Genomic DNA, 72,089 nt, shown 5'->3' with positions numbered 1-72,089 from the left:
TAATTTCAAATGAGGCCGGATACTTGAACTAATATAGATTCACTAATACGACCAAAGAGACTCATTAACATGTTTATTATATGATAATTTTCAACTAAAAACCAATATTGCTATGAGAAACGCAAAACAATTCCCAGGAATGTCAAGCATGGTTCTGAGGCTTTGTCTTGAATACAAAAGAAGGGAGTGAATAACTGGACGCCGCCTCTCATCAGGGACACGATTACTTTCACTCAGATCCTGAAAACCTTGTATATAACCCTGTATCACCCTGTGTATAACCATCGTGTATCCCGAAGTTTATAGACTTTAGTCTAGTGTATAGCCTATGTTACCCCTTGTGTATAATCTTCGTATATACCAAAGTGTATAACCTCTAGTCTAGTATATAGCATATGTTACCCCCTATGCATAATCTTCATATATACAGCCATAAGTTGTTCGTTTTTAGGGAATTGTTGACATTTATTATTATCTCTAGTAAGGTAATTATTGACATAGATTGACTCATTATTTAACATTGCCTTTTGGACACTGCTTCACTTAAAATTATGTTTTTATAGTTTACCAACTTAACATCTTTATTAAATTTGTATTGTGATTGATAATATGTTTTTTTTCTTATATGTGAAGTATCAATTTCATAAAGATTTGCATCTTGTACAGTATATTTTAGTTTATCAATACCCATTAAAATATTTTTAGTAAAAATGTAAACTCATGTTGTTTTGTTTTATTGGTTACTCTTATTCTCAGTTAATAACCCATTCATCAGTAAACTGCTCACAAATCTACTCTACATTGGCAATAATCAAAATGTGTCCGGAAGTGAGCCCGAGTTAATGACGTCACAATAACGAGTTACTTCCGGTGCACATCCCTCTTGGAAATGCCAGTAGCTATCTCACCCCTTAAACTGAATTAGAAATAAATCTAACTAAAATAATCTTCTTTAGAACAACTCATTACAAATTTAGATTTATGATTATATTATGTGCTGATAACGTTCGACTAGAACCTGAACGTAATTAGAACGTATTAGCACTTTCTGCGATGAATTAGATATTAAACATACATCATCCATGTATACTGTTGTAAAACGATGTAACCGTTAAGGAATAAATAAATAAATAATCAAGTAAATGTTCAACTGTACGTAATAAATGCATTAAAAATTAAAATTAACAGACCGATTTCAATTATTCAACCTCAACCAACAACTAAAGACACAATTCTCACTATTCTGTTTATATTTCAAATCAATAAAAACTTGTAGCGTAATATTCCTTACGTGTAAACATCATTGCCTTATCTTCTTAAATTCTACGATTTTTGTCAATATTACACACTTAACATTTTTTCTACGAAGAAATCTACAACAAATTATCTCCCCATTTTGAAGAAAACTTGATTAGGCTTAAAACTAATATTTGCGATAGTTATTTAATGTCAGTTTGAACAATTCGGAATCGCGTCGGAGTGGCGAGTGTCCAGGGAGCAACTAATGACGTCACAGTTCCGTCGTTACATTTAACGAGCCTTAGAACCCCGTCGTTTAACGTTCCATATGTCCCTCGTTACTTCTTAGATTATCTCATGAGGGCTGTAAATATCAAATGCTAGTTCGGCCTGTACCTTTTAACTGTTCAGCAGTTCTTAACACAAGGTTCCTACTCAAATTATATAGTTCTGTATATATGTTTTGTAAAGCTTGTTTTAATCCTGTTCGTCACTTGCCAAACTCTGTATTTCACCAATAGCCCTTAGTTCAGGTAGGTAAGTGATCAGACATAGATATTTTAAATATTTAAAATTAACCATCATGAAAGTATAAAATATTATTTTTTGCTTACCTCGTCCTTTGTCCTACCCCAAACATCAAAATGTTTTATTTAGTGTTTATGTATTTTCCAATGTATTGTTGTTCTTTTTTTTAGACAGCTTATAACAAACTCAAGTTTTATATGAACGAAGGTTGTGTCAAACGAAGTCTTATATGAACTGTCATTAATTAAAGTTGATTTTTTGTACTTGCCAGTGGAGACCCCAGGAAAACAGAATATTCTATTACCCTCCTTACTCCATACAAAATTTACTACTAGAACAGAAACACAAGTTTACATTTACAAAATGCACATAGACAATTTTATGTGTTACTACTGAGTTTTGTTTTACTTATCCGTCATACTTTATTCCATTAGAACCTTAAGGTGACTGATAATTAGTTATATTAATACCTTATTAACTCTCACGATCCCTTAAAAATATAACTGTTGAATAATTAAGATGAAAGTGTTGTTAAAAGGTGGAAGATAATTTGATGTACGTTAATCTTAGATATCCACTGACCCCCCAATACTTTGGTCTGTTCTTGTTTAAATGATACAAAAAATATGTGGATTTCAATTTTAGTTTAAGTGCAATTTAGCTGCACTGTACTTAATTATTTACATGCATCTATCACATTTTTTAACAATATATCGAAAAAAGGTGATATAAGATTGCTTAAAATTGAGCCTTGTTCAACAATGGTCTTGATATTTTATAACGGATATTTCAAAACCTGTTGTTTAGCAAGCATTTGTAGCCGGATGAGGAACATCCATGCTAAATTATTTTATGGCAGTCTGGCAACATTTTACCTTTAGATTCAAAATTCAAAAAACACGTAAAACAACATTGAAATCTGTTGGAAATGTTTGTAAAAATTCAACAAAACATGTGAAACGACATTGAAATTTGGTGGAAATGTTTGTATTCTATATAAAGTATGACTAATTAATGTATTTTTATGTATTGCGTTTATTTTTGTAACATATTTTTTGCCGGTACTCGTAAACTATTTAATACCAGTCTTTATTTCGTTGTAAGATCATTAACATTGTATTAAGCACCCAAATCTGTATTACAAACAAAAGGAACGGAAATGCCTAAGGAAATAATTAATGAACTGTGGGCCCTTTGAAGGGTGCGTCAATTACTTTACTTCTAAATGTACTTGGACAATCCTTAAGTATTGATGATTCTCTTTCCAAGGTTTAGTATTCACTTATAAGTGGCGTCCCCATCTCAATGATTGATAATTGATTGATAATCATGACATTGTTATTTAAGGGCCTATTTAGCATTTTTACTTCAGTCAATTTTTTTAATGTTTAAAAACAGAGTAAGGTTGATATTTTATTTCAATTTGAATTTTATTTCTTCAACATATTACAATTTTAGGAACAGATAGATATACAGGACATATTTTATTGAGATTATATTTACATAATTTAGAAACTAAATTTAATTTAGTCTATGACTACGATCTACAAATAAATATGTAAAAATTGGTCAGTCTGTAATGTGAAAATATAGATTATTCCTGAAGCTATTTCTCGTGTAGGATAAATTAAACTGACAGTACACACAAGAAAAAGTGGGAAAATACTTTCGTGCATTGTTTGCCTATGTAAGATTGACTATTTCCTCATGTTTAATATTGTGAACAAGAGTTAGCTTTCCTGTTTCGGTTCGCATTATTATATTTTAACATTTCATTATTTAAGGCACGTTATGCAGTAATTGTTTCAAAGTATCCCCAGAAGAAGAAGAATAACCCTATTTCTCTTATGAAAACAATTACAATTTGTGATGAATAACGAATCCTTATTACTCTAATAATATTAGTTATAGTAGAGTAATATCAATACTTAATTATTAGCAACTACTAAGTTATCTACTACCCTAGTTCTAGATCAATTCAAGGAATTTAACAGATGTTCTGATTTAACATAAATGCTAAAGGCTCGGAGAGTTGAAAGTTTAAAACTGACAAACTGCAACACTATGTTTTACACTTAAGAGTCTTGAAGCATATTTGTATTGTAATCATGCAAGCAACTTAATTATTTTCCAAATTTAATGGTCTTCATCACAACTGTCTTCCCATGACATCAGTTTCTTCTTTGGAGATTCAGAATTCATTCTTAATGTAAAATTTTCAACGTTTAATGTATGAAAAGTATAAATAATAAGGCTGGTTTCAAATGTATGAGCAGTATTTGTTAATGCGTTTCTGTATTATAATCAACATGTGGAAGTTAAACGACGGGGTTCTAAGGCTCGTTAAATGTAACGACGGAAGTGAGAAGTCATTAGTCGCTCCCTGGACATTGGCTACTTCCGGTGTCATCTTCATCCGGTCCCTTCCAGACTTTGATTATATACTAACTGGTAACGATGCAATTACTATAGTTATATTCATGTGCAAAAGACTATATTTTGAATGCCATTTTTAACCCAATGGGAAACACTGGGTTTACTAAATTATACTGGTAGTACTACAACAGAACTGATTCTGTAAGATTTACAACTTAAAACATTTTGTGATAAGAATCGTATGTAATATGAAACGTAGAAAAGATTGTACTGTTCTCAGAAACATAAGATAAAAGACCTTGTTGATCGGATTACATAACATTATTAGACACAAAAACTCATCTAAGCCGTACTGTTAGGGGTGTTTTGTCTACATGAAATGAATACAAATATGAGATTTGACTCGCAAGGAAAAGTACGCTTAGTTCCATTCCTCAAAATGTAAAAGGTATTTTTTTTATTAATTTTACATGGATTCTTATACCTCGTACGTATTATGAACTCCTATTTTCTGTTTTATAAATTAACATTTTACAGTTTCTTCGGAATTAAATATATTTTTGCATCTATTTTTAATGCTTCATACACAAATATGTACAGAATGTCAATACTTAAGTAGTTTTTTTTTTATTAACTGTTCTTGAGACTGGGAATACGATACAAATTTAGTTATTATTGTAAATATAGAGGTTAAAAGAACTAATATCTTTATTTTCTTAAGATATACTTCCAATGCATTGATTGAAACTTAAATATTGGAATTTGTAGAACCTCCAGTTCTAATCCATTCTCTAAAACATAATTTAATCAATCAATTTTAATAAATTTATTGTTAATTTAAACACAAACAAATTTTCAAAGGTATCAACAAATTAATTTGGAGTGTAGTAAACAGTAATATTCTATTGATCTCCATGCAGAATAAACAGTAACGGATTTAGCAGAGGATTGACAAGGAATGTAATCTATTTAATAGTATAGTTCTGTCGAATTAGTAAGTCATTCAATGATTTTATGAAAACCACTTTTAAGAGTTAGCAATTCTCTATCTTTATTATTCAGATTTGCTTTTTTTAATTTTGTAAAGTAAGGGTTCAGTGTACATAAGTTAAAAAAAATATATTATATTCGTTTTGTATTTAATGCAAGTAGTTTTCCTCTTAGACCAAACTGTCAAATAATGATGGTGAATAAGGTTTAAGGGATTTGACCACATATAGGGCAATAATTATCCTTTGATTAATATTATCACTATAGGAATTTAATTAAAGCGTTCATAGTACAGTACGTTTAATTTCATTAATCAGCTTCAGGGAAATGTGTATTGAATCTCATTTTGAAAACATAAACAATATCAATACATACACTTTTCCTTTATATGGCATGGATACAAATCAATATTCACATCACGAAAGAATATTTATAACAGAATCAAATTTTTCGAATGGATTTTAATGTGGAAACTTTACGTGAAAATCCTATTTGTGTTTGTAGATCAATTGTTTTGAATGCTATCTGATATTCTATTTGATTTATTGATTTCTGTCGTCAATTGTGTTGTAAAATAAATAATTATTCCGGTAATGTTTTCGTACTTTTATGGAACTTAGAAGTGTATAAGAGTTGACTAAGGATTTACAGTCGGTATAAGCTCTCGATTTGGTGACTTTGATAGACAAACAAAAAGTTCAGTTTTGTTTTTTTTTTTATTTCATTAATTTATTAGGTTTAGATTTTATAATGTTAATGGGCCAACAAAATCTAGATTTTTATAGCAAAAACTAGTTTTCACATGTTTTCTTTTCTATAGGAAAATCGTCATTTTGCCCTAGGAAGAACTAATTTTAACGTATTAGTATTTTTATCTACTTCAAAACATATAGGCTCGTGATTTGGTAATTTTATAGACTAAAAATCTTCAACAATTAGAAGGAAGAACTGATTTCAGCATATTGACATTTGTTTATTTTAGAAGTTTATAATTTCGTGATTTGTTAGTCTTCATGGACCAGCAAATCGTCCATTTGGTATGAGAATAACAAGTTAGTTTTAATTTATTAACACTTTTATAGACTTTTCATAAGTTTAATCTAGCGTTTAAGTTTATAATCTAGTGATTTGGCCTATTTTGTAGACAAATAAAAATAGTGAGTTGGTCATTTTAATAGACAGATTAGCCGGCATCAATTTGTAGAGCTTATTTTAGTGTAGGATATTAACATTTCCATGGACTTAAAAAGTGTGTAGGCTAGTAAGTTGGTAATTTTGATATATAAACAAACCGTGTAAAATGTGTAGACCTTATGTTAGGGTACTGTGCAGCCATTTTTGTAGACTGTTTATAACTAAGTGATTTGGTCATTATGATAGACAAACAAGCTGGTATAAATTTGTACAACTTTTTTAGCGTCCTGTATTAACATGTTCATAGACTTTGCAAGCTAGTGATTTGGTAGTTTCGATGAACAAAAAAACCACCATCAAATTGTAGAACTTATTTCAGCGTACTGTATTAACATTTTCAGTTTATAAGCTAGTGTTTTGTTTATATCTAAATACAAAAAATCCGTCATAATTTTTTTCAACTTACTTTAGCGTACCGTATCAACATTTTCATAGACTTTGAACGTATATAATCTAGTAGTTAGGTTATTGTGATCAATAATCAAGCCACCATCAAATTATATAACTAATTTTAGCGTACTGTATTAACATTTTCAGTTTATAAGCTAGTGATTTGTTCATTATCATATACAAACAAGCCGTTATAAATTTTTTGAGCTTTTTTAGCGTACCGTATCAACATTTACATAGACTTTGAACATATATAATCTAGTAGTTAGGTTATTGTGATAAATAATCAAGCAACCATCAAATTGTAAAACTTATTTTAGCGTACTATATTAACATTTTCAGTTTATAAGCTAGTGATTTGTTCATTATCATATACAAACAAGCCGTTATACATTTTTTGAGCTTTTTTAGCGTACCGTATCAACATTTTCATGGACTTTGAACATATATAATCTAGTAGTTAGGTTATTGTGATAGATAATCAAGCAACCATCAAATTGTAAAACTTATTTTAGCGTACTATATTAACATTTTCATAGACTTTGAACATATATAATCTAGTAGTTAGGTTATTGTGATAAATAATCAAGCAACCATCAAATTGTAAAACTTATTTTAGCGTACTATATTGACATTTTCATAGACTTTGAACGTATATAATCTAGTAGTTAGGTTATTGTGATAAATAATCAAGCAACCATCAAATTGTAAAACTTACTTTAGCGTACCGTATCAACATTTTCATAGACTTTGAACATATATAATCTAGTAGTTAGATCATTGTGATAAATAATCAAGCCACCATCAAATTATATAACTTATTTTAGCGTACTATATTAACATTTTCAGTTTATAAGCTAGTGATTTCTTCATTATTATATACAAACAAGCCGTTATAAATTTTTCAACTTACTTAAGCGTACCGTATCAACATTTTCATAGGCTTTGAACGTATATAATCTAGTACATAGTTAGATTATTGTGATAAATAATCAAGCCACCATCAAATTATATAACTTATTTTAGCGTACTATATTAACATTTTCAGTTTATAAGCTAGTGATTTGTTATCAATTTTTGAACTTATTTTAGCGTACCGTATTAACATTTTCATAGACTTTGAACGTTTATAAGCTAGTAATTAGGTCATTGTGATAGACAATCAAGCCGTCATCAATTTGTATAACTTATTTTAGCGTACTATATTAACATTTTCAGTTTATAAGCTAGTGATTTGTTATCAATTTTTGAACTTATTTTAGCGTACCGTATTAACATTTTCATATACTTTGAACGTTTATAAGCTAGTAATTAGGAAATTGTGATAGACAATCAAGCTGTCATCATTTTGTATAACTTATTTTATTTTACTGTATTAACATTTTCAGTTTATAAGCTAGTGGTCAATTTGATAGAAACCCCGTCATCGATTTGTAGAGTTTATCTTAGAGTATTGACATTCCTATCGACTCTAAAATCTTGTAAGCTAGCTATTTAGCCAATTTAATAGACAAACCAGCCATAACTAATTTGTAGAGCTTATTTTAGCCTATTAACATTCCTATTGACTTTAAAATCTTACAAGTTATTTGGTTAATTTGATAGACAAACAGTCCGTCATTGTATTGTAGGTGAGCGAGTGAATGCAAGTCGAGCTTGAGGGCGCGATCAATGCCCTGCAGTTGTTGGCCACGCCGCTAGGCTGCGACACACTATACACAATAATAATCCATACACACAGTGGGCCACACTCCACACTCCACACTTCACACTTCATTTAGTCAATTTGGCAAAACTAAAGCATCGTTTACATTGAAATTTTTTCTTACTGTCTACGGCAGTAATTTTTACGATGGAATCACAAAATTTGTTGAAAGCTGTCGAAGCACCTCAAATGTTTCATATGGAGGGGATTGAACCTGTTAATCTCACAATGAGGCAGTAACGACTAGACTAGAAATTCACACTTTCTTTAAGATATGCTGTGGAGTGCAAGAGGACAATTGGATCAAATTTTGAAACCAGAAAAGACTCGTTTCGATGTTTCGATTGCAATTAAGATTAATATATAGTATGTCATATGAAAGAACAAATTAATTTGTTGATAACATAATTTATGTCTCTTCATGTTCGACATACTTTAGCTAGTAAAACATACATACAGTCTTCATATTAATAATCACTATTAGTACTTAAGTATTGGTGTTTCATATTTCTGTACTTAAAAATAAGTGTGTCAAACATGTTTCTGAAAAGATATTATCGATTGGCAGATTTGTCCGCGTACTTAACTAGATCAGCTATTTTTGCAGCCTAGGGGTAACCATTTAACCATCTGCTATTTGCTAATTGATATTTTGTGAAAGTACAGCAAATATATTTTCTGGAGAAAACATTATTTTACATTTTCCAGTTGCGAGAGAGCAAATATTAGTGTTTAAAACTAATAATTTTTGTTAAATATTATAATTTGGTCAATCTCTAATTTCACCGAATATACATAACATTTTGACTTTGCGGATCAAATTACTCCGAGCAATCAGAAATGTGTGTTGCCCATGTCGGCGGAACGGGTTCTGGCGCTGCTAGAACTCCGCGAGTTATGCTAATATGGCTTTTACCTTTGGTTCATCACAGAGACGGCGTCGAAGTAACTTTTGTAATAAATTAGACCTTTCTCCTCACACAACTTTGATCTTTACACCCACTTTATTATGTAGACAAATAGAAATATCAGTGTGGTCCACAAACTATGAACACGATAATGGTCCATTTTGTATTACAGTTTTAATAATTATTGTAATCTTATTAGTCCACAATTCCCAAATTCATTAGTCCACATTAATATAAAAAAATCTGTTTACTTCACTACACAAAATGAATAAAATTCCGACACGGGCCTAATTTAACCTATATACAGTAATAGTAACCCAAGTAGGAAGGAAACATGAGTTTGTCTATGATGTGTTAGTTTATTATGGCACAATACAATACAGTTGGTCAACTGTCAATATTGAAGACGTACAAATAAAATATAAATGTATTCTTAATCTCAATTCTTACACTAAGCCTTTGTTAAACGACTGTGAGCCTTTTGCATGAATAAACGCAAATTTACTACTACAATATACCTTCTTCTCCTTTAAACATGATTTGTCCTTAGGTAACATTTTAAATAAATATATTTACATAAAAACCATTCTTGTTAATTTTTTAAGTCTAACATATTTCTTGATCCATCATTATTATTGTTATTACAATTTTATTGATTAACATTTCTACATGACTAGACACATTTTACCCCGAAACAGTCAAGAATGGGTGTTTATAGGGGTAAAATAACAAATTTACACTATTACAGCTTTTGTATACACCCAATGGCTTTCAGTGGCTTTATGTAAATATAATTAAGTTTCAGTATGTTTATTTTAATTTAATACGCATGTTTTAACCGAATTAAACTGGAAAATATGCTTTTTAATGACAAACAAGTATAAAAAACTATTATAAAAATTCAATGATTTTTATTTGGAAATTTAATCTTTTAATTTCATCAATATTTATATTTTTCAATATTCATGAATATGACGTTGATTGGTAAATGGATACATAAACTACAATTAGAACCTTATATTTGCTTAAATTGTTTAAATTTGTTATAAATGACACTCCCCAATAAAAACTCAACTTTTATTACAAAATTACTAATCTATACTTCTATATCTATCTATCTATACTATTATATAAAAATCTTGTGGTGTCTGTATGTGTATTACTAATAGGCGCATAAACTACTGAACTGACTGGGCTTAAATTTTACAGAAATATAGCTACCATACCAAGGACCATAATAGGACTATTCACACTTCGATACTGACCGTGGGCTTTGCCCCTTTGGCTTTAAAAGTTCTGAGTTGAGGATTTTAAAAGTAAATATTGATTGGTCTCCATGGCTGCCATGAGAACAAACACAATGTTTACAATTTGCTATGCCACCCAAATGTAAACAAGCTGAACTGTCAAACCACATTAATTCACAATGCCACAGCTGGTTTATAAATAGGAGGCATATAATATTCTCTACAATCATGTTTATTTATTCTTATATTTGATGGTTCATTGATTATTTATTTTATGAAATTAGTGAGATTGTATATCTGATGCTGTATCTAACCCTAATTAATTATTTAAAATTTTGCTAATGTGAATAATTGTATTGAAAGAGTTTGGTGTAAAAATAGTGAAATTATAAAGTTCACATTTACTTGAATCATTTTAACATTTTTGAACAATTAACATGTGTTTAGAGTAGGGCACACACCTTAAAAATTGAAACATTTTTCTCAAGGAGATAATTAATTGTATATTTTTGCCATTTTGAGAGAAATATTTTTCACACCATTTGCCTTTTCCCAAATTTTTAAATCATATTTTCATATTACTACCCATAGAGTTATGATGTTTTCTAATCCAGAGGTAGCTACTACTCTATATTATAACTTTTTACACTTCCTGTAGATTTTACATTCTATTCTAATAATGAATATCTTTTTACGAGCGTTTCAAGGTCATTACATGTATAATTTCAACCAAGTTCCTCTTAACTTAACCTACCCTTGCAATAACATTGTTTGAATGACATTAAATTTACTAATTCTAAGCTGATATACAAATATTTCAAATTAAAAACAACAATAAAAAAGTTGTATATATGCCTTTGCCTTTGGTGCATAAATATTAGGAGCTATAAATAGTAGGACTAAATACTAAATAGTCCTATTATTTAATAGCTAAATAGTATGTTTCTGTTTGTTTTGTTTTAGTAGTAAGAGTATTAATGTTTTTGTTTGTTCACATTTTTTATATTCATTGTTTTTTTTTATATTCAATGCTGAGTGAGCAATGCTTTTTAGAAGCAAGATCACCTGTTTCATTTCATTCAAATTAAATGCTATACCATAATATTAACCAGATGTTGTAAATTATTGTTTGTCTATGTTTTATTTTATAATTTAAAAGTAAGTAAAGGATTTGAGATTTTTATTTGTTTATTTTTTGAAAATGTTTTTTAAATGTAATTAGAAAGTTAAAAGTTTTTGATATATTAAGTTTTATATAAAGTTTTTTTTAATTTATTGGAATTTAATCTTTTTTAACATACATGTGGGACTTTCGGATATTAAAATGCCTAAAAGAAAAAAGAGCAACCTCTCCAGTCGTCCTGCTAAGGCAAGGGCAATGGCATCTTTGCGAGAAAGGGAGTCCTTTCAAGAGAGACAAGTCCGTCTGCAAAAAAACGCAGAAACTACAGCACTACAACGATTTTCTGAAACTTCAGAACGTCATCAGGCTCGATTACAAACCAATGCTAACAGGATTGCTTACCTACGGTCCCAAGAAACTCCTCAACAGCGTCTGCTACGTAGAGAAGAGGATTCAGTAAGACACGCTGCACAGCGTTTAACTCAAACTAATGAACAGCATGAAGCCAACCTACTCGCTCGAAGAAATGACAGGCAACAATTTATGACAAGAAAGTGGGATTCATTTAAACACATAGCATTTAATTATGACCCAACAATTGATTACAAAAACCACAATCTTCTTTCAATTGGACATATTAATAGTATATGTAGGCATTGCAGAGCAGCCAAGTGGCCAGGAGAATCTGTTGGAATGTGTTGCTCAAGTGGCAAAGTCAAAGTTACTCATTTGGAAGAGCCACCTGAACCCCTTCTCACTTTGCTCAAGGGAGAAACAAGGGAATCAAAAGATTTCTTACAAAATATTAGAAAATATAATATGTGTTTCCAAATGACATCTTTTGGAGCATCTGTTCAGACTATTGTTCCTCATTTTCATACTACTTTTACTGTTCAGGGACAAGTTTATCACCGCATTGGTAGCCTTCTTCCTCCTTCAGGAAAGCCCCATAGCTTTCTACAAATATATTTTATTGGGGATCAGGACATTGAAACAGACACACGTTGCAACAACATACCTGGTGTTTGTCGTACAACGGTCGAAGATATACAGCAAATGTTTCATGAAGAAAATCAATTAGTACGTTCTTTTAAAACTGCTATGGAACTTCTTCCAACAGATAACTACAAAGTTGTAATTCGTGCTGACCGCCGTCCACCTGGTGAACATGAACGCCGGTACAATGCTCCTACTGCAGATGAAGTGGCGATTGTCATTGCTGGAAATGAGTTTGAGAGCCGAGACATTGTATTAAGGAAACGTGATGGCAATCTTCTCCGAGTGTCTGAAACTCACCGCTTCTACGATGCACTACAATACCCACTAATTTTCTCAAAAGGACAAGAGGGGTATCATTTTGGTATCCCCATGATGGATCCAAATACTAATCTCCCTACAAACAAGAAGGTTTCGTCAATGGATTTCTATGCGTACATGTTAATGGTACGCGAAGACGATTTTAATACTATCTTGAGGTATAGACAGCTCCTAAACCAGTTCATAGTTGACATGTACGCCAAAATAGAAACTGAACGCCTACTGTACATTAAGCTCAATCAAAAAAAACTTAGGGCTGAGAGCTACGTGCATTTGAGAGATGCTTTGAACAATGATGCGACACTGAGTGCTAATGATATTGGCCAATCTGTTATCCTTCCTTCAAGTTTTGTAGGATCTCCGAGGTATTTAAGTGAAAGGGCACAAGACGCTTTGACCTATGTTAAAAACTACGGTCGCCCGGACTTATTTATAACTTTAACATGCAATCCAAAATGGCCCGAAATATTGGAATCCTTGCTTCCAGGGCAGAAAGCAACAGACAGACATGACATTGTTTCACGTGTGTTTCATCAAAAAATAAAGATTTTTGTCGCAGTGATCAACAAAGGGGAAGTTTTTGGCTCTGTCAGATGCTTTATCTACACTGTAGAGTGGCAGAAACGTGGATTACCTCACATCCATTACCTCCTTTGGTTATGTGAAAAAATCCGTCCTAATCAGATTGACAGTGTCATTAGTTCTGAAATCCCAGAACGTACCTCTGATCCGGTTCTTCATGAGTATGTACTGAAACATATGGTACACGGCCCCTGATTGAAAACACCCAAACAAATGATGATGGTTATCCTATGTACCGTAGACGGAGTCCACATGATGGTGGATTCACGGGTCATATTAATATGAAAGCTGCTGGAAATGTTGCTGTGGAGATAGACAACCGCTGGATTGTCCCATATTGCCCAACTTTGATTAAGATCTTCAATGCGCACATCAATGTAGAATACTGCAGCTCAGTTAAGGCCATAAAGTACGTTTGTAAATACATACACAAGGGAAGTGACCAAGCTGCATTCAATTTGGTGAAAGGCGCACAATTAGACAATCTAAAGGATGAAGTGACTATTTATCAAACCGGACGTTACTTAAGTAGTAATGAGGCTGCTTGGCGCATATTTGGATTCCCAGTGCATGAGAGGAAACCAACTGTGACTCATCTATCAGTACACCTAGAAAATGGTCAGCGGGTATACTTTAATGAGGAAAACATGAATGAAAGATTGCAAAACCCACCACCAACCACGTTGACTGCATTCTTTGATCTATGCCAAAATGATGATTTTGCAAAAACACTTTTGTATCATGAAGTTCCACACTATTTCACTTTCAACGCAACCGAGAAAGTATTCAGGCGCCGAATTCAAGGAACACCTGTCCATGGTTATGCAGATGTTAAATACTCAGATGCATTAGGTCGTGTATATACTGTTCATCCGGCAAACTTTGAGTGCTATTGTCTTCGTTTGCTTCTTCATAAAGTAAGAGGCCCTACATCTTTTCAGCAACTAAGGACAGTAAATAACCAAATTTGTGGCACATACAGAGAAGCCTGTCAGGCCCTTGGTCTGCTTGAGAATGACAACCATTGGGAGTCAACGATGGAAGAAGCTGTTCTGACTCGCTCAGCTTCTCGTGTACGCCATCTATTTGCAATATTGATAAGTACGTGTGAGTTGTCAAGCCCTATAACTTTGTGGGAATCATTCAGAAATGATTTGTCTGATGATATCTTACATCGACACAGGGAAGTCGTCCCTGACCTTCAGTACAATGACATAGTTTACAATGAGGCCCTAACGAATATCCAAGAACTGGTGAAGTCTATGAGTGGGAAAGATTTAAGTTAGTTTGGCTTACCCGCTCCAAACTTATTGAATGGAATCAACCCTGAACTTCTAAAAGAAATGGCATATAGCATCGACGATATGCAGCTCCAAGTACAAGAGATGTTACCAAAACTTCTACCCGAGCAACAAGTGGTTTATGATACAATTTTAGAGAGGATTGAGAGTAGAAAAGGAGGAATTATCTTCCTAGACGCTCCAGGTGGAACAGGTAAAACTTTTCTTATAACTCTCATATTGGCTAAGCTGAGAAAAGAAAATCACATTGCTCTTGCGATTGCATCCTCTGGCATTGCTTCAACACTTCTACCTGGTGGAAGAACTGCACATTCTGCATTGAAACTACCACTTAACCTAGCAACTGCTGAAACCACACAATGCAATATCAGCAAAACCTCTGATCGAGCTGAAGTCCTCCGACGTTGTACATTACTGGTGTGGGATGAATGTACAATGTCTCACAAACGAGCATTTGAAGCATTGAATGCAACACTTCAAGACATCAGAAATAGTCAAGATTTAATGGGGGGCTTAGTTGTTTTGTTGTCAGGGGACTTTAGACAAACCCTACCAGTTATCCAACGTGGAACTCCAGCAGATGAAATCAATTCCTGTTTGAAAAAGTCTGTCCTATGGAGTCATATTGAGCAGTATCACTTGGTTCAAAATATGAGGGTAAGTCTCCATAACGACTGTGATGCCAGACAATTTTCAGGTGATTTGCTCAAGATTGGTGAAGGTAGAATGAAAACTGACCAACATAAGATGATTTCCTTCCCAGAAAACTTTGGTCACATGGTTGCTTCTGCGGAAGAGCTTATAGCAAGTGTGTTTCCTGACTTACAAAACAACCACTATGATCCTGAATGGTTATCCTGCAGAGCAATTTTAGCCCCCAAAAATGACGATGTGAACAAAATAAACAGCAAAATTATGAACATTATTCATGGTGAAGTTAAATCTTATTTGTCCATTGATTCAATTACAGAAGAGGAGCAAGCACTACACTACCCTGTTGAGTTTCTTAACACCTTGGAACTGCCTGGTATTCCCCCGCACAAGCTTGAATTGCAATTAGGAATCCCAGTAATACTACTTAGGAACTTAGAGCCACCTAGGTTGTGTAACGGTACTAGGCTTTTAATTACATCATTAAAAGAAAATGTCATAGAAGCTAAGATTTTAACTGGTTCTGCAAAGGGGGAAGAAGTACTCATTCCCAGGATTCCCATTACAACAGCAAACCTACCCTTCAATTTTAAGCGCCTTCAGTTCCCCTTAAAGGTTGCTTTTTCAATGACGATAAATAAAGCACAAGGACAGACTCTACAGGTTGCAGGCCTCTATTTGGAAACACAATGTTTCTCCCATGGGCAATTATACGTTGCTTGCTCACGTGTTTCTAGTGGAAAAAACCTGTATATTTTCACAAAAGATAGGAAAGCTGTAAACATTGTTTATAAGTCTGTATTGTAAATATATATTTTATTTTAACATGTTCATATTAAAACTTTTTCACCTCCCTTGAGTTTACTTATTTTACAATGTTTTTAATTTCAGATTTCAAAAAGCACCATTTAAACATACATCTACCCCGGACGAAGGACGGGTACTCAGCTAGTACAATATAAAGCGGAATTGCAACATAATTTGCAAGTTAATAATTTTATATGTTTTGGTTGAGTTAACAAAAATATTAGCCAAACTTAAAAAAATATGGCAAATAAAATAGATTTTGAAACATTTCCATTATTATGCAATGGTAATATAGATATTATTTATTTTTAATCTACTTTTATCAAAGAAAAATGAAGAAAAAGTCTGTCTTCGTGTATAAACTACAAGTACAAAGGGGAGGTAGAACAAATATAATGAATGTTGGGAAAGATTCTAGCCAATAAAACTTTTCATTGGCCTCAACTTAGATAGCCTGTCATAAAAATGGAGCTATTTATGGCGTAATTACTTAGCGTAGTTATTTTAATCCAAATTTATTTTACAGTTATTTTTGTCAAACTATGCTTTTAACAATACTATGTTGATATATTGTATTCGATGTATTCGAGTTCTACATATTCGGAAGCCTAGAGCTCTCAGTTATTAGTTGTTCAATAGTTGGTATGGAATCCATCATTGTTAATTTCCAATTCTCTTCTCATAGTTTGCACAACAGATTATGTAGTGGAAACGCATTCCCAATGGAGTACATACACACAAAACACATGCCTGATCCAACCATATAGTTAGAAACCTTACGATATACCCCCGCCGCAGCAAACTAAAGACTAGGCGAATTTCCATCTGCCTGATTGGATTTACTCAAAAATATCTCCTTAAAAACATCACATTTAATGTAGCAGCTTTTACGCGGAAAATACTTTTAACGCAAGATAACACACTCATAGTTTATTATTCCAATTCGAAATGGCCTAGTAGCATTTATGAAATTAAAAATACTAAACAAATTTAATGAGTTGCTTTTAAGAGTGTTTCTATTTTTTTCCTAAAATTTCCAAAATAAGGTGTTTATTTTGATAAAATAGAAGAATTACCTTATCCAACCACAGTTGCTGGTATGACAACTAGTTTCGTTCCTTAGAACATCGTCAGGTCATTGTATGCAACCTCATCATCAATGTATTAATACATTGTGGTATGTCAAAAGATTCTTTAAAACACTGTCAGAATCACAATAGTAAAAACTAGTCATGTTGATCAAATTATTAAAATTGAATAAAAAGTGATAAAACTGGTTAAAACTGTAAAGGCTGGCCAGCACTGTCTTATCACTGTCAATGACTAAATAAAACTGACTGAATCATGAGGTGTCTTTATCTTCATCTCTCCAGTGCCACCTGTATTTCAGTTTGTTTTGTTCTTCTTATTATTTACTTCTTTGATTTTTAGCTTGTCAATATATGTATCAAATATAATATTTGACTGGAAGGAAGTCTGGTCATTTTAAATGTTGAATGGGTCGGGTTTTATCGAAACTAGTTGTCATACCAGCAACTGTGGTTGGATAAGGTAATTCTTCTATTTTATCAATTATATATTCCAACCAATAACGTGTTTATTTTATTATAATTGGAAGTTTAGTTGCAGAGTTTGTTCAAAACACAAACACACAAATATCTAGGCGTTTGGTATCGCTGCTTCTTAAGACCAAATTCGTAACTTCCTACTATTATTGGATTATTTATTTTTATGAAATTTTTAAAATTAATAAAACAATCCCTTTATAAACTACTTTAAAAACTGGGTCACGAATCGGTCTTTGTGTAAAGAACCTCTTCAAAGTTCTCGGTCAGCATTCCAAGAACCTCAGTCTCAGTGTTCCTTTGCTCAGCGGTTCTTGATACTTGTTTTCAGTTAAGTACCTTATTGACCAAAACTAATTGCTTCTCGTCCACTCCCTGATAGTATTTCAAGAACACTTTGTCAACAAACGTATCAAATTTGCCAATAGTCAAAGCCTTCGACACCCCTTTACCAACCTCTGCAATTCTGGCTGTTTTGTCCTCTATAACATTAGAAGTTGTTTAACCGTTAATTTAATGCTTTACAGAGGAAAATTTGAAAATCTAGTGGGATAGTAAAGTATGATTTTTTAGTAGTAAAATGTTTACGACTACCCTGATATACCAGAATTAATGTGTGAAATAGCTTCGTGATTTAAATATTTGTTTGCTTTGATGTGCTCATTACTAAACTTAAGTGGTTTCAAATGATCAAAAACCTAATCGGTGTGTGCATTTGTTTTAAATATTTTCGTACTGCTAAACATTTTCGGGAAAATGCATAAACTGGTTCATTTCCCATATTTTTTTATGTCCCACCTTCACATCCTAGGACTCTAGTTGTAGCCCGGAATTGTTTTATACATTAGTTCAACTTCAGGATAGTCCTAGAGGGTTGCGGCAATCACATAGATAAAATCCATTGGCGATTGGTGGGATTTGAATCCGGGATCTCGGGCACCGAAGCATAACGCTCTACCACTAGACCAGCTCGCTCTCCTCATTTCTCATAATGATCATTCATAATAATATTAACAGTCTGTGTAGCCGTGTGGTTATAGGGCTCGTCTTCAAATCTAAAGGTTGCTGAATCGATTTCAAGCGAGATAATTTCCAGAATCAAATGCTATTTGTCATTGCGCTATGAATTAATTTTGATTGTCAAAAAGGTCAACGTTATATAGTAACAAGACTAGGGTTTAAGCAGTTCCCTTTCAAATTGTAAAAATGTCATTGGTGTAGAAAACACACACAAATAATAATTCAATTCAACGTTGATTGGTTGAAATATAAAATAAATAAAATATTCGTAAGAGTGAAAAAAAAATAAAATATTAGAACATAGCACTGTGTTTAGAAAGTAAGCACTAATTAAATACCACTTCAGTTAATCATTTTTCATTAGTTTCACTTTACCAGTATGTTATTCGTCGCTGCTATTATAAAAGGATTTTGACTCTTTTCACCGAAATGTTGACGTGGTATTACTGTATTAAAACATAACCAGTGATTTTTTTTTCATTTAAATCTGACTGCAACACTATAATATTCCCCAGAAATGGATGGGTTTTACGTTGTATTCTCTGTGGTTATACTCATTGATTATTTTTAGAAAAGACAGGTTTAACACTGGTTTCTTTGGACCAGATAACGCCAACACAGCTTTGACGAAAGAATTCTAAAATGCAAGTTTGAATAAATTACAAAAAAAATATTTACCTATTGTAAAAATTTAAATTTAGTTCTATTATTCTTCTATAGCACTTTAAAAATATACAGTACCACAAAAAAAATCAATTTTATATACTACCACACATTTGCACACAAGTCAATTTACACTAGTTTAATGGCTGGGTGAAAAATGTCCCCGCATCGTCCGAATATTGAATATTTTAAGTACCAAACAACTTACGTCTGTCCATTTATCAATGACCAAATGACCGTCGTTTGTAAAGCACGACTGTCGAGGGACCTGAGAATATATGAACGATGTTCTCAGTTTAAATTGGAATTCCATGCGCGACGTGTGTTCGGTAATTGATTCGTTTGTAATGTAATTCATTTTTTCAAATATCGTTCACTCTATTTTTCAAAAAGCAGGATTATTAATCATTACTTTTGGTGATATTGCAATATTTTCAGAAGTATGTAACATGTGCTTAAACAAGAAGCTATCGTCAAAGTAAAAGATAACAAATAAATATATGGTTCAAAAATATATAAGTTAGAACCAATAATTTTATGAAAATCGCACTTAAGTTAAAATGTTTAATGATTTTAACGGTGGAAATATATGTTATACCTGTTTAGGCATATTTCGTTTTCAGTAGAGTAGGTTAAAAATATAAAAATATTAAGCTTTATAACTGTTTTAATACTAAAAGGATTCGCACTCAAATAAATCATTGAAATGATTTACAGTAAGTCAACTGTATGGTAATAGCTATTTTGTATTAAGAGCGCAAAGTACGTCATTGTCGCTCGAGAACTGAGCGGCAATGACCGTTTGTGCTCGTAATACACACAAGATTTTTCCTACTCCCATAATTCACTTATAATAACACACAGATTGACTTTTTAGATGTAGTTCTATAAAATGTAATTAAGGTTATGTTTGTTTTTTAAGGTTATGTTATTTGCTTACCGGTTGTTACTAACGTACCTGATCCGCGGCTTTGGTTGTAGAAACGACAACAGTGAAATCAGCTGATTAGCGAGCGGCAATGATCCATTCCCGCTCAAGAGCCGCAACGAGCTATTTTGCGTGATGTTCACAGGTATGGCCATGTGATCATTTCCATGCAGTGTTAGGGGAAAATTAGTTCACGATTACATGAATACATTTTCAATCTCATAGTAAAGTTTAATATGTTTCATAATACATTAAATTTGCTTTTTCAATACATATTTATCTTTTAGAATCCAGATTGCATTAAATTTGTTTTGCGTACATTGTCAACACGTGGTGTCCATTAAAACATAAATAATCCATTGGTAAACTGATAAAGATTGTTCAAATAAGACCAAACATGAAAAGAGTTTAAGCTTTAATCCCGAGCAAATGTTCGCCCAAAAATATGACTCTTGTTTCAATGTTTGAGCCCTCCGCCGTGATTTGTGTTATGTGAATGTCGTTGGTGTGTTACAACAAAACAGACAGATTTATCTGTTGGTAACATTGAACGATGTCTAACTTACGCATGTGACTGTTATTTTAAAACAATACTAGAACTGCGCTTATCTAAAACTTGTTTTTCCCCTGATGTTATTTTTTTGCAAAAGATGTTACTACAAGCTGTAACTACATATCTGGGAACTAAATTTGAGTTCAAAATTCATTCTCGGGCAATTTCTTTGGTATATTCACTTAAGACCAAAACATTTTATGTTCATGGTTGAGGATTGTTTTTTTTTTTTAATTGCATAAACGGGCGTTCATTTATGAAAGATTACTATAACTAACAAAAGTTTCAACTCAGCAGCATAAAATCAAAATACCTGGTAAACATATACATTTAAAAAACATTTTTAACATTTACATTTTTAAAAACATGCATAGCCTTTATAACATTTAGAGCTTCTGAAAGTGTAATTGATCAAAATATACATGTTTTGCAAACAATAATAAAACCGAATACTAACTAAAAGCACTCATTTGAACTGTAAACGTTAATGGCACATACAATTCCTTTTACAAATTGCATGTTATGCTTGGGCTATTTCACACAAATACACTTTTTCTAAAAAATACTTTGGTTTTATTGGCCTAAAATCAAATTTAAAATGCACAACAGAGTAAGTTTAATATCAAAATTAGTTTATATGGTGTGTCACTGTGTATGCCCATTTATCCAAAAATCCAATGACCGTCCTGTTTTTCTTTTAAATTTTGTCCATTATTTTTATTCAAAATACTTTCTACCCATAACCTCATTAGCCTACCTATATTTTCAACTAGAAAACTTCATGTCGAAACAAATCGCCAAACTTCATATTGATGTATAGAGCCAAAACTTCATGTTTAAAACCATACTAAAACTTGTTCTTGGAACTATTTTATGTAGGCAATACATGGGGGGTCCAGAAGCCAAGCCAGAACTCGGTAAGATTACGTTCTAAGCTGTGCCAAGCTATAAACCAGGTACGCTAGGACATACAACGTTTCATACAGTCCCTCCCATACATCTAAGTTTCTTAATAAAACCAGTTACCGTATAAACAAGGCACTGCAGTATTTAGTAGTTCTCAGTAACTTCAAAACGTTTACATAAACCGCCAAAGTTGTGCATATATTGGTTTCTATTTAAAATATTAAAATATTACATTTTTTCTTGGATTTTAGATTGCATTCAAGTAAAAATATGTTATTTATGTACCAGCGTTTAGCCTATGGCGTTTTTAGGGCTACTAGTTTCGACTACCTCAAGTAGTCATCGATAGGCTCATTAGATGTTTCACTTTATTTAAAGGTCATAAACACAAATAATTTACTAGTTGAACAAGGGCGTTAACAGCATGAACATTTTTAAAAGACACAAACGACAAACTCATCAGGTAAATGGGCCACGACGTGATCGGACGGAAGTAGCAAGGCCTAGTCTATACGTTTTTAACTAGTCAAAACTATTTTTCCCGTAGAATTTTTTGGATTGCATACACAAATGTATCTAGGATATATGTCATGTTTTCCGAATATTTCTGTTACTTATCCTTCACTATTTTGTTTAAGTAATGTAATACTTTTCTTAAATGGGTAGGAATAATAACGTGCCTATTGTATATATTTATAATTATTTCGTTCGTTTGTGAGAAACCAAGAGTGTTGTATTAAAGTGTATTATTTTTCAAATGGTCAAATTGTTTTACTCAATAGCAAAATGACTAAAATGCAGTTATTTAGTCGTCTCTCAGACAAATGAATGCATATTAACTATTAAACTTCGTAACCAATATATTTTCTCCTTCAAAAAGTGCGTTAACACAAAACAAAATAATAATTTTTTTTTAAGTAATATTAAATGTATATTTTACTGTAGGGATACTAAACAGTAAGAAAATGTTAAATATATTTTTTTTTTTCACGTCGACACATAGTACATGAAGGGAGTTTATAAAACAAAATGTCGACGTAGTAAGTTTGGCGTCGCTGTTGTGGACTGTCAAATACAGGCCTCTTGTCTGGACAAAGCTGTCCAATAGTTTAATACACAAGTGTGTCTTACATTATTCATTACCACAGCAAAATCTCAAAGTAAAATAAGCGGGGAAAATACGTTGTTAAGTAAAGTTAAATATTCTTTGTGCTTGATTCTACTGTGTTAAGGTAGCTTAAAATAATTATCCAAAATAAATGTATACATGGATATTTATTAAACTTCTCCATTTTAATATTTAATATTAGACTAATAATTACCGGATGCATTGAGATGCATAAAAGAACAAGTAGGTAATATTTCATGTAAATTTCCTTAAGGAGTGCTAAGACAGGTCCGAGGACAGCAATAACAATTTAATACTCAAATGAACCTCCAAAATAAAAAATATTTTAAACTATAGTAGAAATAATGTATATTTTGTCTGATAAATTATTAACCATTTATTTAATGCTCATTCTTTATTTTTATCACTTTGTTCTTTATTAATTACGAGATGTTAGCCCGTCCTACGTACGGGAATTCAGTAGCCAGTTAAAACCGTGTACAATTCAGATCAGCTAGTTTACACATATAAAGACAAAGTTTCTTGCAGTTTTAATGTAAAAAATCATCTTGTAAACAAATGTTGTGTGACCAAATATGTTTTTATTCCATCATAGGCCTATACGATATGCATTTTAAATCCGTTAATTTTAAAATAAAACAGCAATTCTGCAATTTTTACGATGTGAAAAGCGTTGAAGTGAGATTTGCAGCCGATTCGCACAGACGCACACTGATTATAAGTAGCATATTGTAGAGAGAGTAATAGTCAAAATTGAGAAGTGTATAGACCTAGTCAACGATACCACCTTCCATAGCGCATACCTGCCTCTTCCATAATTATTATCACCACAATACAACTACTATACACAATTTCCAGTAGGTCTGAATAGAAACGACCTAAAACAAAACGATAATATCCAATAAAATTCACAGTACACAAACTTTGGTGTCCTAACATCAAAACGAATCGTCACACCTATCCTTTATATGAATTTCACTGCATTAATTGATAAATAAATATGCGTAAACAAAGAAAAGTAAAAACAATAACAGTTTGTTTTGAAACAGCTGTTTGGTTCAAATAACATTCATTTGAAAATAAGAACTGGTCACATGTAGCAGGAATATAAAAAGTAAACACGCTAGTAAAGCTAATGACGTAATTGTCAATGTTTATTATCTATACCGTTTTCAGTTCTATTCTTGATAATTACACACCCTCATTGAAGAAATGTACATCTTAATTTCCCATATTAGTTAACTTAAACTACAATATATTCATAGTTGAAATAAAAGTGATATTATTTTCACGTTTGGGGGCGCTGATATAGGTGCCCCCAAACGTAACCACAACTGAACACGATTTTAAGGATGGTTTGTCTAATTGCAGTATCCTAGGTCAATGTTGACGTTGTGTTCAATCTATGTCATCCATCTGTTTATCTTTGTATAAAACCCGGCTGAGGTTGTGGTCGTAATTTAAAATCGTGATTCCTGATTATTCTTGATCTTCTTTTTATGACATCAATATTTCCGGGCCTAATCCATACAAAGTTAAAGCAGACAAACATTAATTGTAAACAAAAAGCTACCATGAAAAATTAAAACATGTAAACATTGTTATTTTTCTAATCTTTCCTTGAAAAGTGGAGCAGTAAAATAATTTGCATTTATCCTTTTTTATTAAGACTCGTGTACAGAGCCTCGATTTGTACTGTGGTTTAATTAATATTGGTTTAAACTGTGGTCTAATTATCTCTACTAATCTTACTTATTTCCTATAATCAATGACAAAAATAAAATAACCTCATAGTTCCATAGTTTATATTTAACCAGCTGTTAGTTAAAACAAATTATATTGCTCTAAAACAAATCGAAGATTACAAAGATTGCTTTAAAAAATAATTTGAACATCCTAGTATTTTACTATGTATATTTAATTAATCTGCCATCCTCTTACAGAAGAATTGAACGTATCAATGATTAGCATTACACATGGTATAAATAAGTCAATCCTAAGTATGTCTTTACATTTTTATCCAAATGCTGAATTTGTGACACAAAAGCTGAATGTTTACAGCTGTTATGTTAAGCAAATTATTTTATGCCAAAAGCTAGTTTAGAATCTTAGCATCGGCTGCTAGACTTTTTAAAAATTAAAACTTAATTTCTAAAAAACTGGGACCCTAAACTAAAATTATGGCTTCGACATTCCCTAGTTCTCAAAATTATCTTTCTTTCAACCCAAAAATCATGAAAATCCGTCGAGTGGTTGATTCAGAATCGTGAAATAAAAAAACACACTTTCGTTTTAATATTATAGATTAGATTTACTGTCAGATCTAGATCAACAACACATATGACTCTAAACCAAAGAATGCTGCTCGTAAAAAGAGAACTATACCATACTGTGCAGTTCTAGCCGAGGGTTCACAATAATAGTTAGCCACTCACCATTTAAGTTTTTATTATTCAAACAATTTATTTTAGTACCCATAGCAACTTTACATTTGTAGGCTTATCCGTCAAAATAATTTTTTAACTAGTCAATGGCATAAAAATATCGACTCAATAATTACAAAGCAGTGGTATAAAATTGCATCATCCAAGATCTTCAAAGATAAAGAGTACTAGGCCTACGTTCCTAAACTACGATTATGCTCCGTCAAAAGCAGAAGTCAAGCTGCAGGTATACTAGGCTATTCAATGTGTTTTAAGTTGCAATTGCAAAAAAAATTCGAAAGCTTAGACAATTAAATTACATTGGTATATATTTTAATTGCTCAGTGGAATAGACATAGACATCTTTCACTTAGTTTAACCGACTTTAATTATGTTCATGTTACTGACATTATAATTTGTTTGAAAAATGTAAATAATGTAAGTTTCCGTCAAAAGATTAAGGACATTGACAAATAAACATAATTATTGTCTACTGTCCTTATATTGAGGTATATAATCATAGCCGTCTCTAGTAATATTACATTAATATTACGGCTTTATTAGCATTAATTTAATACCAAATTGGACATTATATGTAAAAAATGTTCATTATAGAAATTTTTCGCTTGAAAATTAACCAAAAAAATGCTTTTTTTAAATAATTAATTATAACTTATCAACAAGAGGGCCTACCTAGTCATGAATTTTGGTATGTGTAAAAGCTATTAGTAAACTTATCTTAGGATGTTTTTATTTCTATTTAAAAACCATTAGAGGCTTGTCAGGAGCTGAAACATAAATTTTAATTTTAATAATAGCCGTTTATGTGTTTTTGAACAATCAGTAAAACCATAAATTAAAATAAAAAAATGTAATAAATAATATGTTTGTAATAAAAAAATGTTCCTAAGATGCGTCTACGAATAGCCTTTACGCCAAAATGTATTACTGCTTTATACTGCATTATGCTATAAAAAATGTTCAGTATAGATTTTTTCTGTTTAAAAAAATAATAAAAAGGGGTTTTTTTTAATAACTTATTCACAAGAGGTTAATAACTTGTTAATAAGTTTTTTTTAACAAGCATTTTCTTACAGAAAATAATGAAAGAAATGAAAACGTATGCTATTAGAATAATATGTATTATACCTCAATATTTTAAGGATAGTAGACAATAATTACGTTTATTTGGCGTGTCCTTAAACTATTGACAGAAAGGAAATTACGTTATTTATTTTTATGTTTTGAATACGTTTAAGCAAGACTACTAGACTATTTACGTTTATCACTCAAGAATTAGAGATAGAGAAAATCCGCCATGAGCCTCTTGTGTACCACTCTACAGTAATCGTTCTGCGGAATTACAATTCTGGGCTGCTGAACTCTTTGGCAGGAACAACAAAAGATAAGTGCTTATGCATTTATATTATGTACTAACCTTGGTTAAGTAAAGTGTCTAGGGTTTCTGGCTAGTATGCAACTCTCTAAGTTCCAGAAGAATTATAAAACTGTAATAGGTTAGATATTCAAACAAATAGTTAGAAGTTTTGGATCCAATATCACGGATGTCTGGCTTCTGTGTTACTTTTAAAGTTCTAGCAGCGAAGAACTATAAGTTTACAATAGGTCAGATGTCCAGACATTTAATAAGGAACTTATTCTTGGTTATCTTGAATTTTAAGTACCATAAATTTAGTTAATCTTAAGCACTAGCCGTTTACATGTGGAAATACTTAAAGTAGGCTATTAATCAATTCATATTTGTTTCAGCTCTCAGAAAGGCGAGTTATATCTCAAGTATACTTACATTGAAGAGTTTTCTTTATAATTTTAATATTGCCTCAATCAATTGAAAAATAAATTTCTACCGAGATTGCACTTCCGAAATCAATGGCACTTCACCAAATGGTTCCCTGTTTGTGTGTCCGTTGCAACATATTATTTGCAGATGCTTACCTGAAACTTACCACTATAGTTCGGCCGCTTAGAAAGCGACCTCCTCCAGCATTGGTTTAGCATTAGCGCGCAGGTCGTTTTCTAAGCGGCCGAACTATAGTTGAGAAATTGTTTTCTTCTTGCACCAATACACGATTTGGTCTTAAACACTTTCAACTTTTTAATTGTTTAGTAAATGCCTTCTGTCAAAATCAACTTTTTATTGAACATTTTAAAGAGAAAATGAAAGAGTTGTATAGAATTGTCTTTAGAAGATCAATAAACTCTGCAGTAAATGGTTCTTTGTGAGCTAAACCAATAATGCGGTGTAAAAACGCCTTTAGTTGTAAATACAAGCACAAACTTTTGTGTCGGAGTCTAATAGTAGGATTTTTTCACATTCAACAAGTAAATTAAACTCTCTGAATGACAATTCTATTAATTCTGTAAATTATATCAAATTAAGCAAAAATTTGAAATTACATTGAAATAATTGCACACAATTTTCCCCAAACCATGTAATTTTCTGCTGTCATTCTCGCTTTAGAATTGGTAAATAGTTTTGTTTGCATGCATATATGGGTTTTAAATGTTTATATACATGTAAAAAGAGTGTTAGGAATAATATAATTGTAAATGAGTCATTATTATCAGTCTTAAGTATTTCTAAATGTATACAGAATTATTCCTTATTAATTTTTTTAAAGCACGATTCCGTTCGGTCAATGATGTAGTATTTTTACATTAATCTTTATACGTATTCTTCATAACGTTAAGATAACTGTAAATAATAAATAAAGTAATCTAATAGTCATTTTAATTGCAAATTCTACTTCACTAAATATTCCTTTCAGTAACAAAACTCGTACAGAATATTGCTCGAAAGGATTGTTATATATTTGCAAACTCCGCAATATCACTGAGCCCTAGCGATATAGGTAATTGAATTACGCGCAGGTGTTAATACCACTTAATTAACACACGTGTTATTGCCGTTTCACTGCCGTGTTAATTCATATCAATACACTTAGAAAATTTGAACTTTTCTCTCTTGCTCTCAATTGAGATATCAAAATGGACATATGAAGATTGATGAATAGTTTAACACAATTAAATGTTACGAGGGTTCAGTAGCTACTATTTTTTATTTACACGTAATGTTCTTTTCCTCAAGATTCATAGCAACAATGTCAGTGAATTGTTTGTGGGTTGTTTCTAGTAGCCTTGGTAACACTTTAACCCGGGGGGAGTATTTACTATTTTAGATATTTTTACTTTCTGGCCATATAAGAATGTTCACAAATTTTATTAGTTAACACATTAGATACCTACTATAATCACCCTCAGTTACAGAGTAGTGTGACGGTCGGTAGGGAAAGTGTTAATCACCCAAAAAAGTATTAAAACATAACCATATCTTTGTTAAATTTTACTATTATATTTTATAATTGATTGGTGAAAATTTCAAGGCTCTATCTTGAACAGTTTCTAACAAAAGGTGCATTTTATGTAAACAACTTGAGCTGTTGGGAAAACTAGTTTAAGCTTACATAGAATGTTTTGACCTTTCATATATTGTTTTAATATTATTTATTTATTCTAATACTTACAACTGCTTAAGCCCCAAGCCGCCTATTCTTTTAGTAAACTAACCTAACCTAATCACCGCATTATACTTTGCGAATAAGTAAATTCAATTACCGATGCTACAAATTATGTTTTTTGCAATGCATTAAGACAAAGCGAATTCGATTACCGCTGAGGTTATGTCATAAAGTTGCTAAGTGTTAGACGAAAATGATTCCGGAAGACAGTCGGTGCCTTTGAAATTTACTTTATGGCAGACTGCTCAATACTGTACCTTAATTGCTAAGATTTTTGTCAGTTGTGTCTAACTTTGATAGCCACTTTTATAGTGTTACTTGTCTTAATTTGTCCACTTGAAGTTGATAACATTGAAAGTTACTTTATGGCAGTCTGCTCAATACTGTACCTTAATTGCTAAGATTTTTGTCAGTCGTGTCTAACTTTGATAGCCACTTTTATAGTGTTACTTGTCTCGATTTGTCCACTAGAAATTGATAACATTAGCGTAAAAACTATTGGTTAATTAACTGCGTGTTTACAATAATAAAGGATAAATATTTGTATTGGTTTTGCGAAGTTGAGCCAAATGAACAGAATGAGAACATCCGAACATGGTAAAACACAATTTTATGGAATATTTCGGTATAAATATTATTAAAATTAGGACAAATTTTGTGGGCTTTCTTGGAACTAGAGTGTCAAGTGCAATGTTGTAAATGTAGATAAAATATTCAGAATTGCTTTGTATAAAACTGCACATCGTTTCTGGAGGTGAATCAACTCCTCCCATTTTTAAGTGAAATTTCTATCCTACATTATCCTAACTAGCCCTCAAAAGGCGGCCAGTCAAAAACTGCTTAGCATTTTAATATAAGAAGAGATGATCCACCTCCAGAAACGTTGCATGATTTTAAAAACAAGAAACCGTGGAAAAGTCCAAAAAATAACAATAGTAACATTTCAGAACCAACCTCATGATAAATTTTAAAAACTCTGTACAATCTATAACATCTCCAACAAACAACATAACATAACAGACACATAACATAACATAACAAAAGTGTTGGAAATTTTGTTTTTAGTTATTATTCATTGTGGCTATCTTACGATATTATTCGATCCCTCTAAATGTGATTTAAATACTTATGCCCAAAGTTGCTATTTTCATAAGCCGTATGATTTGCGGAACGTAATCCAATTATGTTATGCCCTACTATACTTATTTGCTAGAAAATATACCAGTAAAATACAATCTTCTTTTTAAACTACATTACTTGAATACATTTCTCAGAACCTTAAACATTCGCATATACTGTATAGCAACTATAGCTTCGATATGCCTGCAGATAATGTTCTAACTGTTCGTTGTTTGAACAAAATAACGGATTTGGGTGTGGAATAAATGTTATTATGCATGCAAAGTTGACATTCCACTATTACTGCTGTCTCACAATGTGCAATAGCCCTTTCTGAAATGGTTTCAACCCAATTCAAATCTCGACTCTGTACCTAATATGTCTATAAATATTAAGGAAAACGTTAAGAAAGGTAATAGTGATAGTGGAATGTTATGTACAAGTAGTGTTAATAAGCGATGTGTTAAGGTCAGGCCAATCACAATCAAACAGTGTCCAAATGATAATTGGACACTGGTAAAAAAAATAAAAAGCCAAAAATTAAAAGAAACTCAGCTACCTAACTATGTAAATAGAGAACATACCATTGTACATAAACCACACTAAAAATAGGCAGATACCTAAGTCAATATCGATTTGGAAATTGCATAAATCTGTATTAAACGTAAATCGTAGATAATCTTGGTCAACATTTTTAGCTAACTTGGACACCACAAGGAACTGTATGTGTCAAGAACGCATTCTTGAAAATATTACAACAGGTATTTTTATTCATTTTATTCGTTTTTACAATTCCAACAAACTGTCAGAAAAGCATCTTTTGTGAAAAGTGGAGTTTGGACAAAATCATGATGCATTTTAACACTTATAAGTACGATGTTTTCTGACCAAATTATTTGACAAGGGGCTCATTTATATGTTTTAAGCCCCCGTTCCGTTCATTAAGTACAGAGCGACCAGAAAACTATTTCAATAACACTAACGTGTGAGTTGTAACTACCTCCAATAGATGTCGTGGGTGACGTATAATTGCAGATATTGAAATTCCAACATCGCTCGTACAGCTGAAATATTGGATCGCGAAACATTAAATAATGAAGTTGAGAAACTAACTGTGTAATGAGTTGAAATCAGAAACTCAAATATATTTTATGCATTTTTATTGAGCTACGTTGTCAATATATTGTATTAGCAATATATTCACTATTATTTATCAAATAAATACAGTTTTCCTTCTGGTTTAGGCTAGGGATTGGCTAGCTTGATACAATTTAATTCAATAAATTTCGTTTTTAAAGAATGTATTTATCCAAATAAATATGAATCTATTAAATTAGTGCTTACCCCTGTCGATTACCTTTGGCCTTATAGTTAGTAAATTAAAAAATATATTTTACTTAAACTATAGTATTAAAAAAATTATGATTATATAATGTCAAATATTGAAATACTGATAACAAAATTTAGTCATAAAAAGATTTGTTCAATAGATAAATCAAAGATTAGATACACGAATTGCTTTAAACATCATTCATGCTCAAACGATGACGATATTGTTTTGTTTGATTACATATTATCATTGACTTTTGCATACTAAAGATAATAAGACATCCTTTTATTCTGGCCTTTATCGTATCTTAATTTGAATTAGCATTTTTTTTACACTTCTTACAACAACTATACTGAGAGTACAAATTCCTATAGACAAAAACTCCTATAGCCTATGCTTTTAACTATCGCCATTGCACCACAGCCTCAAACAGTTATGTCCTTCCACATCTGCCCTCTTGCCTCTAGCAATCAAGAATAATGATAATAAACCACACACATGTAAACAAAAAAGTGAGTAGTACAAAATTGACAAACTACCGACTGAAATACCGCACAACTAATGGACAATACATGTTCAGACATGCTAATGCAAAAGTCGTGTAAATGACATAAGGGTCTGTGGAGGGATACAATTTTAATTAAGTTCCAATCCGACACCAAAAACAGTGATCGATTTGCAGTCATGTATACATGAATACAGATGCAAATCATGTGTTGGAGAGGTTTAGCGTTTCTTCTACATGCAGATTCCTTCCGTATTATAATATTTTTACACTATATTTCAGAAATATCGACAAAGCTTTGCGTGCTTACGAAAATCATTTTATGTTAAGATTGGCTCTGATTAGGAACTAACTACAAGATGTGTTTGATTATTACATTAAAGTAAGTTTTCATGCACTTCAATATGCAGCCGCATTTATTTAGGAGAATCCGTATTAAGTTGCACTTGGAAGAATAAGTTTTTAAGCAATGATATGGCTAAAGTCATTATAAATATGCGTGCATATTCTCAGATCAGAACATATATAGTTGGAAATTAATAGTATTTTGGAAAATAACAGTTAATTTCAATGACCAAAAAGGAACCACGATAAACCCAAGAAAAATCCGTATCCTGTACATAATGCTTAAACCAATGCTACAGGGGGAGCAAGCTGGTGTTTAGAGCGCGGGAATTCAGTCCCTAAGGTCCCGGGTTCGATCCCCACCAAGTCACCAATGGATTTTATCCAAGTGATAATGCCGCAACCCCTAGGTCTAGCCTGAAGTAATGTGAAAAACAATCCCAGGCTCGTGCCTAGCGTCCTAGGACAAAAAAAAAACAATGCTACAATCGATCATTATAAGTTTAAGAAATTTATAATTGCCTACTCCCAGTAGCCCGAGTTGATTCATGTTTTATTGGCAACTATTGTATGAACGGTATCCAGGTAGGCAACAACAGCTGTCAACGACACCACCTGTTACGTAAACAATGCTATATCGCTGTCAGTGACAGTCCCTTCACATAGTTGCGACAGCTGTCATAGACAGGAGTGAGCTCTCCTCGCCACGGACCGCGCCTATTGAAGGAGGGACTTTACAAACTAGAATACCAGCGTAGGGGGTGTATATACCAACTGCGCCTCACCGTTAGTAAAAGTAAGGGTCGAACCACAATCCCAAAAAGTGCTATACCAACCGCGCCTCGTGGTCAGTTGATAGCTATGATCAATTCACTATTCTCACAAAGATACACCAACCGCGCCTCGCGGTCACTGTATAGCGAGGGTAGAGCCACAATCCTCACAAAGGGCTATACCAACTGCGCATGGTAAATTGCTAGAGCCCCTCTCTCATCACATATTCCAATCCACTGACACGGAGGGGTCCCTGACCTCGCTCAGCCAAAGGTTATGAGCGTAGACTTAGTTATTGTATCTAGAACCACGTGAAAATGTCCTTGATCATAAGGCTTGACAAATGGTCCTATCCTAGTGACTAGTGAGGTCAAAGTTTTACAAAAATCTACACACAAACCAATCAATAACAGTAACGTTGACTCATTAAAGACTTCTTAAACTCTTAAACTAGTTAATTGTTTCCTTATTGTAGATACCGTAGTGTAGTTTGACATATCGATGGTAATGTGCACTAACACAATCGTAATGGACAAACCGATTGAATCACTATTGCTAAATAGCTGCTTGTTTTCCATTAGCAAATTAAATTGAAAAACAAGCTAGAATTAGTTTTTAGAGTTTATCTTTGAATTAAAGCTATTTCAGTCTTATATCATAGTTCGTTCAAATAATGGTGCAATATGACGAAAACTATAGTTCATCACATGAGCAAAAAGTGTCTTTTTAAACAAAATTTAAAAAAGTACGATTTGGATCAAACCATACAATCGCATAATACAGACGTATTGATTACTCAAGGCCATAACTTGACAACATGCGCTTGCGCGTGGCTCCTCAGATGCATATCAATCTAGAATTGACTTGGTGATTCTATAATTCAGAGCAGCAATAAAATAATTACTTTTCACACAAGTCACAAATCGAAACTCCCCCTTCCCTGTAATACACACAGTCGACTTTTTCCACGAGAATACTTCCTCTGTTCGTTGAAGAGTTCTCGAAGCTAGTCACACCATTGAACATATATGAAAAGTCTTATTGTTGCTGTTGTTGTTAATCTCATTTGTTGTTATTTGTTATATTTATTTATATTGTTTGTTATATTTAATTATATTGTTTGTTATATTTATTTATACTATCTAGTAAGGAACTTCCATGTGTGCCTGATAGCTTTCTAGAAATTCTTCTTTGTGGTATGTCAATAGTTTATTAATTAGCCACAGTGTTGTTGTTGTTGCATCGTTTGTTATTACTACTATTTATTTGCTTGTATGTTATGTGTTTGTTAGCACTCAGTATCCATTATTTTTTTTAGTATGTAAATAGTACCTAGCCATCTTTCTTGTATTGAAATGTATAATGGTTTTGCCGTTGGAATGAAATAAAATAAAATAAAATAAATAAGTTGATGGTTACAAACATCTATTCAGTTTTGATGAATTTGGTGCACTCTTAGACCCAAATCTCTGAAACTAGTCAAATCCAATGGTTATAGTAGTACTCGTCTTCAAATCTGAAGGTCTCTGGTTCAATTAAAAGCGATATCGATTATGTGTCATTATTTGTCACTGAAATAACAATTAATGAGGTTAATCTAACATAAGGTTGACGTTAGGTAACAAGACCAGGGTTTGGACCATTTTCTTAAGAAAAGCTGTAAAAATACCAATGTTGTGAATAAACAGAAAACATGTCTGTTTCAACTTTGAAATTATATCCATATATAATTCCCAAACTACCCATGAAATTTTGAGAAAACTACAAGCACACCCCATGAACCATGTACTTAAAATTTTCGTCATGACGAGAAACCTTGCTCAAAACTATCCGTTATTTCATAAATTGTTTTTTAAGGTCGTAATTGCCTGGGGAACTTTCCTGGCAAGTAATTCCAAAGGGAACTTTCCATATACCTAAATGTTAAAAAAATACGTCAGCACTTATTTGACATTTATATGTTACTAGCTGGCCCGACAGACGTCGTCCTGTCCTAATGTGGTTTTATGGCAAATGCTCGTTCATTTTCAAGATGAGCTCGTTCGCATAGCTCAATCACGTCCTGGTTGAAGTTCGTTCGCTATGCTTACTCACCTTTCAGGTTGGAGCTCGTTCGCTGCGCTCACTTGCCTTCAGGTTAGCTTGTTCGTTACGCTAACTCGCCCCCAGGCACAGAAAACATACCGCTATAACCTATAGTTATAGTAGTATGTATAGGTTATAGTAGTACATTTTCTGTGCTCCAGGTTGAAGTTCGTTCGCTACGCTTACTCACCTTTTGGTTGCAAATTAGCTGTTGTCATGAATTTAAAAAAATAATAGTGCTGCACCCTGTTGGAAAAACTTATTAACTTTTTAATGCTATTGAACATCACAGAATCAAATTGAACCAGCTTCTTTAATTTCGAGTACTCATAAGGTTAACATGGGAAACTCCAGAGCCACTGGGCGGAGCCCTTTTGACGGATCTGCACCAAACTTCACACAAACCATCCTTGAATAATAACTGAATGTTTCATTACAATCTGTCGAGCGGTTTCGGAGTCCATAAAGGACAAACACACAAACTAACTAACAAACATACATTGGCTTTTATACATATAGATTCTTTCAATTTATTACCTTATTAAAATTAGGTGTTATTATTTGATTTTATTATTGTATTACATCTTGTTTATTTTAGCTTAACTTAACTAATCAATAATTTTATTAATATATTTATGAAATCAAACGGGGTGAAGTCCGTGGGTAACAGCTAGTTCTACATACATATAAACGTTTCATAAGGAGCTGTAATTTTTTTTATTAATTTTTTTTAGGGCTTCTGTAGGAAGGGAGTAACGAAACAGTCACAAGAAATTTTAGGTTTTATTTGACAACTAGAAAACAGATATTTATTTGATCAAGTAGCAAAGAAACAACACAAACTGTGTTTAATAACAGTCATGTACAACCCTTTTTGTATTGCTTATTTTTGTACTGCCTTTTTTTATGCCTCACCTGATTCTTACAACTCTACCACCTTTCTGTTAAGAGGTCGGAGGAAATGTGGCGGAAGAACAGCTGTTTCTGAGGGAAATTAGTTCCGATGTGACTGGATGAAGTCAAGCGGGCATTTACTGCTAAGACATTTACTTTTTTTACTTTTTTGCAAATACCTCAAAAACGGTGAGTTTTTCTTAAAATACAATGAATTACAAAAATAATCTAGATTAAATTTCGAACAAAATGATACCATACAATACCTATCTACAATGAACGGTTCAGGAGATATTGAGGGGTAAATGTGATTTTTTCTTAAAATTCTAAAAAAATTGTTTTTTAAATGGAGAAACCCCATGGACACCCATAAAAAAGTGTCTATTGAGTGCCAAATTGTTCAACATACCTCCCTTAATATGTGTAAAAAAGTTACACTGATTTGAGTGTCGGATTTGGGAAGTAGGGTTTAAAGAAAATGGGGTGAAAATAGGACTTTTTTACTTTTTTGCAAATACCTCAAAAACGGCGAGTTTTTCTTAAAATACAATGAATGACAAAAATAATCTACATTAAATTTCAAACAAAATTATACCATACAATACCTATCTACTATGAACGGTTCAGGAAATTATGGGCGGTAAATGTGATTTTTCTTAAAATTCTAAAAAAAAATTGTTTTTTAAATGGAGAAAACCCATGGACACCCATAGAAAAGGTTTCTAATGAGTGCCAAATTGTTCAATAGACCTCCCTTAATATGTGTAAAAAAGTTACACTGATTTGAGTGACGGATTTGGGAAGTAGGGTTTAAAGAAAAGGGGGTGAAAATAGGACTTTTTTTACTTTTTTGCAAATACCTCAAAAACGGCGAGTTTTTCTTAAAATATAATGAGTTACAAAAATAATCTACATTAAACTTCGAACAAAATGATACCATACAATACCTATCTACAATTGGTTCAGGAGATATTGAGGGGTAAATGTGATTTTTTCTTAAAATTCTACAAAAATTGTTTTTTAAATGGAGAAAACCCATGGACACCCATAAATTATCTTAATCCAATAAAGAATTTTAAAATGGTGGCCATTTAAATATTTTAAATTTAAATTGCAAAAAAGGCCATTTTTATGAAAAATGTAATGAAAACTTTTATTTAGGTTTTAAAATTCCCTATCAAACGACACCAAGCTCAATAAGATTGAATAAAAATAACTAAATTATAACAATTTTTAGTTGTAAAATTATTAAGATCAAGGCTTCGCTATTCAGGTTTGCCTCATTTTACAACTAAAAATCGTGATATTTCATTTATTTTTTTTTTATTATTTTCATCATTTTAAAAGCTAAATGAAGTTCATAAAAGTCTCATAAAATTAGACATTTTTTGCAATTTCAATTTAAACAAATTTAAATGGCCGCCATTTTGAAATTTTTAATTGGATTAAGATCATTCTTTTTCTAACGAGAGTCTATTTTACCTCAACATACATACCAAGTTACATAATGATCGGTTAAAAAATTCAAAGATAAAATACTGTTTATGTGTAAAAAACAAAATGACAAATATCTGATTAACGAAGTGATTTTGAGAAATAATTTATTCTTGATTTTCTTATTATTTTGACCCATAGAACCATTTTCTGGAGTTTGGCTGTTCTTACGGGACACCCTGTAGGATGTCTCACGTAAAGTGAACCAATAGCGTTGAAACTCACATTTTTTTATTATGAGTTATAGAGTTGACTTCTTTTGGAGCACTCCCCTTTACTTTTTAGATGTTTTTTGGGATGATTTCCAATTTTAAAAATATGTTTGCCATTTTCCAATATGGCTGACAACTTTGTTATTTCTTATGGAACACCCTGTGGTTTATGATTGTTTTATAATTCAAATGCAATTTTAAGACATTTTTAATTTTGACATTTTCTCTTAAAAACTACTCATTTAGGAGTTACAACGTAACGTGTTACACTTATGGAAAAAAGGCTTGCTGTATACATTCCGCATCCTGTAGCTCATGTACGAATAAGTTTATAGAGAATATGCAAAGAACAAAAAAGAGTTAAAATCGCATTTATATCTTAAACAGACCATGAAATACAGAAGGTTCCAATATTAAAGTTAGCTGCCATTTTGGAAAATGGTGGAAATTTTTTTTACAAGGAAATCAATATTTTTATCGTATTTTATTAGAATGTAGTTGAAATTTTTACAACCGTTCATAGTTGATAGGTATTGTAAATATGATTGTGTTTGATATTCAATAAAGATTTTTTTTTTTTTTTTGTAATTCATTATATAAAAAAGCACCCTTTACGAGCCTCCCTTTTTGAAAAGCCCTCCTACCAAATCAGAGACTCAAATCATTGTAACTTTATTACACATATTACTATTGAATAAATTAGCACTCATTAGGAGATTTTTATGGGTATCCATAGTTTTCATGAATTTAAAAAAACAACTTTTTTAGAATTAAAAGAAGAAAATCACATTTACCCCTCAATATCTCCTTACCCGTAAATGGTAGATAGGTATTGAATGGTATCATCTTGTTCTAAATTTAATTTAGATTATTTTTGTAATTCATTGTATTTTAAGAAAAACGCACCATCTTTGAGGTATTTGCAAAAAAGTAAAAAAAGTCCTATTTTCACCCTATTTTCTTTAAACCCTACTTCCCAAATCCGACACTCAAATCAGTGTAACTTTTTTACACATATTAAGGGAGGAATATTGAACAATTTGGCACTCATTAGAAACTTTTTTTATGAGTGTCCATGGTTTTTCTCCATTTAAAAACAATTTTTTTTAGAATTTTTAGAAAAAATCACATTTACCCCCCAATATTTCCGGAACCGTTCATAGTAGATAGGTATTGTATGGTATCATTTTGTTCGAAATTTAATGTAGATAATTTGTGTAATTCATTGTATTTAAAAAAAAACTCACCGTTTTTGATGTATTTGCAAAAAAGTAAAAAATGTCCTATTTTCATCCCATTTTCACCCCCTCCCCCCCAAACCCGACACTCAAAACAGTGTAACTTTTTTTTACATATTGAGGGAAGTGTATTCAACAATTTGGCACTGGTTTGAAACTTTTTTTTTGGATGTCCCGGTTTGCTCTTTTTTTAAGCTAATTGCACTGTACTAATATTGAAATTGTAATAAGTAGGTTAAGACCAAGTTAAACAGTTCAAATCAGTTTTGATGGAAGAACAGAAAATGCCTCAAGTTCAAAGAAGAAATATTGAACACGGTATTAGGACACAATTAATAATGAGATATTTTGTGCGTATGGGGAGAGTAGAAAAAGAGAGACCTGGTCTAACAGATACCCATCCAGATACACATTCACTTTGTGAGATGAATAATATTTGCCAGTTCTGCTATGCAACTTACTTTGGAAGTGAAAAAATATACGAAGCTCATAGTGTTGTCACGGTAGGAAAGTAAACTTGCCTAAATGTCAGATCAAATAAATGCATGCAAGAAATGTTTACTTCAGACACTGACAGATCGAGATATTTCAAAACATTTTGTTAAAATTACGTTAACCAACATTCAATGGTGTAGCTGCTTTAGCCTATTCAAAGCAGGTTATGGCTGTCCAGTTGGTAACCCCGAGTTTGTGGGTAAAAAATGGAGCACATGAAAATGGTTGACATCACCTTACATTTCAGGTTACTCTACGGAGAAAATTCGTTTGATCGGGGGATGTATCAAATCAAAGGAATAAAATGGTCCAACTTTACTTTAATTACTTAAGAAAGGGTATCAGTACGGTAACAGTGTTCTTCAATTCTCAATGCTGGAAAAACTTTGTTGCAACATATTAACTCGAATTGAGGCAGATCGTTTAGCATTCATTAGAAGTTATCAGTTAAAATCGAGAGCAGAAATGATGTAGGTTAACCTTGGTGACGCCATTAGAGATATTTAAAATTAGTTTCTAACAAGTTTTCAAATAACTCTAAGATGTAACTAAAGTTACTAGAATTTAAGCATAAGGTTTTCCTCGGCGTTATGTTTCATACTAGGCGGCTCATTGAGCCGCACGGGATCCCTAGTAATATATTAAATTGATAAATTGCAACAAGTGTAGAAAAAAATTGCACCACTTTAACAGAATGATGAGAGTAAAACATGCAATTTTGCATTATTCATCAATCTATACTATTATATAAAAATCTAATGGTGTCTGTCTGTATGTGTATTACTAATAGGTGAAAAAACTACTGAACCAACTGGGCTTAAATTTTACAAAAATATAGCTACCATACCAAGGACCATTATAGGACTATTCACATTTCGATACTTACCGTAGGCTTTGCCCCTTTGGCTTTAAAAGTTCTGAGGTGAACATTTTAAAAGTAAATATTGTTGATTGGTCTCCATGGCTGTGATGAGAAAACTAACAGTGTTTGTTTACATTTGCTTTGACATTTAAATATAAACAAGAAGAACTGCTAAACTGTATATTTCACAATTTCAGACAGCTGATACAAAGAAATTAAATATAATATTTTCCATAAATATGAAGTAGGTTTATTTTAATATAACCTTTTATGATGGATTATTTATTCTAAAACTATGTCAATGATTATATAAAAAAAAAGATTTTATAACCGTTGCTGTATCAACTCCGGCTCTGCTTTGGATATTTTAAAGCGTCTTAAGTTAATAATCTTAAGTGAAAATAATGTTATTGATATGTTTTCATGGAAACAGTATGAAAATTACAATGTATAGATGTTTTGTATGAATTTGGAGGCTACTTTAAATAAATTCTAACTGCTTCACATGTTAGATTAACTTAACATAACTTAACTTGCACATCACATTGTGTTTTATATGTATATTTAGGTAAATTAAGTTATTGTGTTTTGCTAAACCTATGCTTAAATTAAACTAAAGAATATCATCAATAACTATTGTCGTTGATTTTTGTTTTCTAAAATATGTTGAATATGTGTAACTATATTTAATTATCAAATGGTAATACAAAATACTCTTATTTTATCTTAACATAGCTTTCAGTTCACATTTACTTTATTTGATACATTTATTATTTGTGTTTTGTTTTGCCACACCACTGATTAAATTAAACCAAGGACAATATCATAAAACTAAGCAGTACACAGTGCTCTTTTGTTTCTAAAATCAATGAAATATCTGTTACTATGTTTTCTTAATGGTAAGTGTGAAAATGTAAAGGTAAGGGACGATGGAACTGATTAAAAGAACTGGTTTGTTGTTTGTTGATATTTTTGTATAGTAGAATCAGAGATGCAATTAAACATATACTGTATTTGCTATTATATTTTTTAGTCCTTGATGCTTTGATAATCATATTAGTTTTGTCTGCTGTCTTTAATGCTAAATTATTTGTTTGAAATTTTTTATAGTACCTATAGATATATTTTTTCTATGTTTCTTTAATATTTCAAAAGACTATATTGATAAGGCACAGCAATATTTCTAAAGTTTATAACAGCTGACTTAGTTTAGCTAATGATTTATTGTGAGTGAAAAAACTGAAGATGAAAGGATTTGTGATTTAATATAAAGAAGAGTTTAATCATTGACTATATAATGGTTTAATATAAAGATATTTAAATTTAATAATTAGTATTTTTGCAACTTCAAAATTGAAATTTAAAATGTCAATAATAAATTAAAAGATGTGTAATTAAGGGAGATGAAGGTAAATCTGGTAATTAAATCATGTATGTCAAAGTTTTACTCAAAGATTTGGTCAGTTTTTCTCATATCAGCCTACACAAGATTTAAAATTAATCAAAACCAAAATGATGGTATCCACCACCTACTTACCAGATTTAAAAGTCACAACTTAAACGTTTCTATTAAGGCCATAAAAGTTGAATTTTGTTTCTAAAAGCGTTGGCGCCGTTGGCGGATGTGTAACTATTATGCAAGAGATAAAGATTAAAAACGTTTATATTTTATGTCCTCTTCCCGTTGCAAAGCACGGGTACAACAGCTAGTTTTATATATTAGTAAATAAAATCGAATTAATGCTCTGCTTAAAATAGGAGCTTAGGTTTGTATTTTGTGAGTTTTTTCGCCAGCTTTATGAGTGAGAAGAGTTGTGGGCATCATTTCTAAAACCCGCAATGCTGTCAATTATACATCAAAACAATTCCTTTTAAGGGTTCTTTACCATACAACTTAAACCTTAAACTAACCTGAACTGTATCAGAGACCAACTTTATCCATATCACAAACTGATGTAAACATATTTTTTCCAATTTATGCAACGGAATTTTACTCATACTCCATCAAAATAATTGAACAAAAATATCAGTTGGACGGTTTAATACGATTTCAGTCAGCGATTTTTCTGGACGTTTAGTGATTGTTTTTATATTTTCAAGTCGGAGAACACGCTTAAACCTTAACTTTACAAAAATGTGGGTGATGAGACATTATGTTCCAAGAATAATTAACATCCTATTATTCCAGTCACTAAGTGATGTTCCATAGCACCTTAAGCTTTGAGCATGTTGACACCAGAGCACTAGACCATGTCAAGGGTGGTAAAAGTCATTAAGTGAAAACCCGGAATTCCTAACACTAGCTTTTATTCATTCTCTCTCCTTAACAGAGATTTACAAACATACAATTATGATCCGGTAGTCGTCCTACAGGTTGTGTCTACAAGGTCAGTATTTATATAGGTGTTCAATTGAGAAAGATGTAATACTTCTAAAAATATTTTCCTACAGTCACCCGACAAAGTTGGCTTCCTTGTACTGTTTTTAGTACAGAAAGCTGCTAATTGCTGCATATTTATACTTTGCCGTACGGTTTATACTTTGCCGTACGGTTTATACTTTGCCGCACATCAGGATTCCAACGAAACGAACACAAAACAGCGTGGTTCTATTATGCACGTAATCCGTGTACGCTTGGAAATAGGTTGGCAACACTTAAAGATAATAATACTATGAGCAGCTGATTGACTATTATAACTACGATTTAACCTGTCATTTCGTGTTTATAGTTTAGGTATTTCTGAACTTTCTGGACTTTTCATTTAAACGTTTTTAAAACATTCCTACGATCTTAATAAACAAGAAAATACCTTTAAAGCATTTGTTTAGGCGCGGAAACCACTTCAAATTACAAAAACAGACGGAACTATATTCTCAAAACGCGGAGCACATTTCTTGCCGAGGAAAAATAGCGGAGTGATACAGACCGCGGGTACTACTTTCTCTAGGGCACCTATTTGTGTTGCCAGCTGAACCTAAAAACGTGTTGTATAGTGTTTGAAAGACTAATTATTTATATGTTTTATAGTGACTGTAGGAAAAATATAATGTGTAACACGAGTGAAAAAGGCCTTTGCTGCACTCGAGATCATTCCGCACTCGCCTGCGGCTCGTGCGTAAACATTGCTCTCGTGTGCAGCAAAGTGCTACTTTCACCACTAGTTACACAAATAACTATTTATTCATCAAATTTTACACAATTATTATTGTTGATCTTACTTTGTACAAAATATGTATAGGCCTACATAGGCTGATAAACAATTTTAAAACAAATTCCTATATATTTACATGATATAATATGAATATATAATATATGTTATAATTAGAAGATACAAGATTGAACAATGATCTAAAGTATAAAATAATATAAATTGCGAAGATGTACATAAAATGCAATAAAAAAATTATATAGATAATTATTTTATCAAAACAAAGCATTATAAGTGTATGGACGAGTTTGAGTACATTTCAAAAATATGTTTGTATTCATCATTGGTTGTCATTTTATGTTATTTCCTTGGGTAATAAATTAATTAAATGGGCTCACATTTATTTGCTATCTCTTAAATACTAATAAACATAAAAATATTATCTACTGTGTTAATATGCTGGTGGCAATCCAACTATTTCCCCTTTAACAACTGTTAAAAATTTACCGATTTTTAAATATACAAAAGAAACCCTAAATTGCTTGTTGGATAGAACTTTTTTGTCTTCACCACAATATTATTCTAATATCCGCAGGGTTTAGCTGCCAGAGTTAACTGTTTACTTCATTATAATCTGAGTGAAGATAATAATAATAAATCTTTTATGCAAGTGCCGGTAATAAAAACATGGGTTTGTACAGTTTTAGAATGTAAAATTTTCAATTTTTGGAGAATATATTAACACATTCACTGCTAATGATATGTAATACTTTTATAAATGGCTAAAAAACATAAACATTAACATGATCATGTTAATTGAGTGACAATATATCTTTAATTAAATAAATTTTATACTATAAATTGTGGATTAAAATATATTATGTAATTATATACATCATGTATTATATATCTGCTAATATACTTATGACGCACAAGTGCGTCATTAGCAGTGAACGTGTTAACAGAAATTGGGAGAAGACAAAATTGGAAATTATTTAAATTTTCTTTAAAATCCTATTTTTCAAAAATAATATAAAACACCAATACTTAAAAACTTCAGGAGAACCTAACGTTTTAATACAATACTAACAACTTTTCCTAAACTAATATATTGTAGGACTCTTGTATTTATAAAATAAACATGTGATTTGATTTTTTTGCATTAAAATTAATCCAACCAAGATATGAGAAACACCAAGAAACACTCAGGAATCAAAGGAAATCAGATAAAACCACTAACACTGTGTAGGATTTGTGAAAAGTACAACAATCATAGAAAGACTTAATTTTTGCCCAGCTCCATGTGGACTCTAGTATTAAATGGGAAAAAATATGTTTGCTTCAAAAATTAGATTTTTAAGTATATTACTTTATTTGCAAAGCATTGTTACATTACTTGCAATGGTTAAAAAAACACCGACCCCGATTTTTTTGGGACCATGAAGGTATGTGAAGGTTTTTAAGGTATGTGTCCATTTGAAGAAATTAGGTGATAAATAATCAAAATATAGGTAACAATAATAATAATAACTTATTGTAAAAACCTTATCAGGTAATTAAAAATGCACTTAGTGTGTAAGTTTGCTGCGGCAGGGGTATTTTATACCATAATTGTGTATTTCAAGTTTTAAACTTGAGTCAAAAGGTTTCTAATCTGAATATTCTATAGAAACTTTTTTATTATTTACAATATTTAGAAAAAAAATAGTGCTTATCAAAAAACATATCTGAGGTATATTTAAAATGTTAAAAACTACATTACAGATATGCCTAGTTATTTAAGAGCCACAATAAGATTCTGGTAAGATTTCACGGATTATGTAAATAGTGATGGTTACAAATCAAAATTTGCTTAAGAGATCAATAGCCTTGTCTGCATTGGTACACAAAGAAGAGTTGAATCACCAAAAATGTAAGATTACAATTTTGTTTTCTTTTTCTATCGCTAACTTTGTACAATGCTGATTCACAGCAACAAACGATCCGTTGACAGGAAATTTGAATAGTTTCCTGGCAGTTCTGCCTATCTCCCACACTTCACTATTTACCGAGTTGATGACAACAAATTTATCACATATTGCTCTTAAACTATATAATGTGAATCCGAGCTTAACTTTGTTGATGATATCTAAAGTTGTGAGATCAAAGACATGTACAACATTTTCAAATGTTCCAAACAGCAACATTTGTCCAACAACATTTATCGTCTTTTTTAGAATTTGTTGTGGACACTTTCTGACCAGTAGTTTTTCTGATGTTTCATAGTTGTACACGAAGATTCTTTCAGCAGCTGCACCGATTAAAAATTTGCTTTTGAAGACTTGAAAGTCACAGTAGTTAAGTTTGACTAAAAACGAAGTGAACATCATTTTTGAAAGATCGTACCCATAACAATGGTATGTATGCCGGTCATGCAAAACCCGAAGTTTTACTACTACATTCTTTTCATCATCGCATGACAGGAACTGTAATCCGTCAATAGCAAGATTGCTACCGACAGGAACATTCACTTCGTCAATTTTTTGCCCCTTTTGAATATCCCAAACATGAAATGCAGGGCACGGCAAATCTTTGAAATTTGTTACAGCTCCTATAAATAAGTTACCAGAAACAGTCATCTCCACTTGATACACCAATTCAAAGTAAGTTGTCCTGTAAAAAGTGTTTTCATCATGAGTGATAACATCTTTAGAACCCTTTTCAGACTTCTCAAACAGGAATGCATTCACCAATGGAATGCGAGAGAAAGATCCCAATGTGATATCATACACTAAAATTAAGTTATAAACACCGACAACTAGCTTGTTTTTTGCTATTTTATAAAAAACAAGCGAATCAAGATTGTCAAACTGATCAATGTTAGATGAAAACGTTGAATGTAAAAAGGGTGTTTCAACGACATCCCAAATTTCGTCTAGCAGCTTATTGTTGTTAATAAGGTATGTGTGGAGGAATAAAAAGTCATTTTCATAGAACTCAATCCTAGATTGGCTATAGACGACGTTGGGAGGTCCATACTCCAATTCACTTTTCTCAAACCTGCCATTTCTCCAGTTTTGGAACAGGTGGGCTTGCATCATGAAGTTCCTTTTCCATTCAGTTATTGGTGAAAGCTTGCTTAACCGGTCATTTTCCCACTCAAAAACGGGTTCAACCCAACAAGCACTTCTTTTGAGATAGTTAATGCGGTCAACGTTACAATATCTTCTCCAAATCAGATCATCGCTAAATACGTCCCTCATTTTGGTGCTAGTAGCGCAACAAGCCATGATGTCTTCTGTACTCAGATAACTGGCGATTTGGTCAATGATTATGATTGGCATAACTTCTAAGCTTAACTGCCTCTCCATATTACCCTGAAAAAATAATCAATTAAAAATATAAATGTATTAAAAGCAATGATTGAGACAAAACAGTAAAGTATTAAAAAACCAACTGACACTATTATCTCAAATTTCTTGTCCCTTTTTACTTAATACTAGGGAACCCGTGCGGCTCAAATGAGCCGCATGTTGCAACAAAGTTTTTCCAGCATTGAGAGTTGAAGAAAACTGTTTCCTTACTGATAACCTGTGTTAAGTTATTTAAGTTGGGTCATTTTATTTCTTCGATTTGAGACATCCCCATGAATAAAAAAAAATTCTCCGTAGAGAATCCAGATAAGTGGGGTGATATCAACCGTTTCATGTGCTCCATTTTTTACCCACAAACTCTAGGTTACTCTCTGGACAGCCATAATCTGCTTGAATAGGCTAAAGCAGCAACACCATTGAAAGTTGGTTAACGTATATTAATGTGTTGTCTATCAGTCACAGTATATGCCCCGCTTCAGAATGTTTTCATGTTGTTCAGTGGAGTTTCTCTTAATACCTGTCCCAAATTTTTGAAAGTATGGATTCATTTGTCGAAATAGGTTGGAGAACTCTTGTAGCTATAAGATTTGGAGAGCAATTTTCATTTTCTCTTTTTGAACAGCGTATAGACCGTTACTACTCGATTGTTGAATATAGAAACACTAATTCCTTCACTTATGTTTTGTCTAATATTGCCACTAAAACGTTCAATAGCAAATGAGTTTTTGAAACTTCTTATTTTTGACTTGAAATGTCTGGATTGTGTTGGTAAATTCAGTGAAAAAACTTTATATAAGTTAGCCCGAAGAACTGGCAACATAACCTAGAAGTAAACAATCCATTTGCGTTTTTTTCTCAATTGAAGTAGAGCGAGTAATACAAAAGTTTACAATAAAAACATAAGGTCCGCCAAGATTTGGTATAATCTTACTACTTGAACTTATCATAGTCAAGGCATTATTATAGTTTCTAATAAATGTTTTTAAATATCTCGATCTGTCAGTGTCAGAAGTAAACATTTCTTGCATGCATTCATTTGATCTGACATTAGGCAAGTTTACTTTACCACCGTGACAACACTATGTGCTTCGTATATTTTTTCACTTCCAAAGTAAGTTGCAAAGCAGAACTGGCTAATATTATCACCAAATATATCAACCAAGCATGCAATATATCACCAAAGTGAATGTGTATCTGGATGGGTATCTGTTAGACCAGGCCTCTCTTTTTCTACTCTCCTTATACGCATAAGATATGTTAATTACTGTATTAATTGTCTCCTCCTCCGGTTTTCAACATTTCATCTTTGAACATGAGGAATTTTCTGTTCTTCCAACAAAACTGATTAACTGTTTAACTTGGTCTTAACCTGAATATTACAAACTTTAATATTTACTCCCAAAAAGCTAGTGAGTTTCTTTTTAAACAGCTGTTTTTTGTTATTAAATTTGTTCTATGTATTTCTTATGGGGAAAACCCGACCTTTGAGAGGGTCTCACGCCTTCAACAGTAGGAATTTTAAAATTCTAAAACCTTATTGCAAAACTACATATTCAGACGAATCTTTTGACACCTTAAACGTTGAAATTGGTCCACAAATAAGGGAGGAGTTGCGTTAACAAAAAACGGCTTCACGTATTATATGTATAGATACCACAATCACAAGAGTACAGGAAGTTGTAATTATTAATTTGCTCTGGGGGATGGGACAGGGCGCATAAAGCATATAGGTTTGTTGAAGTGATGAGTAGGCCTAATCCTATAAAATTTAGTTTGATAAGGTGTTAAAAATATATTGAGACAGCATTATATTGTTTTGTGGGGCTGTTTTTATAATAGTAGCCTACTGTAAATAATTAAGCTTAAAAAAGATATACAAATCTCACAACTCATCAAAATCTGATGATTTCTGCTTGAGACAGATGATGTTGCCAACAGACACAAACATGTATATGAGTTTAAACCAATAATTGTGTTTTTGGCCTCTGAGGACATCAAAATGGAAGAATAAACTGTTCCCAGGTCTTACTATAAGACCTGTATTTAGCTTATTCCCTATATGGGAAATCTGCTAAAAGAAACAGGAAGTACACTGACAGGAACCTTCTGGTTAGAAGGAACATTCCCACACTCAGTGGTGATTTGTTCAGCTGCTCATAAGCCTGGTTTACACGGGTTGAGAACGGCGGGCGAGTCAGTATGCGAGTTCCCACTCGCTCTCTAACTCGCTTGTTGTAGACATGCAGGCAAGTCCAGAAGTGAGCGAGTTGGTAAAAAGAGGTCAGTTGAGAGCAAGTCCAGTACTTTAGTTGAAAACCGAGTTGCTCGGCCCAGTAACTACCCCCACCAGCATGATTTTCCCGTGAAACATCTGTTTACTGCTGTCAAGTGAGCCCAGCGACCACAGATAATTAAATATAATATTTTTTCCGTGGTCTCGCTGGGTGAGTCAGTATTGAATGTTGGTTAGTTCAGTGTAGGCCTACTCACTCGACACTCAATGCTCAATGGTTCAGTTGAACAGTTGGCCCTTGGCCCTGTATTGCATTGTCTTGCTGATAAAGTAGCAAGATGGCGCCCGGTGACGCACCTAATAATTGTGGCTCTTGTAATATAAAGTTAAATACGCGTAGTAAAGCGATAAAGTGTTTTGGAAAGTGTCAAAAGTCTTTTCATATTAGTTGTTCTCAAATCTCTGAAATGGATTACAACAATTTCAAGTCAATTAATGACATTTTCGTGTGGCTTTGCCCGGACTGTATCTCATGGCTTGACTCTGTGAAAACGTCTCCTTCAGTAATTCATGACAACAAAATTGAAGACAACGAGAAACCTCTCTGCTGTGAATGTTTTAGTTATATAAAAATAATAACTGACGAAATTTCTAATCTATCTGCTAACTATAAAACCATGTCTGAAAATGTGAATGCTCTGGGTTCTGAGCAAACGACAATCAAATCGATGCTACACTCACATGCTGATATTATCGGTGACATAGTCCATTTAGGACAGCAAAATAAGGATAAATCTCCAGTGAAACCATCAGTAAATTGTACTCAGAAGTCCCAGGAGTCACTTAATGTATCGAAGATGATTGAAAATGAAATTGAAACCCCTGACCTAGGCCTATTCTCTAGTCCTGGAACCTCTGGAAATAATACAACTGCCATAGATTCACACCCTACCCAGGCTGATGAGATACTTTTGCTAAACGAAGAAAATTTCCCAAACCTCTCACATGACAATGGATGGAAAGTTCAGCGAAATAAGTACCGCCGAAAAGGGCTAGGCCTTTCACATAGCACTAACTCTGCTCCCAATACTGCTAGAGTCTCTGATCGCGAAGGCTGTGGCTCAAAGCAAGATCGTGATCACGACCAGGTGTCAAATTCTTCATCTTCACACCAGCAGAAGGCTAAACCTCAACAAAAGAGTGGTACTACAGTGAAAGGGAAACTTAACCCTAGATCCAGACCTAACCTAAACTCTGTCCCTGTAATTGTTGGAACTTGTGAGGATAAAACTCTATCAGGTAATAAAAAAGCTTGGTTTTACTTGGGTAGGCTAAACAATAGTACTTCTGTAGAGACAGTGAAGCAATTTGTTACTTCAAAATTTACAGGCATCTCTCCTGTTGTTGAAAAACTAGAGTCAAAAGGACCTAACGCTAGCTTTAAGATAGGTGTAGATTTTGATCGAAAAGATGAACTGTTCCAAAGTGCCTCCTGGCCAAAAAATGCTATACTTAAACGTTTTTTATTCAGGAGAGCCCCGGCCAGCCTTGTAACATAGGCCCTGAAGACAATTTCTTATCTGTACATATTGTAAATAATACACATTCAACTAAGTCTAGTAATGATAGGCCTAGGCCTACACCAACTATAATTAACAACCAGCCTGAGTCTACCTCTGAACATCCGCCCACTGGCTCTCTGCCTAATTGTACTAGGCCTAACAGTATAAAACAAAAAGCGGAAGTAACGGGTACCAATAATGCTGGGCTAATAATTTCCTCCCTAAATGTACAGTGTCTTAGAAATAAATCTAGTCTGGTTTCACTCTTTGCCAGAGAAATTGGTTGTGATATTTTGGGTGTTTGCGAACATTGGTTAACTAAAGAGGAAGCAGACCTCTTTCTTAGTATCGACAATCTTCACCTTGGAAGTGCATTTTACCGCTCATGTCACAGAAACGGGGGCTCTGCAATCTTTGTCCGCAATGGTCTGAATTTTAAACCTATTGACCTTGATGAATTTAGTGTTGAGATGGACCTGGAACTTGCTGCAGTGCAGCTATTAGACTTATCTTCAATAGTGGTATCGGTCTACAGATCCCCAACTGGTGACCTATCAAATTTCTTCCACCAACTTGACTTGTGTCTGAACTATATTACTAGGCTCAACTGTAAAAATGTCTTTCTTGCTGGCGACTTCAACATCCATCTTGAGTTCCCATCAAAAGAGGAGGCCTCATTTACTAATATTTTAAGAAGCTATGGGTTGTACATTACATCAAGAGAACCTACCAGAAACATGGCATGCCTGGACACAATAGTGACAAACCTTAACTCCTGGGAATATGCAGTGAAAGTCACTGAACCTGTTGTTGCTGACCACGGAGCAGTCTCCCTAATGATTGTGGCGGATCTGGTGAGTACAGGACCAATGCCTATCTCATGGCACGATAAATATATATTCGTAAAGCGTAAAATTGACGAAAGTAACCTAGGTGTCTTGAACCAAAAGCTGAAATGTCTCTCAAACTGGAATTTACCTGACACATCTCTAAACCCTGATCAGAGGTTTTCAAACTTTTTTGAAATTTTCAAGGAACTGTTCGATAGTGTGTTCCCATCTAGAAGTTATAAGCCTAGACAGTCTCTCAATTTGTCAAATAAAATTAAGCCTAACTCTTTCAAAGATAAGCACTGGTACACGCTTGAGCTCTCTAAAATACGTTCATACGTTCTTTTGCTAAACGATCTCCACAAAAAATGTTTAGATGAAGTTAGGAAAAAAACCCTTTATGATTTGTACCGTAAGGTAAAAAGGGATTATTCCTCCAAAGTCAATGAAGCAAAGAAGAGTCACTTTGGTGACATCATAAACTCGGCACCTAATCCATGTAAGGCCGCTTGGGACATAGTCAACGCTAGACGGCAGACAGGAACAAGGCCTAAGATCTTAACAAGCCCTGACGATTTCAATGACTATTTTGTTAATATAGCTAGTGATATTGTAAATAGTTTGCCTGTATTACAGAGTGATCCCACCCTGGAAGTAACAGACCACTCATCAACACTAACACTTGACACCTGGAGCAAGGTGAGTGCTCATGAAATTATATCTATGGTGAAAAACTTCAAAACTTCTAAAAGCCAAGATGTATTTGGGATGTCTTGTAATGTATTGAAATCAGTTATTGAGATTATAGCACCCCCACTTGCTAAAATTATAAATGCATGTCTTGAGGTAGGTGTTTTTCCAGACATACTCAAAACGGCCCGTACAATACCTGTTTTCAAGAAAGGAGATTCCTCACTTGTATCAAACTACCGCCCAATCTCAATACTTCCGGTATTCTCTAAGATCTTTGAGACCGTAATTCAAGTTCAACTTGTATCCTATCTAGAGCACAACCACCCGCTGATTGATGCACAGCATGGCTTTAGGAGGGGTAGATCAACTACCAGTGCTTTACTCAGCCTTATGAACACTATAATTGATGCATTTGAACATAAGTCTTCAGTCTTGCTAAGTCTATGCGACTTAAGCAAGGCGTTTGATGTGGTGTCACATGATGTGCTTATTTCTAAAATGACAAAATATGGAGTTGGTGGTACAGCTCTAAGGACAGTTTCTAGCTATCTTGCCAATAGAAAACAGCTGGTTTCGGTAAATGGGGCCTCGTCCAGTATTAAAAGTTTAACCCACGGGGTACCGCAGGGTTCGGTGCTTGGACCGCTGCTATTCTCGATCATGATTAATGACCTTTGGCTTAATGGCTCTACATTGCTCTTTGCAGATGACACCACGCTCATATCCAGAGGGGGCGATATTCCACGGTTACGGACTGAAGCCCAAGATCTCCTTGAACAGGCCAAAGTGTGGTTCAATATGAACAAACTAAAGCTTAATGACGAGAAAACCAAGTTGATTTTGTGTACTCTGAAGACGGACGCAAGGGAGGAAAGTGCTGTTAAGCTATTGGGTTTTTGGATTGACCCGAAGTTAACCTGGAATCACCATATATCTCAGGTATGTGTCAAGCTGTCTAGAGTGTGCCATCTTCTCAGAGAGCTCAAATCTGTGTTGACTAAGTCACATTTGGTAACTGCCTACCACGCGCTCTTTCACAGCCACCTTGTGTATGGGATTGTGGTCTGGGGACATTCTACAGATACTCAGGACCTACTACTTCTTCAGAAGAGGGCAGTTAGGATTGTGTCCAATTCTGGCCATTTGGACCACTGTAGGCCGTTATTTATTGACTTGAAGATCCTCACCGTCTTCAGTCAGTACATCTACAGCATCTTAACTATGCTAAGAGTAAACCTCGAAGACTTTAGAAAAAGAGGGAGTCACCATGACCACGGTACCCGCAGAGCTGGTGATTTGGACATACCCCGATGTCGTCTTGGTATGACACAGCGAGCCTATCCTCAGTCAGCCCTAAAGATTTTTAATGCTCTACCGGATGAGGTGAAGAACCTGAACCCGAAGGCTTTTAAGAAAAGACTGAAGGATTGCTTAGTGAAAAGGCCGCTCTACTCTCTTCAAGAGTTACAAGATGGGTCTCTATTTGAGCAATAAAAAGCCTCAACACACTTCTGACGCAGTCTATCCAATTTTCATTGGTCAACGACGAAGACGACAAGTATTACAAGTAAGTATTACGTAAATCTTCTCTTGTAAAATTCAGTTTTAAAAATCTTTGTACAACTAAAGATCTACAGTTATACTCTATTAATCAATGGGTCATTAGAAAGCTCACTTCCTAAACATGTTTTCTATCAGAAATACTGTACATTGAAAACGGTGTTTGTGTTTACACATTTTTTATTTAGAGCCATTATAGGCCTATTGCGTATTTTCAAGAAATGCATTATAGTAATTTGTAGCAAATTTAATTTTCTTTCAGAATATATAACCATCTTTCACTTTGGTCGACTTTGCTATGCTGCATTGTATGCTGGTGGCGCTGCCTACGAATTGACAGGCAAAGCTCTCTCCGAGTAGGAAGGTGTTGTACTTTGGACAGCTATATGTACCTTGGACCTATACTCATTTTAGCACTATCTGTTAAGTAAAGGGAGAACTTTTACCATTAGTTAATGCTTTTGCTACCAGAGGTCTATCTAGAGATGGGAATTATCGTTGTTTTCCGGCAACGGTTATAACCATAACGCAGCTGCCCAATAACGTGTTGCAGCAACCTGTTACTTCAATAACGATTGCCAACTCGTTGCCGCTGTAAACCGTTGTCCGCCGGTCGGTGTTGCGGCGTTCAGTTATCGTTGTCGGTTGATCAGTTCAGTTTTCAGTTGTAGTCGCGAGTCGGACGTTGCCGCGTTGTCCAGACAGGATGCGTTATTCTAATTCTAGTTCGTTTCAGAAGTTATTTTTATTGTCAGTTTACGCTGTGTTTTAAGTGGTTATCAACAAACTGTCCGCAAAGACCATTACGAGGGAAATAAATATGCAATATGCATACGTTTGATGTTGGGAGAGGGGGTGGTTAAGCAATGTCTGCTCCAGAGTGCTCCAAAGCTTGCTACGCCACTGAGTTATATGATCGTGGTCACGGACCTTGCGCAATTGTATGGTTGATTCATCGCTTGTTCACAGAGATCACAATTTGTCGCATACATATGGCAGATGAGCTGATCTTCACTCAAGGGAATTATGGCCGCCTGTCTTGTGTAAAGCTTCTCGACACGATGGGCCAAGCTCTGCATGTAGCAGGAATTCTGCTCCGGCGTTTTCTGACCGACGATGGTGTGGTTTTAAGCTAATGTCTGCTTTGTTAGGTAGGCTGCTCTTTACAAGAGTGCAGAAGGAGTTGGCTTCATGGCGTTGATATGCACTTTTCTGCTAGGTATGGGATGTAGCGTAGACTCAAAATCTGCCGCTATAATTATTTGTACTTCTATTTGCGTTTCATAATTTTTGAAGCTTAGTTGATTTTTATCAGAATCAGGGAGCTTCCCCGCTACCTCGCTGGGCTTTGCTCTCACACAAAGTAGCAGATGTTCATCCAGCCATCCTTCTGGACAAGGCTTACATCGTGTGCTTTCTATTTAAGTCTATTTAAGTCGAAAACTGTTTGCAAATTGTTATCTTATTAGAATTCTTGCAGCTTCATTAGTTTGATAAAATCTGTTATCAACACATAGTGACTTATTTTTGACTATTAGAACTTCAAAGTGATCCGGTTGTTCCTTAACAATACGTAATGACAAAATGTGACCCCTTAACCCCATTCGCACACACGTTGACGGATGTGTTTTCGTTTTTTGCTTTGAAGGTTTTCACTTCACTTATTCTGGTAGGGAAGGAGAAAGTTGTAAGTGTCACAGAAGACATTAAACAAGTTTTTTTTCTTGTGATTTTGTACAGTCTGTTTAAAGGAACAAATATCTACTTACATAGCCTACATTTTCAAACCATGCATTTGGCTTCTTACTGAGTCAATAGTGTTTCTTGCGATATCTCACCTATCACATGTAAAGTAAAATACAAATTTATAACATTAAATAAATACTAACTAGATAAGATCCTGTTCTTCCTGATGGGCAGACTGGTCTTTTATTTGCAGTTTTTGTCTTTATAAGTGGAGACAAAATTCCTTGTTAACTATCTAAATCATTGTGCCGAAGTACCATTTGGCCTGGAAGCAGAGGAAAAACAATCTGAAAACAATTAAACTTTAATTAGTTACAGGAACTTTGAGAGTTAAAAGATAGCTTATGTATTGCCATTCAAACAGAAGCCAATTGATATTGGTTCTTAAGAGTTCTGAATATGAATTTACCTGGTCATAATGAACATAAGCATTAACTGATCCTCTGAGTGCCATTTAAAGTTACCGGTAAGTTTAACCTTGCCCAATTCTTTGTAGATTTCTCTTTAGAGAGGCTACGGTAAGTAGGGAACCATAGCCGCCATCGTAAGATAGAAGTTTAGAACTACAAGTTTATTTTTCATTGTTAGCAGACAAAAAAACCAATTTATTGTAGCCTATATTGTATTGTAGGTAAATATGGTACTGTATGGTAACTTAATTTAAAGTGACATGTTTCTGTAGGCACAGTAAAACTCATAAAAATTTTCGATTAGGCTAGCAAATTTTTCATATGGGGAAATAAGCTGTTACCGTAGGTCTCATGGAAAGACCTGTGACACCCGGGACTGAATTAATTAAACTTATTTAGGCTATGTTTATATTTTTTTAATGTGTCCCTTAGCGCAATAGCTAGACTAAATATGATTAATTTTTATAAAATTTTTAGAAATGTGTAAACCCGCGAATAAAGTTTATTCATAGCCTATATGTTTATTCAAACGAGTTCAAAAACTAGCATTATTGGACAATGGGGGGAGGGTTGTAAGAGGGGATTTACAGTGTTAGCAAAATGGGAGTGCCGATGGAGACCAGGTCAAGTCCCTTTAAACGCACGCATCCCCACAGGTCTCCATCGGCACTCCCGTTTTGCTAACACCATAGAGGTATAAATTTATTTTTACCATTTTTGACCTGTCATCTAAACATACAATTTTGCAATTTCTTTCCAAAATATTTTTACAGCTTAGGCCTAAGAAAAATTTTGTACAAAGCGCTTTTTCCAAAGGTTAACTTGCAGATCAAATTTCAAAATAGGAAAAAATTTTTAATTAAAAATGTTATTCTCATGGAGAATAAATTTAAAAACTATTGTAGTTTGCTTGTTTGAATATTATAATCCAATTGATTTAGAGAAGTTGGTTATTGTATTACGTTATCAAAATTACAATAAAAAACTGAGCTTATTAGGTTACCTTCCCTGTAGCGGTATACATTAAAATAATATTTTATTAGTATGGTATTTTAAGTTATAGGAAATAAATCTGGCAATATTAAGGGAATAAATCTGACAATTTTAAGGGAATGTTTTAGGGAAAGTCAAGTCAGGTAAATGGAAAGTTGTTAAGTCAGTAAGTTTGCCGTACTGGGGGTATTTTTATAAGTTTAAATTCGTAACCAAACAACCATCATGTTAAACACCTATCACACCATGCACTACATTTCTTAGAGGTGGGCATACTTCCATCACCAACTTCGCTATGGATAACTGTACATTCCTAATGAAGCCTTGTTCTCGATATTTTAAATAAGCTATAAAACACATAGGATACATGTCCGGTAACCGGACGTGGATTAGGCGTCCGGCAGTACAGTAACGTCACCGGGTTGTGGGGGCCCGGTATGCCATTACCACAACGATACAATGTACAGTCATCGGAGTTCGTGTTGTAGTGGATAAAGTGCTCGGCTAATATGCAAGAGGTTCCTGGTTCAAATCCCATCGGTAACTTTGACTTATTGTCAAAGATTTTGCTTTGAATGCCATTTCTTCTTAACTGTAGCTACATCTTTTGTTAGAATTTTTTACATTTATTATTTTATTGTATGAACAGAATTTAACCTTCATTCGATTTTTCTATTATCAGCAAGTTTGGTTGGTTAGGTTAGGTTATGACAGTAACTGCCGGATGCCTAATCCACGTCCGGTTACCGGACGCGTATCCTCTGCGATTATAAAATGAAACTGTAACCTAAACTAGGCCTAACCAAACTTGCTGATAGTGAAAAAATTGCAGGAAGGATTAAGTTACCAATCGAATTTACAGTTTCAATGGAATATTAGCATAGCGCAGTTAAAAAACTGTACCCTATTTCCTGGTGTTTTTTTGTATTTAATTATTTTCAAATCAACAAGCCAGCCACCACAAAACTCGAATTCCGTTGACTGATCATGGTTATCAACGACTCGGCCTAAGTTACAAATACAATGGTGTAATGAGAACAAGGCTTACAGACACTTCATAATAAATAATAAAACTTATTGGTGATTTTACCTACTTGTTTATAGTTTAAACTGCTCTAAGTTTAAACATTCCACTAATAGTTCGTGCAGTAGTTGGTCAAGTCCATAGTTGTACGACTACACTGTCAGTTAAGATAGAGCCTGTTTGATTAGCCTACCTACACACAAACCAACTGTGGAAACACCATTTCAACTAATTTCTCTTTAGGTGCCTTCTAAAGTTCTAAAGGAAGCCTATCATTACTTTTCATATTGTTTGAATTTTTAAATGTTAAAAATGTCGGCTGTCCTTGTCGTCAGCCGGAGCCGGTCTTCTCTTCAACTTCTTGCTTGTCTTCGTCTTGTTTGTTGTTCTTCCTTCAATCTTTGTATTGTCTCGTTTTTGTTTGTTATGTTGTTATTACTTATTATTTACAAATAAACTTCTTTTACTTCTTTTTGACATAAAAGGCATTGTCTTGGATGCCAGTGATACCACTGATGACTGATGCCAGTTACGCACAGCATTATATGTTTTATCGGGGACAGCTCACTTACTCTACAGATCATAGACTATACGAGCTTTTTAAATAATATTGAAGGTTCACTTGCACTACAGGCTCGTATACTATACGAGCCTATCGAAAATAAAAAATAAATGAAGAGGGTTCACTTACTCTACAAATCATTGTGCCTATGAGCCTCGTGTATTATATTTAAAAATACAGTAGGAAGGTTCGCTTACTCTACAGATCATAGTGACTATGAGCCAAGCTTACGAATTATTTGATAATTCAGGAATCGGCTCGTATAGTATACGAGCCAAAATAATGAATAATATAAATTATAGGAATAGGCTCGTATACTATACGAGCCTGCAGAAAAATATTAGATGGCTCACTTACACTACAGATCATTGGCACAATGATCCGTAGAGTAAGTGAACCCTCTTCAAAATATTAGATGGCTCACTTACTCTACGGCTCATTTAGCTACTCGTTGCGCGGTTTGCGTTCGTGAAACTCTAGGCGCTATGCCCGGCTTCGACTGCTGCGACTGCCTACATAAGTGTATTACATCACCTCAATTATTTATTAAAACGAAATAAATATGTATGTACAAGTAAATTTATTACATTTTTGGACTGAATACTTTAAAAATGGAGGGAGCATGACTTTTATGTTTAATTAAATTAAACGTTATAGAATAAAACATATTTTGACTAATATCAGGTTATATAATACACACATGTATGATCCAGATACAGAGCTACAGACAAAACCTGTGGTCCGATTTAGATTAAATTTTGTATCTGGATTTATCCACGAGTCACTAATTTTCTAAGCACGGGTTGAGAAATAATGGTAAAAATTAATAAAAACAGTTCACCAGTTTAGAATATTTCTCAGTTACTGTGAGTTGCAAAAAAGTGTATACAGAAGCATTTGTGTACACAGAAAATATAGAGGACTAGATGTATACAGAAGATATATTAAAATACAATACGCACACAACTATCAACGTTTACATATGTAAAATTAATGAATTTGTTGTATTGAGTATTTTTAACATTATGACGAAGCCTTAACAAAACATATTTTTTTAAAGGAGTTCTAGGGTGTTAAACTATATTGTATTTATCTTTTGTGGAAGATTCTGTCCACGATTTATGATTGCTAACAATTTAATACAAAGATTTAAGTCTCTGTACGTGAAGACTAAAAACACGAAACAAACTTTAAAGTGATAGAAAAGATTTGATCAGGAGCTGGCGTTTGATTCCTTTTGGGAATAAATATAGCCTCTACTTCAAAGGTAAGGTATACATGGTGAGGTGAATTTTGTTTTTCAATTCAACGAAACGCATTGGTTACATTAACTGATTTTGTGGAAATTAAATATCTATCTATATATTAATTACGAAAGCCGATTCTTTGCGTCAAAATTGTGGGCGACTGGGTAGTCGTAGAACGACGGGAGAGGGTTAAAATTAAAGGTCTCGATCCCGTGACGGCGGGAAAAATAGTGGAATTCCCCAAATTTTAACACAAAATTAGATATAACCTTTGACTTAGTCAATAATATAACGTAAAATGTTCTCCATAAGAATAGCATTAGAAGCCATTTACCTGTTGATTTTTGTTTACCTCAATACAGCTGATCGTGATTTATCATTAAGCCAGTAAGCAATATTACATTTGGATTTAACTCATTTGCCAGTAAATTCTGCAATGTACTGTATACTATATAAAACCAGGGATGACGTTACCTACAATTGAAACTTTTTTCGTTATGTCTTAGAATGTTGAAATTAATTTTACTGTGCAATTTGCAAATTTGTGTATTTGTATGTAAATTAGCCAAGCGCATGAAATTTAGTAGAATCGTGGGAGATGGTTAAAATCAAAGTAAATGGAAGTAGAATGGCTGAAACATTTAAGCTTTGTTTTTTTTTAAACATATGTTTACGAAGTTTACAAAATTATTTTACTTTGATTACATTTCTTCACATTTGTAGGTTATTGTTGTGCTGAAGGAATGTTTAACATGAAATAGCCCCATTGACTAAATAATCAACGATGCAAGATTAGTTAGAAAACTTCTGTTTTGTTTTTATTTCAAAACATATGTTGAAAATTTATTCAAAACTTTTGTTTTAAATTTCATAACATTTAATTTGACACGTAATTGTAGTGTTTCTGCTTTTTTATCATCAAATCAGGATCCTATTCTGGCATCATCAAACCTTCAGGCTGCATTAGACGATTTGTCTCAGTGGCTACAGAATTGAAAAATTAAAGTAAATGAAACAAAATCCGTTCAAGTTACATTTACTATGTCTACAAGAACTTGTCCCCCAGTAACATTGAATAATGTCATGCTTCCACAATCCAACGAAGTTAAGTACCTTGGTATGCATCTCGACAGACGGCTTACATCACATTCACACATTTGGAACAAACGACTTCATTTAAATTTAAAAACAAACAAACTAAATTGGCTCATTGGTCGAAATTCAAAATTATCTGTTGAAAATAAATTACTTTTATACAAAATTATATTGAAACCTATTTGGACCTACGGTATCCAACTCTGGGGAACCACTTCCAACTCAAACATAGAAATAGTTCAAAGGTTTCAATCGAAAACACTGAGAAAAATTGTACAAGCACCTTGGTTTGTCACAAATAAAGTAATTCATCGAGATACAAAATTACCCTGTTAAGAAATAAAGAAACGAAGTGAAAAATACCAAAGAAAATTAGAAACCCATCCAAATTTCCTGGCTGTTAACCTCCTCGACAATAGTGAAGCTACATATAGGCTCAAAAGAGTTAATCCAATAGACATTCCAAATCTTTTTTAGTTAAACTTTTTAAAAGTTTTTGTATGTTAGTGCACTTGATGGAGTGTAACTAACCCATGTTAAAATGGTTATTAAATTTACTTATTATTCTAGTATAGAATAGATTGTAAATAAATACTTGTAAAAAAAAAATTAAAAAAAATTGTAGTGTTTAATCTATACTTTGTATCGAGTGGAATAACCTTAACAGTTACTCTAGAGAATAACCTGGGAATAAAATTTGAAATAGGTTTGTACAGGCAATATTCCTTTCATTAATTACTATAACAAATTCCAATGGGCGGAAAAATAAAATTGTTTGGAGTAGATTTTAACCAGGTATCTACTGTATGTTGCTCCAAGGAAAAAAGGTTAAAATAATATAGCCCAACATGCATTGTATATATATATATATATACAATCTATATCTATATATAAAGCCAAAAGTACCCATGAACTTTTGAGAAAACTACAAGTCACACCCCCATAAACCATATACTTAAAATGTTCGTCATGACGAGAAACCTTGCGCAAAATTATCCATCATTTCATAAACTGCCCTTAAAGGTCGTAATTGCTTTCCAAGGAAACATAGGAAAGTCATAGAACGCCACCAAGTAGCAGAAATCGAGATTTTTTAAAAATATTATCGTTATCATCCTATATAAAAGAAGAACACCTACAATATGAAGATTCCCACAAACAATGAACAAGGATGTTATCGGAAGTGCTACTATTTTGTAGGAAACACGGACTTAACTTTATGATGATTTGCAAAGGAAACCCCTCTAAGGCCGAATTAAACTGGTACGGCAAGGACATTATACAGTATATGTTTTCATAAAAGTCAAGTGAATTTAAAATAATATGACTACATCCAAGAAACCTTAATAAAACTTGCATTGAAGGATTCGCATTATTCACATTCAAGGGAAACAAAAACCCATCTGAACAACATTAGGCCTAACAATTCTGCATATTTTCAGGTAAATATAACTTACGTTATAACAGTAACTAGCCAAATTAATGCCAATTGAGGCAAATAAAATTGTGACAGAGAGGTTAAGCGGAAAATCAGGCAGTTCTTAAGTACCTATTGTAAACAAAATTGTATCTCTATAAAAAAATTACTGAAATTTGTAAACGTACTGGTGACAATGGGTAGTACCATGCTGACTACGTTATCATTGACGAAGATCAACATGGACTACCTAATGTGGCTATAAGTGGGAAATATTTGTAGAATACACTAAAAACCAGATCAGCTTTTGAAAAATGGTAAAATATTTACAAGAAATGTTTAGGCTATTATATGGAAATGTTAGGTACGTTCCATCTATGAGTTTAGTCTTTTAAACTCATCGGAAATTATTACTTTTATTCGTTTTTAAATAAGTTAATAATTGTTTTTAAATAACTACTTTACTTCTTTGCAATTGCTCGATTTAGAGCAACATGTACACTAGTCGTTAATTATACTAGCACATTTTTGACGTGAGATAATAGCATGTTTGAAAAACAATGCTAATTACATCAATACACACAGTATGAATTTATTCGATAAGAAAACTCCTTAAACGATCTATTTTTAGCCTTTAAATACTACCCTGTGTACGCCACTATCTGCCCTGTATTTTGCTCATTTTCTTTACGCTGCCTCTACCCTAATCACTAATTCAACTGAACAAAGTAAAAATATGTGTGTTATAACATTTTGGATCTATGGTATTGCGTTTTAAACCATAATAAAAGCTAAAATACAATTTAAGAATGTTACTGAGAGAAAGTCACGCGACCCTGTAATTTTTCTACCTTTTTTCTATCCCACCAACACATCTTACGCTAGTTCTAGCCCGTAACAGTTGAACACAATATTTCAGGCAAGTCCTAGATCGTACTAAGAAATAATGTACAGACAAAACTCTAATTTTATTTATATAGAAGATGTCTCGTGTTCACATAATCTCTCAGTGAACTGATAATTTGTCACTTAGTAATGCTATCATACTTCATTTAAATATTGATATCAGTAAACCAAACTATGAACATCGGTTTTTATATGTAATTGTTTTGGCAGAGCTTTGCTACTGCTAAAAAAAAGAAGTTTCCCTACTTCTATTTATTTCAAACTATTTAATAAAACAAATAATAAATAAACATTCCTTTATTTATCAAGCCGTTCTCTCAAATTAGTTGAGACAAAGTTTGACATTAAACATTTCGAATCCTCCATGTTAAACTTGGTGTGTAATAATATCAAATGTTAATAAAAATATCTTATGGTACTCCTTATATATAATACGTGAAGGTGATTTCTACGAAACACTACTCCTCCGTTAATAATGGATGGATTTTTAAAAACGATGTGTCAAAATGAATCGACATCATTCAGTTAGTCTATATAATTTTAAGCACTCGGACTCCTTTTACCATCGGCACAGAAAACATACTACTATCTGATTGGACCGTTAATACCCTCTAACATTGAACCAAAGTATGCCCAACTTTATGTATACGACGTAAACACAGCTGTTACTTACAGAATGGGCCACAATCCGTGAAATGCGAACAACTGCAGATGCTTGATCTAAGTGAATCTATCTATATATTAATAGGCAAGCATGTTTCTTTAAAACCTTTTTTCTCAACTCGTGTGCATCCACGCATACTGTTGGAAAGATATTTTCCTGTAGATGTGCAGAATGCCTTTAAAAGTTAAAATAGGCTAACAAATAAGCACAAAAAATTAATTTGAAAACTTCAAAAAATTAACATGAGCCATATGGGTTGCCATGATGGTGACGAAATAACAACAAAATGTAAACAGAAAATCAAAACAAATGGAAGAAATTCCAATCACATGTTTTATTTACAGTGTGGGGAGAAAATAGAGAAGTCTGTACATTAATTATTTTTGGTCGAGTTTCGATCACAGGACGATCACTAGTCTATATATATAATACGCTAAGCCGATTTTTGTAAACAGAACTCCTCCCTCATTTTTGGACCGATTTTGATGATTAAAGTGTAAAAAAAAAATTGTACTGATCTGTAGTTTTGCAAAGTGTTTTTAAATTTTTGAAATCTTTATTAGTTTGGGCAGGATTATCCATCAAAGTTAGGTTTTCTCCCATAAGATTAACATGGAGGAATCTAAATATTTAATTGGAAACTTTGTGTCCACTAATTCGAGAGAACGGCTGGGCGTAGAAACTTGGTAGAGGTGTCCAAATAAAGGTCTTGGTCTGTAGATGAGTTATCAAAAGAAAAACTAAGTAAATTCCCTTAGGGCTCTGCCCCAGAAGCCTTTAAAGATCCCTCCACAGATTTGTTTACATTTTGGTCATGTGGATAATACTTTTTAATGAAACAGCTGTTAATTTTTAAATTGTATTTTAAACAACACACATTTATTAGGAGTTACTGAACTGTCCAAAAGAAGTATTTGCAATGTTATTTTCTGTTCTGACCCGACAATATACAGGAGGTTACGAACAATATTAATCATTATCCATTTCACTCATCTTCTAACAGTAACGTTCATTTACAAACAAAAGCTAGGTTAGGAAAATTCTTCAAAACATAACAATAAAATTCAAGAGCACAGCTGATTTCTAGCGTTGAACGTCGTTGGCTCCATAGAGGTATATTTTTTAAGTTAATCACTCAATGTTTTTTAAATGGGTTTCATTACATCACCGAGTGAGTTTTTGATACTTTACATCACTCGAGAAGTAAGGAAGTTGTATACATCACGCTTGGGATAGGGAAGTTTAACATGGTGGGTTAGGTAAAATTAATTTTCTTCTGTATCATGTCATGTTTTTCAATATAACGTTTCATTACGAAATCAGTTAAAAACTAGTGGAACCCCGTCGAAATCGACGGTTAATCTTGAAGTTTTATGTAAATTCAGCTAACTGCGATAGATAGAGTGAAGTCATTAAAATCTTACTTAAATGAAGAGAGGATAAGCATAATAATAAGTATGACGATTGTGTTGCCTAAAAAACGTGATTGATGAATTTGTTTAACACAATATTTCCTACCTATTTATCGGCTTTAGGTTGCCCAATAGGTTTTTTAGGAGTCTTATAATTGTTTGTTCATGAGTTTGTTTCATGTCAAAGCCACTTTCACCATATGGGAGAATGAGTTCATATAATTAGTCTATCATGTTACGGAAAGAGTCAATATTTATTACTAACAACTAATTCCATCTGCTTTAGGAAAATCATTCATATTGTATACGGATTTAAAAGTAAATCTTCATCTTTGGTCATAAAAATACAAAATTTTATCAGCATATTAAATCAGTTTTTTTTTATTTGATAAAATATCTGATTCTCCAGAATGCAACATTCTTACTTCGATCTTATCAATTTTATTTCCTTCTCTTGCCACATCGATCCTTGTATTTAATCATCCTGTTCTTACTTGACAATTCATTAACTTATGGGGTAGTTTTGCCTTGGCCATATCGATCACATAAAGCTATGCATGTATTTCGTGGATGGAATGAACCATAATTGTCTGAAATTTGATCACAAATCTTGAACATTTGCGTCCAGCCTTGGTTACAAATTATGCAAACGCGATGAGATGTGATGACGCTATTGTGTTTCCGAATGTTTTGTACGTAGTGAGGTTTAGATGCGTTGTTCGACCTAGCTACATGTGTACATCAAAGTAAAAACCCTGTACACATTTTTTTAATACCTGAATTGACATTAGTTCACCTACTTCACCAAAACCATAGATGAAACATACTCCGTAGTTAGTCTATTCCAAAACTTGAACACAGCTTTCATCTTCAACGTACTTATCTATGACACAATTTTCAACCCGATTATCGAAAACTTTTATACCAATAAATGAATTTCTTGTGTTCTTTCTTAAATAAAAAAATAAATGGTGATTGAAAGTAGGCAAAAAAGGCAAGTGCGAACCTTACAATATAGATATAAGCTAACACGATAAGGAATAATTATATGTTCATTTGAAATTGATATGTCACACTTATTTCATAATTTAAAATTTTCTAAGAGCAACAAAGCATAGATTTTTGAACAAAACATTTAAAACGTATCATAAATTCATCATTTTGTTGAAACTATAAAAAACTTGCCATGAAGTGGAGAATCAATTTACAATCATAAATAATAATGTAAAGATTTAATTTTGACAATTCAGTAGACCTTTGAATACAATTTTACCTAACCCGCCATGTTAAACTTCCCTATCCCAAGCGTGATGTATACAACTTCCTTACTTCTCGAGTGATGTAAAGTTGAAAAAAACTCACTCGGTGATGTAATGAAACCCATTTAAATAACATTGAGTGATTAACTTAAAAAATATACCTCTATGGAGCCAACGACGTTCAACGCTAGAAATCACCTGTGTGTTTGAATTTTATTGTTATGCTTTGAAGAATTTTCCTAACCTAGCTTTTGTTTGTAAATGAAGGTTACTGTTAGAAGATGAGTGAAATTGATAATGAAGCATATTGCTCGTAACCTCCTAAATATTGTCGGGTCAGGTAAAATCATGTAAAATTGCTCAGTGAACTTTAAAGGCCAAAGGAAATTTACCTCGTTTCTTTTTTGAGGGCTTGCCTACAGACCAATTCAATTCTTTAGACACCCCTACCAAGTTTCTACACCCAGCCGTTCTCTCTAATTAGCTGTTACAAAAACCTCGTTTTCCTCCATAAGAATAACATGGCATGGGACTGCTGTTGGGGTTGCTGTCTGCCTTTTTCACCACTTTTGTCTATATTTTATCATATTATCTTTGACTATCAATGATATTATTCTAGACAGATCATCATAGGTTCATGAAATTATTGTCATACATGTTTTCAAACGTTGGAAAAATCTTCGATTGTGTAATACAATACACAATAATACAAGTGCAAAAGGACACGTTGCCCATATGAGCCGTGTCCATATTTTGTTAAATTAATAATAGTTTAGAGCAACTGGATAAAACATTTTACAATATTTATGTAGAAATATGTGTATGATTTAGAAAGTCATTAAGCTGGAAAACTTTAGAAAAACAGTAGAAAAATTTACTGCAGACTTTTCAGAGAGGTTACTTTGATGTATTCATTCAACACAGAAACCTTGCCTAAAATGGTATACCTATCTTGAATTATTTGCAGTGGCCTATATTACGGACCGTGGCCCACTGGGTTGGTAACAAAATTGAAAATAACACGACATTTTGGCTGTAAACAATAGCATAAAGAGTAAGTACTATTTAAGCAGCTACTGTCGTGACGTAAAGGTCATATTCCTTTTAATTTAGATCACATCATCCTTTATAAGATACGTTGATTAACAATGCATGTAAACGTCGATATTTAAACAGCCAATTTACAGTATTTATTTTTATTTTTGGAAATGTTAAATTGCTATGTTATTTGCATTATTTGTTGCCAATGAAGCTGCGCGACCATTTAAACAAGGAGGTCCCTAAAAGTTCTAGAATAAAAGCCAACTTCACTTCAAGTACATTCCACTACACCTAACATTCCGTCGAGAGATTATATTGACAACTTTATGAAAATGATAAGGCTTAGACAGCTAACTGCCATCCCCCATGTCACGCAATTCCAGCTTTAACAGTAACCCCACAACCAATTTTTCAAAACTATGCCGGAGGGTTATTTGTTGAACAGAAGTACGATAAGAACTGACGCGTTGTGACGAAGGAAAACTCCCTTTGAAGTTAGAACGTGTCTTCTCAACAAGCAGATATTTTTTCTCAAATAAAATCATAGATTAATCTGCATTACACTGATGAAATCGCGGAAGTGTTTAACTACAAAAGATCCACCAATATGATTTTAATACTATTTAAAGGTTCTTCCAAAAGAAGAGATACCAGTTAACATACTAATAATAACTCCGATGACGTACGGCAAGGGAAATATTTTAATTATTGAATGATCAACCATTTTTGTAACTAAATCAATTAATATCATTATTGTTTTTACATTTATTACTCTTTAAACAATGCTATTCACTCAATTTATCGCAGTTAGATGAATTAGCGTAAACCTTGGAAGTAACCGTCGATTTCGACGGGTTTCACCTAGTATATATTAATAGGCAAGCAGAAATCTATATATAAAGCCAAAAGTACCCATGAACTTTTGAGAAAACTACAAGTCACACCCCCATAAACCATAAACTTAAAATGTTCGTCATGACGAGAAAAACCTTGCGCAAAACTATCCATTATTTCATAAATCACCCTTTAAGGTCGTAATTGCTTTCCAAAGGGAACTTTCCTTATACATAATGTTAAAAAAAAAACCTCAGCTGTCCTTATTTGTATGTTATTCTTTTAATGTATTTCCTTATTAAAATCAGGTGTAATTATTTGTTTGTATTTCTGTATTCTGTTTTGTTTAATCAAGTTTAACTTAACCAATCAATAATTTTATTATGAGTTAAAACGGGGTGAAGCCCGTGGGTAACAGCTAGTATGCTTTAAAACCTTTTTTCTCAGCTTATGTGCATCGCAGGGAAAATCTACGCATACTGTTAGAAAGATAGTTTCCTGTGGATGTGCAGAATGCCTTTATAAATTAAAATACATATAGGCTCAAAAATAAGCACAAAATTATAAGTGCTTCGCTCAATAATATAAATGGGGTATTTGCATTTTTGTGACGCTTAACAACACGCACACTGCGCCTCTGCGATGAAATCAAGCAGTAGTGTAGTGAGTAGACACAGCAAAAAACCGCCAACCGGGCGCTCGAAGGCTTGTACAATGTACAATAGGAAACAATGCCATTGTTTGCGCTTCCGTTGGTAACGCAAATATTTAGAGCTAGATATACTAGGAGCAGCACACTACTATAGCAGGGTTTATTGAAATCGTATTGGTGGATCATTTGCAGTTAAACACTTTACCTGGTCTTGTTTGAAAAAAAATGCTAAATTTTTATAATTTTTTAGTAGTGATTTCTATATGTCCGCTATTTTACCAGTGTAAAGCAGATTAATCTATGATTTTATATAAGAAAAAATATCTGTTTGTTGAGAAGGCACGTTCTAACTTCAAAGGGATGTATATCCGTTTTTGATTTTTCCTTCGTCTTGTCGCGTCAGTTCATATCGTACATATGTACTTCTGTGCTAATGAATAACCCTCTATCATAGTTTTGAGAAATTGGTTGTGGGGTTACTGTTAAAGCTAAAATTCATTGACATGGGGGATGTCAGTTAGTTGTCTCAGCCTTATACATAGGCTACATAAAGTTGTCAATTAATCTCTCTACGTAATGTTAGGGGCTTACTCGTTTATATGGTCATGTGGCTTCTTTTGCAACAAATGATGCAAATAAAATAGCAATGTGGCATTTCCAAAAAGCAAAATAAATACTGTAAATTGTCTGTTACGTAAATATTAATTTGTCTGTATACGTAACTAGCCAAATTAATGCCAATCTATCTATCAAATATGACAATATGTATAATTTTACACTACTTTTTAATAAAACAGTATGTATTTCTTGTAATTTCAAGAAATACATAATGGTAATTTGTAGGAAATTTTATTCTCTTTCAGAATATCACGCTCCACTTTGGTCGATTTCCTCGCCATTTCAAAGTTATTTGCAAAAACGTTAAGCAACCTCCAAATGTATAGTAGTGAGAAAATACTGAATTAAAGATGTTGTTCTTGAGCTTTGTACAATTAAATCTACAGTTCTACTGAACCGATTTTATTAATTAATAGGTCATTGGATAGCCTAATTTGTGAATACACTGTATTTGCAAATAATTATGAAAGTACTGTTGAGGTTGCAAGCAAGATCGTTTGGATATAAATCGATGATAAAGAACTCAATTATTTGAACAATTTGTGTTGGTCGTGATTTAGCTGTGTGCTTTAATGAAATGGGAGTGGTATTTCAATGAAGGTTCTTAGGTCAAAACAAATAGAATAACGTAGTTAGAATTAAGTAAATATATTTAAAACTAAATTCCATATCCAAGATATAATACAATTTATACTTTATGATTGAGCGATACAGTATCTTGAACTTAACTGATTAAAACTATCAATATCTCAAGTGAAAGCTTTTGAAGTATTTTAAGACCAAGACATATAAAATAACTTAAATAAAAATAGAGTTACGTATCATTGATTGCAGATAGGTAATTATTGATGATTCGTGATTCAGCAGTGTGCTTTAGGTAGTCCGATCTCAATAAACAATAGCTCAAATAAATCTGCGGTACGTCCTTAGTTGGCCAAAATTATGAAAATCGGTTGGGTAGAAGAGCTAACCCGACTCGGAAAAGAAAAACCAATTATTTTTATAGATGGTAATAATTGGTTTACCAGTATGTATAATCTAATCATACGAAACATGTGTTAATAATTCAACAGCTTATTGTTATCTAACTAGTGAACCTGTGCGGCTCAATGCCCCGCAAAAACATATAAATTTATATAACAATTATCTTGATATATATTGACTCGACGTCGAAAATTAAATACAGTAATAATAAAACCTTAGAAGGGAAGCAGTCCAGCCATTTTCTAGCGTTATGCATATTATATTTAGTAAATTAATAAATGTTCAAGTATGTTATAGGGTAGTAATTTTTTTTAGATAAAAACACATTTAACAAAACATTTGATCATATCAAACCAATAGGCCTATGTAGCATATTTTGAGGGTCATAAAATGCTGCTTGAAGAAAACTCCTTTAAAAATAAACACTAAACAATATATTTTTATCACAAAGCATTTCCATGAATACTACGATTTTAGTCTTAAAGCTACCTTCAGGAATATTACCCTGGTCAGAATTTTCCGTAATGAATATGCGTATCCTATTAAAAGATGTAGCCTTACTTAAAACAACATATATATAGTTGTTCATGACTGAAATTGGTCTGGCTAAGAAGAGTGCTGCTCTTTAATTAAAGTGCTTGTGCTGCAAATGCCAAAGATAACAGAAATTTGCATCTATCCATTTTTAAAGGTAAGTTTGTTTCAGACGGGCAAATTTGTATCCTCGAGATCAAAATATGTCCCTACCCATTTGTTCCAGTTAGGACTTTACATTCTACTTAACATTGTTGTTAACCGTTCTAAACACATGAAGCTTTGTGCCATTAATGAGGCCCTTTTTGATGTTTTAATATCAATAAAACCACTGCCCCCTTTTATTAGTATAATCTGTGTCTTGGCAATCCACTGACCTCTATATTTAAAAACTCAGTTCGATTTTTTAGATGGGTGTCTCCGCCTTCGACTGTTTTCGAGGACCCACTCTTCTTCCCCTTGGTATACTGACAATTAATTACCTGACTTGTCAAGTTCATGTAGTAATTCATTACCACTGTTAGTTTATAAAGAAAATTAGATAAAAGTTACTTGGCTTGGCGCTTTCATAACTGCAAACTCAAAATACACCCACAAGTAAAATAGAATCAAGTTATTGGTAAAAAAACAATGTTTGTGTAAAAACATTATTCACATGAACTAGATGATTTGTTTGATTTCTCGATAAGCTGTTTCGTTTCTAATGAATTAAGAATGTCAAAGATTTGTGATTTTACATACATAAATTATTATAGTAAAGTTTTCTAAATCATGGTAACTTAGTCTCAACTGAATTTTACTATTCCCAGCATTAAAAATAAAGTAGTCAAATCCATTATGCGTAAACTTTAAGGTACTTAATCATTGATTGAAA

At 32.9% G+C, this 72,089-nt stretch overlaps 2 protein-coding genes across 5 annotated transcripts; one reads left to right on the top strand and one right to left on the bottom strand.

Moving 5' to 3' along the window:
* Window positions 1-15,034: 15,034 nt before the first annotated feature.
* LOC128990703 (ATP-dependent DNA helicase PIF1-like) lies at window positions 15,035-16,474 on the top strand. The gene has a single exon (XM_054413226.1). It carries the CDS (start codon window positions 15,336-15,338, stop codon window positions 16,356-16,358), a length of 1,023 nt encoding a protein of 340 aa, XP_054269201.1. The 5' UTR covers window positions 15,035-15,335; the 3' UTR covers window positions 16,359-16,474.
* Window positions 16,475-45,007: 28,533 nt separating this feature from the next.
* On the bottom strand, window positions 45,008-58,388 carry LOC128991040 (uncharacterized). Of its 4 annotated transcripts, none has more exons than XM_054413753.1 (3): window positions 58,057-58,388; window positions 55,707-55,850; window positions 45,008-46,942 (listed from the first exon to the last, which is right to left on the bottom strand). In XM_054413753.1, exon 3 carries the CDS (start codon window positions 46,934-46,936, stop codon window positions 45,488-45,490), a length of 1,449 nt encoding a protein of 482 aa, XP_054269728.1. In that variant the 5' UTR covers window positions 46,937-46,942; window positions 55,707-55,850; window positions 58,057-58,388; the 3' UTR covers window positions 45,008-45,487. The 4 variants fall into 4 exon arrangements, with proteins under 4 accessions (XP_054269728.1, XP_054269730.1, XP_054269727.1 ...); XM_054413755.1 differs by having other exon boundaries at window positions 55,707-55,828; XM_054413752.1 differs by having other exon boundaries at window positions 58,061-58,388.
* Between the last annotated feature and the right edge of the window lie 13,701 nt (window positions 58,389-72,089).

Source organism: Macrosteles quadrilineatus, unplaced genomic scaffold (genome assembly GCF_028750875.1).
Source record: "Macrosteles quadrilineatus isolate MER2022 unplaced genomic scaffold, UCM_ALF_1.0 Scaffold_3__2_contigs__length_128488019, whole genome shotgun sequence".
NCBI lineage: Eukaryota > Metazoa > Arthropoda > Insecta > Hemiptera > Cicadellidae > Macrosteles > Macrosteles quadrilineatus.
Note: the sequence above shows the minus strand (reverse complement) of the source record. Positions and strands in the feature narration are given on the sequence as shown.

Coding starts and splice junctions, on each gene's coding strand:
- LOC128990703 (XM_054413226.1), top strand. CDS start 15,336: ATGTCTCACAAACGAGCATTTGAAGCATTGAATGCAACACTTCAAGAC.
- LOC128991040 (XM_054413753.1), bottom strand. CDS start 46,936: ATGGAGAGGCAGTTAAGCTTAGAAGTTATGCCAATCATAATCATTGAC.